The 72,089-nt window shown below is 37.1% G+C and overlaps 4 protein-coding genes and 1 long non-coding RNA gene across 9 annotated transcripts; 1 reads left to right on the plus strand and 4 right to left on the minus strand.

The window, feature by feature from the left end:
* Window positions 1-29,205: 29,205 nt before the first annotated feature.
* On the minus strand, window positions 29,206-30,989 carry LOC131628803 (acetylserotonin O-methyltransferase-like). The gene is made up of 2 exons (XM_058899619.1): window positions 29,981-30,989; window positions 29,206-29,792 (listed from the first exon to the last, which is right to left on the minus strand). The coding sequence occupies exons 1-2, from the start codon at window positions 30,764-30,766 to the stop codon at window positions 29,484-29,486; spliced, it is 1,095 nt and encodes a 364-aa protein (XP_058755602.1). The 5' UTR covers window positions 30,767-30,989; the 3' UTR covers window positions 29,206-29,483.
* Window positions 30,990-34,829: 3,840 nt separating this feature from the next.
* Window positions 34,830-40,108, minus strand: LOC131628804 (ubiquitin carboxyl-terminal hydrolase 2-like). Of its 5 annotated transcripts, none has more exons than XR_009291899.1 (6): window positions 39,842-40,108; window positions 39,119-39,187; window positions 36,269-38,942; window positions 35,748-36,054; window positions 35,415-35,489; window positions 34,830-35,126 (listed from the first exon to the last, which is right to left on the minus strand). XR_009291899.1 is itself a non-coding variant. In XM_058899620.1 (4 exons), the coding sequence occupies exons 3-4, from the start codon at window positions 38,935-38,937 to the stop codon at window positions 35,808-35,810; spliced, it is 2,916 nt and encodes a 971-aa protein (XP_058755603.1). In that variant the 5' UTR covers window positions 38,938-38,942; window positions 39,119-39,187; window positions 39,842-40,108; the 3' UTR covers window positions 35,628-35,807. The 5 variants fall into 5 exon arrangements, 2 of the variants coding, with proteins under 2 accessions (XP_058755603.1, XP_058755604.1); XR_009291900.1 differs by having other exon boundaries at window positions 35,323-35,489; XR_009291901.1 differs by lacking the exon at window positions 35,415-35,489.
* Window positions 40,109-46,725: 6,617 nt separating this feature from the next.
* LOC131628805 (uncharacterized) lies at window positions 46,726-49,736 on the minus strand. The gene is made up of 2 exons (XR_009291902.1): window positions 47,314-49,736; window positions 46,726-47,190 (listed from the first exon to the last, which is right to left on the minus strand). It is a non-coding gene; the product is annotated as an uncharacterized LOC131628805 (long non-coding RNA).
* Window positions 49,737-52,125: 2,389 nt separating this feature from the next.
* On the minus strand, window positions 52,126-54,347 carry LOC131628831 (glucan endo-1,3-beta-glucosidase 4-like). The gene is made up of 4 exons (XM_058899642.1): window positions 54,206-54,347; window positions 52,776-54,026; window positions 52,640-52,667; window positions 52,126-52,534 (listed from the first exon to the last, which is right to left on the minus strand). The coding sequence occupies exons 1-4, from the start codon at window positions 54,273-54,275 to the stop codon at window positions 52,384-52,386; spliced, it is 1,500 nt and encodes a 499-aa protein (XP_058755625.1). The 5' UTR covers window positions 54,276-54,347; the 3' UTR covers window positions 52,126-52,383.
* A 4,889-nt stretch (window positions 54,348-59,236) lies between these two features.
* LOC131628812 (uncharacterized) lies at window positions 59,237-59,719 on the plus strand. Its single transcript, XM_058899626.1, has 2 exons — window positions 59,237-59,330; window positions 59,391-59,719. The coding sequence occupies exons 1-2, from the start codon at window positions 59,237-59,239 to the stop codon at window positions 59,717-59,719; spliced, it is 423 nt and encodes a 140-aa protein (XP_058755609.1).
* Window positions 59,720-72,089: the final 12,370 nt, after the last annotated feature.

Raw genomic sequence — 72,089 nt, forward strand, 5'->3', positions numbered from 1 at the left:
CATTCCCGAATAGTTATGCATAGCGTCCGATCCCAAAAGTACTTGGGGGATAGTGATGCATAGCGGCCGATCCCAAAATTTAAATTTTCCAAAATGACCATGAATACCTTAAAAAATAGAAGGGGACTGAATACTAATAGTTTATTTTTAGATTATATTAAGTAATACTCATTATTCCGACATGTGGAATATTCTTGATGTCAATTTCATTAATCGTTAAGTGATGAACTTACTAACTTTGTGAATTGAATTCGCCATAGGGGTTACTTGTGAAGAGTGAAAGTTTGACCGTTTTTGTTTAACTTAATTAAGACATGGATAAGACATGGATGAATTCAAACCGATTGTCGAAAGAGTACGAGAAAGGGGTATGGGAATTCGTTGAGTTTGCGGTTGCGCACTCCGAAGACCCGCTTTGAATGCCGTGTCCTTGCTTGGGTTGCTGTTATGGGGGTAAGGTTGACGGGAATAAGTTGGCATCCCATTTACTACGGTTTGGAATTGATAGAAGTTATACATGTTGGACAATGCATGGTGAGAAAAGTAACGGGAATGCTGAGTTGAGGTGTAATAAGAAGTATGCTTCAAACGAAGATTGCACAGACACATACGATTGCGATCGAGTCGAAGAGATTGCATAAGCGCTTGAAGAAGATCTTGAGGATTGTCCCAAAATGTTTGAGAGATTGGTAAGCGATGCAGAGAAACCATTGTATGATGGTTGTTCAAAATTCACAAGATTGTCTGCGGTGTTAAAGTTGTACAACTTAAAGGCGGACAATGGATGGTCGGATAAAAGTTTCACAGAGTTATTAGCCCTTATGAAAGATATGCTACCAAAGGATAATGTTCTTCCCAATCGAATGTATGAAGCCAAAAAGATGTTGTCCTCTATTGGCATGAGCTATGATAAGATACATGCATGTCCAAACGATTGCGTTTTGTTTCGAAACGAGTATGCAGCGTTGAATGAGTGTCCTAAATGTGGTGCCCCTCGATATAAGAAAAAGTTGTCTCCAGCTAAAGTCTTATGGTATTTTCCTATAATTCCGAGATTTAGACGCATGTATCGTAGTGAGACCGATTCAAGACACTTGACTTGGCATGCAGATGAAAGAATTATTGATGGAAAGTTGCGACATCCGGCAGACTCACCACAATGGATGAAAGTTGATACTGATTATCCTGAATTTGGAAAAGAAGCAAGAAACCTTCGGTTGTCATTGTCTACTGATGGAATGAACCCGCATGGTATTCAAAGTATCTCGCATAGCACATGGCCTGTGATTCTTATGATTTATAACCTACCTCCGTGGCTATGTATGAAGCGTAAGTACATGATGTTATCTATGCTAATTTCCGGGCCTAAACAACCAGGGAATGACATAGACGTATACTTGGCACCCTTAATCGAAGATTTAAAGTTTTTGTGGGAGAACGGTGTGGAGGTTTACGATGGGTATAGGAAGGAAAGTTTCAACTTGAGGGCGATGTTGTTTGGAACAATTAATGATTTTCCAGAATACGGAAATCTATCCGGGTACAACAATAAAGGTCAAAAGGCGTGTCCTGTTTGTGAAGATGAAACCGATACGACACGATTGGAGCTTTGTCAGAAGAATGTCTTTCTCGGCCATCGTAGATTCTTAAATTCTAATCATCACTACCGTGGGTGGAGAAAAGCATTCAATTGAAAGGCCGAACATCGTACAGCCCCGCCTTTTTTGTCAGGTGATCAAATTTTTGAAAAGGTGAAAGATATGAGCACTCAGTTTGGCAAGCCTTTTGCACATTCACTTGTCAAGGGTGGGTGGAAGAAGAAGTCAATTTTTTTTGAACTTCCATATTGGAAGTCATTGTATGTAAGACATTTCCTGGATGTTATGCATATTGAAAAAAATGTATTTGACAGCGTCATAGGTACGTTACTCAATATACAAGGAAAGTCTAAGGATGGCCTTAACATAAGGAAGGACATGGTAAACATGGGAATGAGAACTGAATTGGGACCCATGACGAAAGGAAGACGAACATATCTGCCACCTGCTGTTTACACTCTATCTAGAAAGGAGAAGAAAACATTGTGTAAGTTCCTCAGTGAAGTTAAAGTTCCAGAAGGCTACTCTTCAGATATTATAAGACTTGTGTCCATGAAAGACCTCAAGTTAAAGAGTTTGAAGACGCATGATTGCCATGTTATAATGGAACATTTTTTAACAATAGGTATACGTTCTATTCTGCCAGAAAAAGTAAGAAGCGCAATAACTAAGCTGTGTTTCTTCTTCAGGTCAATTTGCAGTAAGGTGGTCGATCCCGCGATCTTACCAACATTGCAAAAAGAGATAGTTGTTACTTTATGTGATCTTGAAATGTATTTTCCTCCCTCGTTTTTTGACATAATGGTTCATCTAGTCGTTCATCTTGTGAAAGAGACACAATTGTGCGGACCAGCTTATATGAGATGGATGTACCCTGCTGAACGTTATATGAAAATATTAAAAGGGTACGTGAAAAACAGAAGTCGACCGGAGGGTTGTATTGCCGAACGATACGTTGTTGAAGAAGCGGTTGAGTTTTGTACTGAATATCTGTCAAATGTTCAATCAATTGGACTCCCCAAATCTCATATTGTCGAAAAAAAAGAAGGAAAAAGGCTAATTGGAAATAAAGTTGTGACAATATCAATGGTCGAACGGGATCAAGCGCACTTGTATGTTCTGCACAATGAGATTGAGGTTGAGCCGTATGTTGAAATGCACAAGGTTGTTCTCCGAGATTTAAATCCAAATAGAAATGAGAGCTGGATAGTACGAGAGCACAATCGAAGTTTCATACCGTGGTTTAGGGATCATATTTATTCAAAGTATCGTTCAGATCCTGCTTCAGTAACAGAAAGGTTGAGATGTTTAGCCTATGGTCCAAGTGTAGTTGTGCTTTCTTATAGCGCATACGCAATTAATGGATACACATTTTATACCAAAGAACAGGATGATAAAAGTACTATGCAAAATAGTGGTGTTACCTTGGTAGCTGAAGCAATGCACATATCAAGTGCGAATGACTTAAATCCGAAATTTGCAAATTTGTCATATTTTGGGGTTATCGAGCGCATTTTGGTGTTTGATTACGCGAAGTTTCAGATTCCTGTATTTGGTTGCAAGTGGGTTGAAAATAATAGTGGCATACGAATGGATAAGTCAGGATTTTTACAAGTGGATCTCAATAGGGTAGGGTACAAAGACGAGCCTTTCATTCTAGCCTCTCAAGCTAAACAAGTGTTCTATGTCAATGATCCGACAAGTACGAAATGGTCTATAGTGCTTTTATCTAACAAAATAGTTGATGAAAACATTGAAGATCAAGGTGATATTGGTGTTGGCATTGAATCTTGTACAAGAAACGATCAAAATGAGAATGAATCTTGTACTAGAAATGATCATAATGAGGGTATTTGGATCAATCCAACCGTCCGCGTTGTTAAGAGACGCGTAGAAAACAATCCTACCAAGAAAAGAAAGAGACATTAGTGATAAAGGTAATAGTATACATATTCCGACTAATTTGCTTTATTCAATTTGTACCGATTGTTTTATTCAATAGTATAGTACTTATTCAATTTTGGTGCATATTCTTGTTTTGTACATAACTTTTGAACCATGTATCCGTTTGTCGACTTCTTTACATGTAACTATACTATTTTGACGATTCCGGAGCTACTCATGCACTTATCTTTACATTTCGGGACTATTTTTTTATCGGTTTTGCTTCTACCCGTAATCAAAAGTCGGGCTTAGGGTTTGAATTTCGGAAAACCGACTTTATTTTTGAGTACGTGGGGATGTTTTACCACAGCCATGTAAATTTCGTTCAATTCCGACAACTTTCTTTTTTGACGCTTATTTTGATTTGTACCGATTTCATTTCCGATTTACTGGTACATGCATGGTTTGACTTCCATTTGACTTGTATAGATTGTTAGCTTATTAATAGTGTACTAATGTGCTTTAGTTTGTTTGATACAAGTTCAATGGCTCCGGATAGAGATGCTCCACCTGAAAACTCACAAGAAAACTCACAAGAAAGAGATGCTCAAGAAAGAGATGCTCCGGGTACAAATGCTCCACCTGATACTGAAGATAAAGAAGTTGCACGAGGCATCACCATTATGAAGGGAATCATTCGACATAGAGATCAAGGATTAGTATACCATTTGGAATGGAATTATGAAAACCAACCAATTGGTCCTAATTCTGCAAAGTTGACAAGCTATATTGGTACACTTGTTCGTATGCATATTCCAGTCTCCGTAGCTAAATGGAATCTGAAAAGCGAAGAGTTGGATGCGAAAAAAAAAGCGATTTGGGACGAGCTTCAGGTATATATCATATATGGTTGTTGTTATTATCTTGACGATAAATTGTTTAAATTACTTATACTAACACACTATGCGTATGTTTTTTTGCAGAGGACTTTTGAGATACCAGATGATCGTAGACGCTGTAACACCCCTTTTATACCCCAAAATAAATAAGCATATAATCAGAGAATAAGCATGCATATAATTCAAAAGGGCGTCACATCGATGTTTTCAAAAACTAAAAGCTTTTAAAAACCGACATCATTTATCTACAATATATGATACACCTGGTCATTTCAAATAACACTTCTTAATTAATCATATTTTATCCAGAATGTGCATTCACAGCGGAAACTACTAAATACTCATGTGTTTCATAAAATGATCCATGTCCCATACCATGATCAAGTCTCAATAATCATATCAACATAAATTAAAACATAATTCAGAATATTTGGCTTGAAAACCTCTCAAACAACAAGTAGCCAAATAACAAGTTCTCAAGTCATAAACATAATACATAACCAAATAGAAACATGAGTTCAACACGACTAATCTACCCAGTGTTACATGACCAGAGCATCGACTCACTACCTAATCTCCAACAAACACGGAAGAATCTCCGACTAGATCACACACGAGCTACTAAACTCCAGAACCTGCATGTCGCCAAACGAGGGCAACATTAAAACAGAAGGGTGAGAATACAAATCATTATGAAGAAAGTATAATAAGATACAATGATTCAATCAACAGTTTTAGGAATTCATCACACTTATATAACCATGTAAATAATACTAACCAACATTTATTTCACATGTTACAAGCATACATCAAAACTCAAGGAGTATAATATTAAATTCCAATACTATATTCCCAAATAATACACATAATTATAATTATCACATGATCATATATTTTACCAAGTCATGTGTCCAAACATCACCAAATCCAATTATCACATCTCATGTACACATAACAATCACATAAATGCATATATTCAAACATTACATAACCTCAATGTGACTCAATGCAAAATATGTGACACTATGCATGCGGTACCGTAATGTGAACCCAATGTTTCACCGCTTTCCGATTCAATATCTAGAATCCAAGCCACGCTTCCGATCCGGACAAGACCAAAGCCCACCAAAATGTAAACATATAGTTTACCGCTTCCGATTCACTCTAGAATCTAAGCCTCGCTTTTGTTTCAAAGCAAACCACCTTTGTTTCAAGGCACACCATGACATGAATGTATGTACAATGTTAACAAACATATGCAATCAAGATTATCTCATCAATCTTAACTTATCGCATACCCATAATAATTCAACTCTATGAATTATATATCAAATTGTACACAACATTCACAACACATTGATATCAATCCACATAATAGAAACAATATTCAATTATGATTCACCAAAATACAATTAACACTAGCAAACCATACTGTTCTGGACTGGGCCAAGGCTAGGCCCATCACCGCTTTCGGCCCAATAAGCCTCAGAGGCCCATGAATAGTTCATGGCCTTCCCGACACGCCTTGCTCGGCACTAACATCCTACCCGGACGTCATCCTTCCCGACACGCCTCGCTCGGCGGTAACTCTCCCCCCGGACGTCATCCTTGCCGAGGACCCTGCTCCGCGCAGGGGTCCTTCACATCCAATCCTCCGAATAACTCGGATCCCACGTGGCTCCTAAAAGACCGCGTCTTCCCTTGGACTTCGGAGCGGTTAACCAGGACAGAGGGCGTACACGCACCTCCGATATTTCCGCTCAGGAAACCTGGCAGTCTCCTAGTTGGGCTTGGGAATCCAACCCAATAGCGAGATCATGGCCCAGCGCTGGGGGCTATATATACCCTCTTTAACTAGAGGGTCAGGTATTCAATTCTTACTCACTCTTAGCTAGTACTTGCGCTCCTTTGCTCGTCAACTTACTTTGGCATTGGAGTACCTTGCAGGTACACCCCCCTCCTCCTCCTTCCTAGAAGATCCAGTCCGAGCAGCCTACGACGATTCTTCTGATCAGGTACGATCAGTGGCGCCGTCTGTGGGAAACTTGCTTCCCCATCTTTAAAGAACAAAGATCAAAGCTAACCATCTCCAATCGTCATGGCTGACAACAACAACATCCCAAGCGCTGACCCTTTCCTCCTTCAAGAGCTGATCGAGGAATCCTCCCGCGAGCTAGCTAATCATCGCCGGGGGAATCGTCGGCGACAAAGGTCCGGGCATGAAACCCAGGACACCCAGCTGTTGCAGGTCCTACAACTGGTCCAGAATGTTGACCATGTTCCTCCAGAAGGGCACGTTCAGAACGGCGAGCCGATCCGAACGACCAACGTGCCGGAACATGCCCAGAATGTGAATGAAACCGACCCTCGTGACGGGCAACATGCTTCCTCATTCACCCACACTTCCGAGAGGCAGAGAGCCCGTCATGGAGAAGAAGAGGAGCCGCTCAACATTCCCGAAGGCACTGACCCCATTACCGTCCGCTTGCTCAAGGAAATACAATTGACCAACAGCCTCCTCAGAATTCAGGATGACCGAATTCACGAGCTGGAAAGACAGCGGCGACGTCGCCCTTCCCCACGGAGGCGCTACAGGTCACGCTCCTATTCCTCCTCGCGCTCACCGCCGAGAAGATACCGTCGGCGTTCCCCGTCCTCTTCAAGGTCTCCCCCGAGAAGACATCGCCGCCGGAGGACTCGTTCCCGTTCTCCACACAGAAAGAACAGGAAGAACCAGAAACCTGAAACCGCTGAACAAAGAAGCCCCTCCCCCGAACAGGGCCGTCGGGGCCCCTCCAAAGCTACGACGGGTAACAACCAAGAGGATCCCCGACGAAACAGGCACTACAATTCACCAGGACCGAGCGACGAGGAGGACTTCCGCAGCCCCTTGTCCGCCAGTATCCGGAGAGCCCGCCTCCCTCGGGGGATGGAAAAACCGCCAGTATTGGACCAATACGACGGAACCACTGACCCCGACGACCATATCCGGAGCATCGAAGCGGTCATGGACTATCACGTCGTCAGAGGCTCGATCAAGTGCCGCATTTTCCCGACCACCCTCAGGAAGGGAGCGATGAATTGGTACAGGAACCTCCCTTCGAACTCCATCCATTCTTGGACCGAGCTCAAAGAACTCTTCTTGAGCCACTTCACAGCCTCCCGACGGCAACCGAAGTCGGAAGCCAATCTCGAGGCCGTAGTTCAAGGACCCAACGAGCCTCTCCGAGATTACCTTGAAAGATTCAACAAGGAGGCCGTCCAAGTGCAGACAAAAGACTACATGAAGAGGTACATCTTGGAACGAGGACTTCTCCCCGGCAGTGACTTCAAGAAAGCTATTAAGATTGAGAAGGTAAACTCGATGAATGACCTCCTCAGCAAAGCAAAGGTATTCATCGATTTTGAGGAAGGCGAGGCAGCCGCAATCAGAGCCCCGAGGGGCAGTGGTGCCGCTCGCAGCTCAAACCTCGAAGACTCGGGGTCACGCCGAGGACAAGACAAAAGAAGGGACGACCGGGCCCGAGATGTCAAAGAACGGCGAGGACCAGCAGGGCGTTTCAACGACTACACTCCTTTGAACACCTCCCGGGAGAAAATCCTGTCCGACTGCCAGAACGCCGAGTTCAAGAAATCCAACATCAGGCCCCCGAAGTCAAATCCTACAAGACCGGGGACGGACAAGTCCAAGTACTGCAAGTACCATAAAAGCCACGGGCATATGACTGACGAATGCATAAATCTCAAAGATGCCATAGAGACCCTGATCAAAGAGGGCCACCTGGCAAGATACACCAAGAAGGGAGAACCCCCCAGAAGAGGCGTCCCTCGAAACTCTGACGAGGGGAACTCACCAGACAGCAGACCACTTCAAGTCGCACTGTCCGTAACCCGACCGGAAGACTTCATCCCTTCGCTCGGCGTGACGACCGCCCTCAGCACCTGGGAACATTTCCCCACCGTTATGGTCATCTCCAACGGCGGGGACCCCGGCTCTCTCATTGTCAGTTCAGTCAAGAGAAAGTTCGACGAGCTACTCAGCGCCAATGCAGATCTCGGCCCTACTCTTCGGAAATTCCGAGGAAAGTCAGAGCCAATCACTTTCTACCTCGAAGAACTGCCCGGCGGAGCTCCAAATGCCACCATTCCCCTTCTCGTCCGAGCCAGAATGGCAAACTTCGATGTGCGACGGGTCCTGGTAGATGAAGGCAGTTCAGTCGACATTATGTACTCCCACCTCTTCCAAACACTTCAGCTGGACGACTCGCACCTCACTCCCTATGTGGGTTCCGACCTCCAAGGTTTTAACGGAGCCACCACCAAACCATGGGGCTACGTCGAGCTGATTGTCACCTTCGGGGAAGGGGAAGCGTCCAGACAAGTCAAAACCAGGTTTCTGGTAATCGACTGCAAAACATTGTACAACTGCATCATCGGACGCCCAACACTGGCCGAGCTAACCGCCGTGCCCTCCACGGTCCATCTGAAGATGAAGTTCTACACGAGGACAGGGAAAGTGGCCACCATCAACGCCGACATTGAAGCTGCGAGAAGGATCTTCGATGCATCCGTCAAAGGACTAGAGCTGATCGCTCCTCCGACCAGCTCCAACAAAAAACCAAGAGCCGAAGACAAGCATCCTCGGGAAGATCAGGTTCCAACGGCCAACGTCAGCTCAGTCGACCTCGACGCAAGGTTCACACAAGAAGAACTGAAGACCGGGGAGGAAACACAATCGAATCCCGTCCGACCTGTTCCCGACGGAGATTTCGAGCTGATCCCCCTGGGAGACAACCCCGACAGAGCAGTGAAGATCGGCAAAGGCATCCCTGACCTTCCGAAGAAGCAACTCGTAGCCTGCCTTCGAGCCAATGCCGACCTGTTCGCCTGGAGCGCCGCAGAGATGCCCGGACTCGACCCTGAGGTCGCCTGTCACCACCTCTCCATCAATCCAACCGCCAAGGCCGTAGTACAACGTAGGCGTCGGCAGTCTCCCGAGAAAGCGGAGGCTGCCGAGAAAGCTGTAAAAGACCTCCTAGAGGCAAATTTTATTTCCGAGGCCAAGTATTCAACTTGGCTCTCAAATGTTGTACTTGTTAAAAAATCTAATGGAAAATGGAGAATGTGCGTTGATTATACTGATGTTAACCGGGCATGTCCAAAGGACGCCTACCCTTTACCTAATATTGATAGACTGGTCGACAACTCGGCCGGCTATAAACTGTTGTCCTTCATGGACGCTTATTCTGGTTACAACCAGATTCCCATGGCGAAATGCGACAAGCAACGTACGGCTTTCATGACCGAATCGGGCAATTATTACTACAACGTAATGCCCTTCGGACTCAAAAACGCCGGAGCCACTTACCAGCGGATGATGAACAAGGTCTTCCGAGGTGAAATCGGCGACACGCTCGAGGTGTATATGGACGACATGATCGTCAAATCTCGAGAAGACTCTGACCACACGCTACATCTCGAGCGGGTCTTCGAGCAGGCCAGGTCCTGCAGGATGCGCTTCAATCCAGAGAAGTGCACCTTCGGAGTGCGGGCAGGCAAATTCCTCGGCTTCTACTTAACAGAACGAGGAATAGAAGCCAACCCTGATAAATGCCGAGCATTCTCAGACCTCCCTACTCCCACCAACAAAAAATCCATCCAGGTACTAAACGGAATGCTCACAGCATTATCCCGCTTCGTCGCGAAATCCGCCCAACATGCACTTCCATTCTTTAAGCTTCTTCGGAAGGAAGCGGCTTTCGAATGGTCCGAGGAATGCGAACAAGCATTATCCCACCTCAAACAAGTGCTCTCCAAACCCCCGGTGCTATCCCGACCAGACAGCAACGAGGTTCTCTATCTCTACTTGGCCGTTTCTGGCGAGGCGGCCAGCGCGGCCCTGATCCGAGAAACGGAAGACGGGCAGAAGCCAGTGTACTTCACTAGCAAAGCCCTACAAGGACCCGAGGTCCGCTACCAACAAATAGAAAAAATCGCGCTGGCCCTGATAACGGCCGCCAGAAGACTGAGGCACTACTTCCTCGCCCACACTATCATCGTCCGGACAGACCAACCGATCAAGCAACTTCTCAGCCGACCAGACATGGCCGGGAGAATGCTGAGATGGTCCCTCGAACTGTCCGAGTTCGACATACAATACGAGGGCAGGAAAGCGCTAAAAGCCCAAGCACTCGCCGACTTCGTGGCCGAGATGACGACGATCTCCAACTCCCCAACACCCACCGAGAATAAGTGGACCATCTACGTTGATGGCGCCTCAAGCCACGCGGGCAGCGGAGCCGGTATCATCTTGGAGAACGACGAGGGGCTCGTCATCGAAGTATCCTTAGTCCTCTCCTTCACCACATCGAACAACCAGGCCGAGTACGAAGCCCTCCTAGCAGGCCTACGCCTTGCCAAGGACGTAGGCGCTCGGGAAGTCGTGATTTATACCGATTCACAACTGGTCGCGTCGCAAGTTAGCGGCGATTACCAGGCCAAAAACGACACACTAGCCGAGTATCTATCTCTCGTCAAAGAAAAAATGAAAGGATTCGCAAAGGCAGACGTCGCGCACATCCCTCGGGAACACAACTCGAGGGCCGACCTCTTATCCAAGCTCGCAAGCACGAGAAAGAAGGGAGGGAACAAATCGGTGATACAAGAAATCTTGTCCGACCCGAGCGTAGGCAAAAACGCGCAGGCCATACAAGTGTTTGCCATCGGAGACGACCATTGCTGGATGACTCCGGTATACAATTACCTCATGAACGACGAGCTCCCCGATGATCCAAAGGAAGCTTCAGCCATTAAAAGGAGAGCCTGCTCGTACACAGTCATCGAAAATAAACTCTATCGGCGCGGCTTCTCCATTCCCCTTCTGAAATGCATCGACGACTCACAGGCAACGGAAGTACTGCAAGAGCTTCACGAAGGGATTAACGGCCAGCATCTCGGCGGCCGATCTCTGGCGAGGAAAGCCCTCAGAGCCGGCTATTACTGGCCGACTATGCAGCAGGACGCCAAGGAGCATGTTCAGAGATGCGACAGATGTCAGCGGCATGCCGACATGCACCTAGCTCCCCCCAACGAGCTTAAATCCCTCTCCTCCCCTTGGCCTTTTTCCACCTGGGGAATGGACCTCCTCGGACCGTTCCCCGTCGGCTCGTACCAAAATAAATATCTCGTGGTCGCCGTCGATTACTTCACGAAATGGATAGAAGCCGAGGCGCTTGCCAAGATCACATCTCAAAACGTGCTCCGTTTCTACAAACGAAACATACTTGCCCGGTTCGGGGTCCCTCAGGCCATAATCACCGACAATGGCACCCAGTTCACTGACAAAAAATTCCAAGAGTTTGTGGCCAAGCTTGGCACGAAGCAACACTTCACCTCAGTCGAGCACCCTCAGACGAACGGGCAGGCCGAGGCAGCCAACCGAGTCATCCTCCGAGGATTAAAGAGAAGACTCGGCGAAGCCAAAAAAGCCTGGGTCGAGGAACTACATAGTGTACTCTGGGCGTATAGGACGACACCCCATTCGAGCACAGGCGAGACTCCTTTCCGACTAACCTACGGCACCGAAGCCGTAATTCCCGTAGAAATCCGAGAGCCTTCTCGGCGCACCGAATTCCCCCTCGAGGAAGAACTTAACGACGAGGCCATGAGGGAAGAACTCGGTATGGTAGAAGAGATCCGAGCAGGGTCAGCCCTCCGAGAAGCTAAACTAAAACAGCAAATAGCTCTTCGCCATAACGCCAAAGTTATAAAGCGCGAATTTGAAATCGGCGCCCTAGTACTTCGCAGAAACATGAAAGACTCGCGCGAAGGCAAGCTAGCCCCAAACTGGGAAGGCCCGTACCGAGTTTATGACAAAACCGAGAACGGCGCCTACTACCTCGAGAATCTTCTCGGTGAAAAACTTGCTCGACCCTGGAATGCTGAAAAACTCAGACGTTATTACAGTTAAACATAAGCTAAAACGCCCGGCCTCTAACCCAAACTCAGGTAACGGACGGGCACGGATCCACGTCGTCGGTACGGACGTGAGTATTCCACGACAGCAACGATCGATTCCTCTCGTCGGATAGATGGACCGACCCCTCGGCGGATTCTACACCTAGACCCCCCGTGGAAGTACCTGCATGGCAGAACCCCAGCTCGCGATGGGATCGTTCACGCCGCGAACGCTTGGCCGCAACCGCGGTCTCGCGCTCGCTAAAAGCGCATACCTGCTCTGCGCACCCGGCCCGTACTCAACACGCCCGGGCAATCAATCTAGGTCGAGCATAGCCCACAAAATAAATAATATCACAAGTATACTGGTGATTCTCCGGTATGTCCGAGCATAAGTCATCAGTTACCTAGAACAATCGCAAAATACTCTAAGTATAGAGGAAATACCTCGTCATGCAAGCACGGCAGGAAAGTTATCAAAAATAACAAGCATACAATGATAACGCCGAAAGTGAAACCAAACAGATATAAGCAAGCAGAATTGTAAGACAGTAAAATTGCCGACCAACTTGGCCGGCGATGTCAAAAGTTACAATCATTGCCGGGCACGCAGGCCCCAAAAATTATCCGGGCATAGCCCAACAAAAAGAATGGCACGCAGGCCGGGAAAAACGGGCACGCAGGCCCGGAACTACACTTTCTACTCTTCGCTCCCCGGGGACTCAGGCACCAACACGCCATCCACGATCCTCGAAGAGAGCCCGACATTATCCTCCTTCAAACCAGGGTTCAGAAGCCTCAGTTGGTTAAGAGCACGCTCGAAACCGACATCGGCCATGTCGGCCAGGCTTATCTTCAGGCTTTCTATCTTCTCCGCAAACTCAGCCCTAGACTTTAGAGCTGCCACATCCGGCGACTCGTCAGCCGAGGGAGCCCATTTAAGTCGAAGGTCAGCCAGCTTCTTCTTCTCAGCCGCAACCTCCGCGTCTTTCTGCTTCAGGGCCGCGTCGACCTTCTTCCTCAACTCCTTGCGCTCGACCTCCATGGCCTTCACCTTGTCCTCGGCCACCTTCTTAGCCGCCTCGGCCTCCTTCAGGGCCTCGGTCGAGCCCGAACCTCCGCTGGCCAACACTTGGGCCATCTCCAAGACCCTCACCACGGCGGCACTGTCGCACGCCAACTGTTTCTGAAGGGACGGGGGGTCCATATCACTGATCCGACGAGCTTCGTCCGGTGAGGTAGCCAAGGGGAACTTCTCGAAATAGCCTCCATCCTTGTAGCAAGAAGGCAACACGAAGGCGCGCCCGGGACCTAGGTTCGACTGATCTGGACGTCCCCCCTCGGAAAGACGAGGTCTCTTGGGTAACCTCTCGTCGGCTTGAATCTTGTGAGGAGAGCCTGCCGAACCTGAGTTCTCTCCAGCTCCGGATCCCTGGTTCTTCTTCTTCTGATTCTTCCTCGCATCCAAAGCCTGTTTCAGGATACTATCCTCCTTCTCCGGCATAGCATCTGCAAAGAAAAGAAAAACAAGTTAGCAAAATACCGGGCGGAGATCACAAAACAAGGTAAATGGACACAACCTAACAACGTCCGGATCTCCTCCGGAGTCCGACAAGCTAGCAAAGCCTTGGTATTAATAGGCCGCTGCTCCGTGATCGGCACCCCGTCCTCGTTCAGTATGGGATCTCCATTCCTCGTCACCCAACAAGACATGGTAAAGCTATCTACGTATTTGCAGAGGACCGAGTATGACTCCCGGTCTTGATCATCCAAATCATCGTCCTCCCAAGCGTAGTATTTCGGAGGAGACGCAAAATGACCCTTCCACCAGAAAAACGGAAACGTCGTGCAGAACTCCTTTACTTCCTGCCCATGTTCATCCCTTACTATCTCCCCCTCGGCCTCCCGCTCGGCCACCATATCCGACACCGAAGAGTAGGCCGTTGGACTTAGGGGGCGGACAACGAAGTATCGATCCTTAAAACCCTTCACGGAATCAGTATACATTCCGAAAAGTTTACGCTCGGCGTTCCTGAACGAAACCCAGCTGTACCGCCCGTTTGACGCCTGCCGTTGAACACGGAAACACCTTCCGAACAACGCAGACGTTGCACCTATACCCAAATAATCACAAACAATCTCGAATGCCCGCATAAAAGCAAAGGCATTCGGATGAATTTGGGACGGCGCCAGAGATAGAAACGCCATAACTGAAACCTGAAAATCAGAGAAAGGTAACCGGAAGCCGAGCTCCCTAAACACGTAATCGTACATCGCAAATCCGTCACCGGCAAACCGAGAGCATATGCGTTCGTCCGGAGACGGGCAACCTATTTGATAATTGGGCGGATCTCCTTCCCCCAGGACCTCAATTTCTGTAAACGCCCCATCCAGAGACGCGGTGTACCGAGAAACAACGGACAGAGCCTCCTCGGCTATCCAATCGGGCGCAACGGTATGTTCATAACTGAATAGCGGCATAGGGGAAACCCCTCCCTCGGCATTCGAACCAGGGGATCCCGTGTGAGCGCCTTCGGCCGAGGGAGTGCCATCTTCATCAATAATTTCGACGTCGGAACTAGTTGCCGTCGAGCTGTCGGAATCACTGGTCGTCGAGTCGGTGTCCGAGCCGATTCTTGAGGTAGCACTCGAATCTGATTCACCTGCACGCAGAAGGGAGAAGTGAATTCGATAGCCTATCAAATCCACCCTTCCACCGCAAGGCAAGCGAAAGGGTAGAGCAGGAGCAGCAGAGCCCCCGGCCAAACCCCCCATCGAGGAACAACGCTCGTCAGCCGAGGACTCACAGACGACACGACAACGGGAAAGCTTATCTTAAGCAGCTTAACGCCAACACAATCCGGCCCGCCAACTCACGCTGACCCCCGGGCATCGCTTAGATAACCCGGGGAGGATGATGATGGCGAAGACCTCGAAAGCGAAACACAAATCCTATGCAAAATATTAAAGCGACGACAGGCTAAACAAACTTACTTGCAGACATGATGTGGATGGCCGGGGAGAATCCTTCGCTAAGCAACGATCTTGATATGATGAACGAGCTGGGAAATTATTCTCCGAAGAACCCTTGATCGAAGCCGAGCAGATAAACAGAGAAAGGAAAACTTCCTTATGAGAGAATTCGCCCCCTTTTATAGGAAAATGGCTCGGAAGGCGAAGCGTCACCTCTCCTGACAGGCGCCGCCTCCTATACCCTAGGCCATAATTGCCTATGCCACGTCAGCGCGTGGTGCCCACGCGCGACGATTCGCCCACCACTGGATTTTCCGCCGAGCGCATACATGTAACGAGGACCGATCCACCGAGCAACCACGAGAATTGGAGTCCGAGCGTAGAAGCAAAGTCACAGCTTCTTAACCAGAAAACTCCGACTTGGGGGGCTCCTGTTCTGGACTGGGCCAAGGCTAGGCCCATCACCGCTTTCGGCCCAATAAGCCTCAGAGGCCCATGAATAGTTCATGGCCTTCCCGACACGCCTTGCTCGGCACTAACATCCTACCCGGACGTCATCCTTCCCGACACGCCTCGCTCGGCGGTAACTCTCCCCCGGACGTCATCCTTGCCGAGGACCCTGCTCCGCGCAGGGGTCCTTCACATCCAATCCTCCGAATAACTCGGATCCCACGTGGCTCCTAAAAGACCGCGTCTTCCCTTGGACTTCGGAGCGGTTAACCAGGACAGAGGGCGTACACGCACCTCCGATATTTCCGCTCAGGAAACCTGGCAGTCTCCTAGTTGGGCTTGGGAATCCAACCCAATAGCGAGATCATGGCCCAGCGCTGGGGGCTATATATACCCTCTTTAACTAGAGGGTCAGGTATTCAATTCTTACTCACTCTTAGCTAGTACTTGCGCTCCTTTGCTCGTCAACTTACTTTGGCATTGGAGTACCTTGCAGGTACACCCCCCTCCTCCTCCTTCCTAGAAGATCCAGTCCGAGCAGCCTACGACGATTCTTCTGATCAGGTACGATCACATACTATCTCATGTTAATTCATATCTTAACAAAATATAAGAATACACTTCTAAACCAAGTATCAATTCATTAGTATTTGGTCAAAATACAATTACGGTTAAATTCTCAAGATATCGTACTTTATCGACAAAACCGAATAATTGAACTAATTCCAAATTTATTCCAATCAATTAAACTTATTGAAATTAATTCAACTATTAAGTAAATCAACTAATTAATAATTACACTACTTTAGTTCCAAGTTTCTAATTCATTTTCTATTCCAAAAACTAATATTTAATATAAAAGATATTTAAATTCACACTATTTTGGTCGGTTCGTAAATATCACATTTTCAACAAAATAACATCACTATGTTAATCTACTAATTAAACTTAGCTACCACGTAAATTTTCATCAAATTTCGGACAACTAATTATACCGCTTAATTCGGCTATTCCGATCAAACGGGACTGTTTTGCATTTCATTGTAATAGGACATATATGAACAGTAACGGAATAACATAATAGGACACATATCAATTATTAAATTAGTTATTGGATGAATGAACTAACTTAATCAAAGTTTATTAAATATATTTATCTTCATGCTTTACACATTAATTTATCAAACCTCTGTTTTTTTTAATATCAAACCAAGCCAAAATTACAAATCACCTTACTTAATTTTCCAATGGAAAATATAGATAAATAAATAGTCACATGAAAATGAAAACAGTAAGTGGTGTTTTCATTTCTATTTTATATACCAGTGATAGCACATGAGAATACCGCACAACATGTAAAACAGAATAAATGAACACCATTGGAAATAGCTGGGAATGAAATAAGGTCACATCACCCAACGAAAAAGAAATGGAACGAATCATATAGAAAATGGCATAAGTTCCGACCGTCCTGGGCATGGGTGCCGTTATTTTCCTCCGTTTTCTCCCATTTCCAGTAAGCACAACATTGCAAATTATTTCTAAATTCAATTTCTATTTTCTACACAAATACCTAATCATGTTAATCTACCCATTGACCCAATCATACAAACGTATAATAATAAGGATTCTCCCCCTTACCTCTTTGATTCTTCAAACCCTAGCTCTCACTTGTTCCCCTTTTGCTCCTCTTCTCCACCTTCTATTCTCTTCTTTAAAATTCAGCAAATGAAATGATAATGTTATGTCTACTCTCCTCAACTCTTACTATCTTATGTCATATTGGGCTTATAAATAACACCCCCTATTTACTTCTAACTCTAATAAATAGACTCAATTAACTATAATATCTTAATATCTCTATTTAGCTCAATAAACTAAACCAATACAAATATACACACAGTCAATTAATCAAATTAATTATTATATCACCAAATAATTAAATGAATAATTAACACATCAAATAATTAAATAAATAATTAACACACCAAATAATTTAAAATAGTATAGTAAAATAAATACTAATAAAATCCTCCAATAACTCAATGTCTCATATTTCCGGTCTAATCTTAATTACTCGAAAAATTTCCAAAACGCTAAATATTAACTCATTAATATTTCTAATAATAAAAATATTAAAATTTTTGATTAAATATCGATCCGTTATCCTGAACTAATACCGACTAAATCGTCTCAAAACGCGAAAATTTCAATAAACATCATAAATGAATAAATAAGCAAATAATCATTAAAAACACCAGATAATAGAATTACTAATATAATTAATAAAATATTAATAAAAATCGGGATGTTACAGACGCTACATACTTAGTTTCGCCGGAAAAAGATATAGAGGGTGGAAAGCTTTTTTGACAAACACCTATCTTAAGGATAAAGATGGAAACTTTCTTGAAGAGGCACCGGGACGGCCAAAAAAGTATGAGATCTTCATTGATGAAAAAGATTGGGTTGAGTTTGTAAATCAAAGAGATGAAGATTTTCGGAAAAGGAGTGCCACGAATAGTGCGAGAGCATCCAAACCCGCGTATCCATACAAAAAAGGGCGTTTGGGATATGCACGCTTAGAGGATAAAATTGTAAGTAAATAGAAATGCGTTTTAATTAATTGTCTAAATGTGTTTTATTTGACGATTTTATCATTTGTGTCAATGCATAGTTAGAGGAGACTAAAAGTGAGGAAACTTCACTTCCTGTACATGTGTTGTGGAAGGAAGCTCGTGTGGGCAAGAATCAAGTTGTCGATCCCGATGTTCAGAGAGTTTATACTGAATGTGTAAGTATAATACTGTGTCTTTAATTAAATCAAATGTTTTTTAATATATAAATGATTTTTTATCTCCACTAATAATTATTGAAATGTAAATGAATTACAGGAGACCTTGTCGCAATCGGTGTCCACCGGTGAGGACCAGGATGATAGGAGCGTACTTAGTAGAGCACTAGATGCTCCTGAGTATCCCGGTCGGGTGAGGGGTAAGGGTCATGGTGTGACTCCAACCTCTTTTTACAAGCATCCTAGGAGAAGAAATCCTTCAAATGAAGAAGTGTTGCAAAAATTGCAGGAATTGCAAGCACAAGTCTCTGAATTGCAAAGAGATAAAGATATGTATATGAGAGAAAAGTGCAATACTGCATCGGTGAAAGAAACTAGTGATAAAGCTAGTTTCAACTGTCAAAGAAAACTTCCCGAGGTAATTATAAATTTCTTTTCCTTACAAATTGTTCTATTTTATTAACGATAATGACTTTATATTTACTATTGGTTTAGGTCATTTCTTCTTGCCAACTATACTTATCGTCACCGTCTTATCGCCTAGTTGGCAAGGGAAAAGTGCACAACACTGTGGGAGATTTACTTCACCATAGACCGCTCCCGGATGGACACCTGAAAGTATCAGTTGATGTTGTATTAGATCATGATGCGGTGCTACCGGTACCTGACGTGGTCTCAGAGACAACATTGATGCGAGATGCAATAGGGTCATTTGTTGCATGGCCCTCGGAGCTCATTATCATTGGTGATGAGGTATATTCAAAACCATTATGAATCATTTAGTTTTCGAATGTCAATTTTGCACCGTTACGTTAATTATTTTTTACATTTTAATTTTAGACTGCTCCTACAAAACCCGCAATTAAGGGCAAAGGGATTTTACAGGAGGAGGAGTCTGTTGCATAACTAAAAGAGGTACATTTAAGGTGTTAATATATAATTTGAATCTAAGACTGCATGATTTTATATTTTATCGATCGTTATTTGATTTTTAGGCATCTTCTCGGGAGTCACAACAAGTGACACAGGTCGTTCGTAGCGTACCGCCTAAGGGTCCTCCGAAGCAAGCGGCAAAAAAAGGTGGTGCTTTTGTGCCTCGATACCGGACGACGCTCGGAACACTTGTTGATATGTCCGATTTGAAGGAAGGTGCTCTCCGTCAAATCAATATGGAGGAAGGTATCTTTGGTGTTGAATTCATTTCACATATTGCAATAGATGACTTGGAACAGATTTTTACGCAAGAACAACTAGGCGTCGCTAATATGCACTCGTACATCCGGTAATATTCACTCATCCGATATTATGTTTTTCACTCATCCGGTAATATACACTAATATGCACTCATACATCCGGTTATTCACTCATCCGCTAATATGTTTATAATGTTTTTATTTAAGGTTGTTGCATGACAGAGTGTTGCGCGGGACTGCATTGTCAAACAGATTCCGTTTCGTTTCTTCCGCCCATTGCAGCGGAATGACAATTGCTTCGGAACCGGAATCAGTTAGACAACGCTTAGTCGATAGATTCATGTCATCCGGCAATACAGAAAGTCTGATTCTTTGGGCGTATAATACCCGACCAGTAGGGTTAGTTTCTCATTCTTGGTTCATTTAATCTTTGTTTCTTTTGCATAGCAAAATTTTTATATAACCTATTGTTTTAATTTATAGAGCACACTGGTTGTTGCTTGCTATCAAAACGATAAGAGAAGTTGTATATTTTCTGAATTCGGTAGATGGTGAGTGGAGCAATTATCCGGCTATGAAGGAAATTATTGATTTGTAAGTGGGATCGTTCTAAATATTCTTGTATATTTATATATTTAATTATTTGTGAGATTGATCTAAATATATGCTTTTATATTTTTGTTAGATCAATACAAGTGTTCCGAAGTCAACGAGACGCACAGGTATCCCGGACTAAATCAAACAACATTACTTGGATCAAAGTGCAGGTACATTATTTTTCACAAGTTTGCTTATAATATTTATGCTACTTGATAAAACAAGACAACTATAAAATCTTATTTGTTTTTCTATGTAGTGTCCGATACAGCGGAACAGTTCAGACTGCAGATACTTTGTTTTGAGGTTTATGAAAGAAATCCTTCAAATGAATCAATTAGAGATTCCAATCACGGTAATGATTTATAACTTAATTAGATAACTTCTTATAATTTATTACATTTAACTAAATCATTCATATTATGTTTTTATTTTGTAGTACTTTGACGAATTTCGTGCTGCTTCGTACACGAAACTTAAGTTGGAAGAAATCAAAGAGGAATTATGTCAATTTTATATTCATCAGCTATTCATGTAGTAGGATTTGTGTCGATTTGAAGAGAATATTATAGTACTCCAGGATATATGGTTACTAACTTTGTTCATATTGTTGCCAATTAATATTTGAAGTATAATATTGTTGATGTTAGAGATTTAGTTTGATTGACATAATGATGTATATATATAATTTTGGATATTATAATGGTATTATATTAGTATATATATATATAGTCCTACCTATGGTTGAAAATATATCGTCGAAAATATATTACAGGTCGAAAATATTACAGGTTGAAAATATATTACAGGTCGAAAATATTACAGGTCGATCTGGGAGGCTGAAATTATAGGTTGCACTTTAAAATATCTCATTTAGCAACGACAGCGCTTTTAAAAAGCGCTCTTAAAGGTCCACATACGAAAGCGCTTTGTTACAAAAAGCGCTGCCAAAGATTAAAAAAAAGAAAAAAAAACGCAACCTACCAAAGCGCTTTTGGAAAAGCGCTCTAGTAGGGGGGGCTACCAGAGCGCTTTTTCCAGCAAAAGCGCTCTTATAGGGGGTCTACCAGAGCGCTTTTTCCAGAAAAAGCTCTCTTATAGGGGGGTCTACCAGAGCGCTTTCTGTAAAAAGCGCTCTTATAGGGGGGTCTACCAGAGCGCTTTTTCTGGAAAAAGCGCTCTTATAGGGGGTCTACCAGAGCGCTTTTAAAAGCGCTTTCGTAGCCTACGCCAGCGCTGGCTTTGGCAGCGCTTTAAAGCGCTGTTAAAGGCCAAAAAAAGCGCTTTTGTTTGTCTTCCGTGTTGTAGTGTGAATAACACCAATTTTAGAGGAGAGCAAATAGCAGAGGAAGAAACTGGTGCACGAGGGATTCCGTAGCAGTGAACGCGAGGAAGAGGAATTTTGGGGATTTTCGGTCGGGACGATTTAGAGCAACCTTCGATCCAAAGGTAAGGGTGGGGTTCTTGCTCTATAAACGGAGACATGATAGATTGTATATGGGTTTGGGAAATTTTATTGTCTCTGTTGTGTCGATTGAAATTTCCGATATATATACATGTTTGTGTGCCTCTGTATTGAAATTTGTCGGTGAAAGTATGATAATTGTTTCATTATTTGATTGTGACTCTGTGATGGATGATATGTGGGTAAGATTGGTATAAAATTGTCTCTGTGTGGGTAAATTGTGTTGCAGAAAAATTGTCTTCATATGTAGTTATCTCTGTCAAATAGTGCTTTTTGAGATTAATTGTTGTCTCTTATTCCTGTGAAAATTTTAGTTGCTGCAATTAATATATTGCTCGTACATTGCTCATACATGAGACTGATAATTAGAGGAAGTTCTATTCTGAACTGTGCGTAGAGGAAAAAAAATAACTTGGAGGATCTACGATGCCGAGGGGCACACAAAGTGTGTACCGAGGGGCACACAAAGGAGTTTCTAACGGCACCTAAGTGAGAGGGGGGTGTGCCAAGTGGCACATCTATTGGAGAAGTCATGGTGGCGTGGGACACACCTCTTTCCTGATGATATATATATATATATATATATATATATATATATATATATATATATATATATATATATATATATATATATATATAAAAAGTGTTTCTCATTCAATATGTACTAATTCACTTAGTTTGAATAGTAATATAATAATAATAATAATAATAATAATAATAATAATAATAATAATAATAATAATAATAAGAATAGTTATGAGATAAGTAATGATATTATTTAATAATTTTAGACATATAATTGAAAGGATTAATTTAACATAGTAGTCTTATGTAGCAGTAACTAGTAAGATACCCGTGCTTCCGCACGGGTAAATTTATTTGATGTTGTATAAAATTTAATTAAATACGTATAAATTTAAAATGAATGGTTTAATTATAAATGAAAAATGATTATATAAATTCAATTATATTAAATAATCATATAAGAAAAGAATCTGTAAGATAAAGATAAAAAAAATGAAATTTAAAAATTTAAAAATAAAAATTGTCTCTCAATTAATAGGAATTGTTGATTAAAATAAAAAAGATATTGTATTGATAATGATCCGTGAAATAAAAAATTTATTTGATGCGATATAAAATATATTTAAATACAAATGTAAAGTGAATAATAATTATATATATTTAATTATATTAAATAATCATAAAAAAATGAATTGTGTTGATAGTGACCCGTCATAAAAATAAGAATATTATCTCTCAAATTAAAACAATGATTAATTAAAATAAAATAAATATTATGTTGATAGTGACCCGTCCGATAACGAAATTTTTAATTTTATTAAAATTAAAAAATAAATTATTTTTAAGGGATAATAACTAAAAAGAAAAAAATTAAAATGAAAGTAAGAAAGTGTGGGAAAAAATGTGAGAGAAATTTGAAATTTTAATTAAGATAGAGAAAGTGTGTAATGATTGATAAAATAAATTAAATATTGTGTTCATAGTGACCCGTGAGATAAATAAATATTTAATTTTATTAAAATTAAAAAATAGGTTATTAACATTTTTTGTGTGATAATAAGTAAATGTAGAAAATTTAAAATGAAAGTAAGAAAGTGTGGGAAAATGAAATGTGAAAGAAATTTGAAATTTGAAATAAGAGAGAGAAGATGTGTGTTGGGAGAAAAGGAATTGAGGTTGCCAAGTGTCCAATGATGATTGAAAGGTGAATGCTTATTTAGCTAGTTACTAAAATGTCCAAATGGTAGTGTAAATTATTTTAGAAGAAAGGGCATAATTGACAGTTTGGTCAATCTATTAGTATTAGCTTTATAGTAGATTAAATAGCAGACTCAACAAAATAGCAGAGAAATATATATTAACAAGCAGTATATTTTGGAACAGAATAACAGGAAAAATTAATTAAAAATATTTAGTAGTAGAATAATTGAGTAAAAGGGAACTAGTACATAGAGACTTAATGAGACTGTCCGATTAAATTAGTAGGACTTAATAGTATGTTTTGAGAAAATTTAGCGAATCGTATGCCTTTGTATAAATTGAGGATCTTGTGATGTGGTGATTTTGGTTGTCTCAATCGTGATGAGTATGATGTTTGTGAAGTGTGATGTAGCTATTATGCTAAAGCGATGTTGTTGGAAATTTTATGTGACGAGTAATTATCAATAATGATTGATATATTTTGGCGATGTAGGCGAATGCCTTATGCGACATTGTTATGTGATTGGTTGTGATTTGTTGCATTTCATTAGTGTCTCATGAATTGCATATTTTAGCGACGGCCTTGATTTGGCAAATGCGACGTAGGCTTACGCCTGTTGAATGCCTCTATTTATTGGCTATTGGCGATGGGGGCTGAAGCCCTGGGTACCACAGGCATGATGCATTGTCGAGCCTCATTCATTTGTTTTATTGCGACGTAGTGCGTGATTATGTGATTTTGATTTTGAATTGGTTGATTGAAATTGAAACGTGAGATATATATATTATGACCTGAACCGTAATATACTTTTTATCATGACTTTATTTATATTGTTTGATATCTCACCCTTTGCTTGTTTTCGCCGTTACCTTTATATTGGTAACGTGCAGGTGACGCTAGTGAGTGAAGATTTAGACGCCGTGAGTTGAGTCGGTTGTCGCTCTGATACGTAGCACTCGGGGGATAAACGATTGGTTTTATTATTGTTTTAATTGCTGAATTTTATTTAGTTTTGATTTAAATTGTAACTTAAAGTTATCGTGCAAAGATGCTACGACTTGGTTTGAATGTTTATGAAGTTTGATGAATCCCGATGCGAAGTAATTTATTTGATGAAGTGTTTTTTAGGATCAAATTAATCATATGTCCGCTTTCGTTTAAGTGCTATGTATCTATGTGGAGGCGTAATTGCAATATGTGAATTAAATGACGAATGTGACATCCTATTTCATCGTATGAAAATTTTAAAATACTCTGATTTTCCGTATAAATTATCGGGTAGATTTTGGGTGTTACAATATACACTTGATGGTGGATAATGTGGATGTTCTTTGAATGTCGTATACTAATTATTAGTTTTTTAAATTATGGTATCGGTTGCGGTCGCGTCATGATTCTTGATATTGTAGAGAAACATGGTCGAATGGGCTAATGCATTCTCAGTGTTGCAATTTCGACAACCTCAAAAACCATTATGTTGTGAGCCTAAATTGCAGTCATAGACTTTTATTTAAAACCCTGTTATATTAGCACATTTGCTTTAACTGTTATATGAGTTTGGCTTACCCTTGAAAACAAGTTTGAATAATAAAGTAATGATTTTTCTTTTAGAAACATGAAAAATAATATGAGTTTTTCATCCCAATATAAAGGGGATACCAAATTGACCCTTAAATTATCATTTGAAAGATATATTTTGTGTGAAGTGTCTTGATACTTTCTAAGGTTCTTACTTTTGTCAAACTCTTTCCTTCATGCAGTTCAGTTAGACTTGAGATACTCAGATATTGAGATAAGGTTAGATAAATGTGAAATATGTTATTGTTAATAAAAGCTTGAATATGCATTGCTCTTGGCTCTTGAATGTTTGGATTTTTTAAACTGAATGTGTATGTATTATTTTGTGCAATTTGAATGTGTGAGTTTGGGGCTGATATGAGGTTTGGTTTTGATGCGTGATTGCATGTCTTTTCTCTCGGATGGATGCGAAATAAGATGGCTCGAGTTGAACTGATACAATGAATTGACATTGGCCTTGAAGTATTTTGGCTTGGTATGAATATGTAGAACTTAAATTGAATCTGTAGCTCTGAATTCCTCTTATGCATAGTTTCTGAAATGATTTACAAATGTCAGCTCTTTTGACATAGAATTACCGTTCGTATTTGCCGTTCATATATAATTCTTGTAGTGCTGAGCTGGTTATATTTGTCATTTGTATTTGCCGTTCATATATAATTCTTGTAGTGCTGAATTGTTAGTGGTAATAGTTAGAACTGTTAGTTGTTTAAAACCATTAGTTAGTTTAAACTGTTCGTATTTGCCGTTCGTATTAAACCATGATGTTCATAAATAGTTAGTTTAAATTGTTAGTGGTAATAGTTAAAATTGTTAGTTGTTTAAAACAATTAGTAAGTTGATGAACCAAATTTGGTTAATCATTGTACTGCTAAATTTTGTATGGATTCGTCATAGTTGTTCGAATTCTCAGGTTATGCTCCATTGTTTCAGAAGTTGTTAAGTAGCTGTTTTATTTCATTCACTTGTTATGGTTGCTTCTTGTTTTGTTCGAAGCATGATTTTTCTGTGAAAAATGTTAGATTTTGATAAGAAGTTAAGCTTTTGAAAAATGTTATGCGCTTTCGATTTGCATGTATGTTTGGTTAATGTACATGATTAAACCAACAGTGTTGGTGTAACTATTTTAACTTGTTGTGAAATATGTCCTGTAGTAGACTGGTTTATAATTTAGCAGCGGTTGTTAAAGTCACTTCCCATCTAGATTCATATATTTAAAAACATTGTCAATTTCATAAAAACTATAATCTTCATGGTTTCAGAAAACAACTCAAACTCACCTGTGTAACAAGTGCATACAGTGGTAGGGTACTGCAACTACATAGCATCTGAATAACTATCCTATAATATTTTGTAACAAAAAAGTGTAAGAGAAAAGGTTCAAGGTTCAAAAGTCACATTATAGAAAGATTTAGTATTGTAGTTACCCAACAGTGAGCCTTGGAATACTGTATTGAATTTTTTCCATTATACATGAATCAAAACCATATGTTACCTGAGATACACAATATTTTTGTAAGGTGATAATCATTAGTTTTGGCCTTTTTTAATATTCAATGTTTGATTATTCTTGCAGCTCTTTACTTTGTTGCTGTAGCCACTCTTGCTACACTAGTTGGGCAGCATTTGGTGAGGAAGCTAACTGCCTTTTCTGAGTGGAATATCACTAGGCAAGTGTTAGTAACTTGTTTGATTTGCTTTATTTGTTATCTGTGAGTATCCTCTTTGTAATTATGACTAGCAATATGTTTTGTTTTATTGAATTTAAATTATAAAAAAAAAGAGAAATATCAAAACAAATATTAATCACTACTCGTTGTTAAGGAATATTGGTACACTTCTTTGATTCTCTAAGTTTGTGTATGTTTTGAAAAACCAAAAAATTAAAGAATATTGGTACACTTCTTTGATTTTCATGTACATATGATATTGATATTATTTTTCTGTTTGAGGCTTATTACATCTCTAGTTATTATGATGTAGAGATAGCTAACCATGCAATTATTGTAATCATCCATTGCTGTTTTTTTTTAAACTACAAACAGTCTCGATTTCTGAATATTTGACATTGCATTTGTTTGTTGCAGATTCACGGGCTTTCCGAATATATAGCACAGGTGATATTTCTTTCAAAATTATATCTACTCTATGTATACTTTAAACTTTGTTGGGTTTTTCTTTTTTATTTTAATTTTTTATTTATGAGAAAGTGTTGTGGTGATGAAGATTGGTTATGTTGGCTTTTCCGAGTGAAATATTCTTACTTGACTTTCAAGATAGTTGTGTTGTGTTGTGTGGTGGGGAAGATGAGATTGAGAGATAAAAATCAGTTTTAGCGAAAGAGAGCGTTTTGATAGATTTGAAATTCAAGAACCTAGAGGAAGTTGGCTGTGGGTGGATAGTGACAAAATTTATCCTTTTCTATATAATTGGCAATGAAATGAACAAGTGTTGTTTCACTTATATAAAGAATTTGTCTCTTACTCCTATTCAAAGAAATTTAATAATATATTAATTTTTTTCATTTTTTCATTTCAACATAAAGCCTCTAAAATCTAAGTTGTTTAATAACTTCTAGAAATTAACCTTTGAAGTTATTGTATGCAAACTCTATTTACCGTTCGTTTAGTAAAAATTAATTGAATTACTTTATATCTACATTTCAAACGAATCTGAAATATTTTTCTTATACTCTTACGTGTTGAACGGTTTTAATGTTTGATGAAATTTAAACATTATAAAAATTAAATATCTAAAATAAAAACACATAAAAAAATGTTTACAATAATGACTTGACATCTCCTTTCTTTGATGGATATGTCAATTATGAATAGTCTCTTGTGCCTTGCTATAATATGTTTACTATGTTTTAACATAGAATTATATAATTGACCAAAATTCCCGAATTGGTCAATTGATTAAATTCATTTCTTTTATTATAATGGATACAATATTGTAAATGTGCAGTATGAAAAGTTACATGTACTATCATAGTTGGATGTACGATCGTATGTATGCTGGGAGACGTGGATTTAAACCACTTTTTGAGGAAGGAGTTAAATTGTTTATTACATGGGCATTTGATCAAGAATGTTGTCGGACAGAGGGAGGAGTGAGATGTCAGTGTCTTAAATGTGGATGTAGACGTATAATAAGTGATCCGAAAGAAGTAGAAACTCATTTGAAGAGAAAAAGATTTAAAGAAAATTATTGGGTTTAGACATCAAATGGGGAACAAATGCCGATGAATATGCCAGAGACTAGTAATTTCCAACATGGCTCCAGTAGTCTATCACAGATGGAAAATGAAGAACAATTTAATCTACGCGATGACATAATTGGCGATGCTTTATGGGTGAATATGGCCTACGATGAACAACTAGATAGTGATGAGGAAGAGTTGCCGAATGAGAAAGCTCAAAATTTTTACGAGTTGTTAAAAGAAATAAACACGCCATTGTTTGAGGGTTCGTCAGACTCTAAATTATCTATGTGTGTAAGATTGTTGGTTGCGAAGTCAAACTGAAATGTTCTTTCACAAGAGCAAATAATGCTTACACAACAACAAATTCAACAACAAGTGCAATAACAAATACAATAACAGATGCAACAACAAATGCAACAATTATTTCAACAACAATATGGTGGTGGTGGATTTAGAGCGGTTGATAACCAAAGAGTGGTAGACGAGAATGACGAGTGTTACGTTACAGGATAGTATTTGGCTTTGCGGGGTGGTATGCACCTGGCAAACTTGAGTTTTTTTTTAGTGTATATCTCCCCACAATGTGCATGCGAATTTTCTAGTAGCAATTTGTCATTTTTCTTCACAACTCACCACTTTTTCACCTTTTTTCTTAATTTCTTCACTTCTTTATTTTGTTCTTATTTTTATTCAAACTTCAACCTAATTAGTTGAAAATGACTAAAAACAAAGACAAATACTTATAAAATTACATGCTGATAGAGTGTCATTAATAACCACTAAAATCTTAATCATATATTATTGATCTGATACGGTGTTAGGGTGAATTCGGTGCATGGTCCATGTATTTTGGGTCATTCCCACATCATAGATCTTTTAAAATATCTTCTTTAGCCGTTAGATGGTTCCGATAACCCATTTATGAGGTCCCCTATACCAAAAAAGGTACACTTAAATATTTTATAGTACTTACCAAATATGGATCACACAATCAATCATGGACATTTATAATAAATTAAGTTCAGGGGCTTGTAGCCTTGTATACAAAAGCGTTACTGTGTCCCACTTATACAAATACAACATAACAAAGTTCAAACACTCATGACAGACAAAACTTTTTTTCCACTACAATAATTGTTTTTGCAGTGCTTCCTTTGTCATAATTTTAGCACGAGGCGACAATTACAGACTGTGCGGCATTGATAGATTTCACAGTGAATCTGTTGAATCCAGCCATTTTAATCACATGCTCCCATTCTTTCAGTGTTCTTTCTTTGCCAATGCTTGTGTGTGCCATCATCACCATGTCTAACATTAACCCTACGTCTTCATACTTGTTGTGTTTTCCTCCTCCTCCTCCTTCTTCTATAACTGCTTCCACAATAATCACTTTTCCGTTTTCTTTTGGTATAGCTTCCCTACAATTCTTTAAGATTTTGATGCATTCTTCATCCCCCCAATCATGCAAAACCCACTGCAATTAATTGTTCAATCAAATCAGGACCAAATCTTTTTTTTTTTTTTTAATCATACACTTTAATTAATTAGTATAGGATCCTTTACTCATAATAAAGTTAACAGTTAAGCATATCAAATAATGAAGTATTTGGTGTCTATCAATGCATAATACACATGAGTAAATATATGAATTCGACAACACACCTTAAAAAATACAACATCAGCTTTGGGAACACTTGTAAACATGTCACCTGCCACATGTTCTACCCCATCAAACTTTGGAGCCACATCAATGACATGAGGAAGGTCAAAGTTGATACCTTGAATCCAAGGAAAAGCCTTAACAAGGATGCTCAAGGTGGTACCATTCCCACCACCAACATCTACTAATGATCCAACACCATCAAACAACTCACTGCAACCTTCAACAATAGCAGGCACGACAACTTTAGCATCACAAGCCATAGCATCATTAAGAAGATTACTATGATCAATATTTGAAGCAGCATAGCTCCAAAGATCTTCACCATGAGCCTTCTTAAAAGATGGATTTCCATTTACCAAAACACGGTCACTTAGACTTAGCCAAGGTGCTACCATTACAGGACTGCTCTCTAATAAAAGAAGAGCAGTCATGCTATGTTCGCCGTTACGAATCAAACGGCGAGAAAGTGGTGTTTGAACATAACTGGGATAGTTGTCATGGTTGGTAGATATGGTTTTGAATATTTTCCTATGTACTAGGAATCTCATGATGCGGTTAAGATATGAAGGGTCGCATTTTAGAGTTGATGATAACTCTAATAGTGACATGGGTTTTTTGTGGTTTTCAATGGCTTCAGCTATGCCAAGTTGAATTGCACATTTGACCACAGATAGTTCTACAAAACCAAATATGTATTTCCATATTTCAACTTGAGCTTCTGCTTCTTCTTTTTCTTCCTCCTCTTCCTTCTTCTCCCATTTTACCTCACTCTGCATTTCTCTCATTTTTGGCTAATTAAGTTCATAACTAAGGGGGTGATATTTTGGCTCATACTAGGAACGTTCATTTATAGAAGTTAGTAACATATTATGGATCTTCTTAAAAAAAATCATACTAATAAATATCACGAACAACCTTTGGAATGTGAGCTTGGTTTATCTTTTGGTTTAAATATAATTTTGGATTCTCTATTTTTTTCATTTAAATTCATGATTCTGGTTCTCATTTTCAAAAAAGTATGGCATTTTTTTTCCTGCACAAGGTGATGAAAGAACGTAAAAGAAATATTATATTTTTTTCTAAATAATATCTACTAAAGCTGTGAAATGGTTAGGTTTAAATGAAAACTACTATTAGTGTATTTATACATAGAAAACAAGGGCCACATAGACAACATACTAAAAAAATACTAAACTACTCTTAAATTGCCACGTAGACATAATAAACTTAATAGCTAAGCTAACAAAACAAACTAACTCCAGAAATTAAACACACTTCTAGAACGGTCACCTCATAAGCTTATGCTTCTGAGCTGCTTCTAAATAATCACCTCAGAAGCTTTTGACTCTAACAACAGCTTCTGAATACGAATTACTTCCAACATCATCCCTTAATTCATATTCAGCTAAACAAATACAACACCAATTCCATCTCTCAAATGGATAAAGTATTTAGTCTTGACATCCTTCGTCAGAACATCTGCAAGTTGCTTCTGGTTGCTACAACGTGCAACTCCATTTAGAAAAACATATTTCTCCTTGAAAACCCATCTGACGCTGATGGCTTTCTTCTCCTTTGGAAACTCAGGTAACTCCCAAGTCTTGTTTCTTTCTATAGCCTCAAGTTCTTCTTTCATGGCATTCAACCATACTTTCTTCTTGAGAGCTTCTTCAATACACACTTGTTCAAAATCTTCTTCTGATTCTGGAACCGTATCTCCTTCTAGAAATTCTTCAGAAGTACGACTACCACAGGAAACTACACCTTTGTTAACTTCTGGACCTCGTCCAAAACCACTACCTTCAGAAGTACCGCCTTCAAAAACTTTTCTTTCAGAAGTTCCACCTTCAGAATCATGACCACCGTCAGAGGCTGGACTACCTTCAAAAGATCTGCCTTCAGAAGTTCCACCTTCTGAGGCATGATTAACACCATAAACATGATAATCTCCAAAAGCTTGTCCTCTAAAACTTACGTCTTCAGAGTTTTCCCTTCCAGAAGCATGATCACCACCAAATTTACAATTTGTATCAGAATCAGATGCACCATCTAACTCGTCTTAATAGTCTTCTTCTTCTTCCTCAGACTCACCTTCAGAACTTTCAAGTTCTGACTCATCTTTAGAACCTTCAGACTCCGTTTTATCTTCAGAAGCATAATCTTCTTTAGATTCTGACTCATCTTGTGATTCTCCTTCATACTCAGAATCACCTTCGGATCCAGACTTGTCTTCAGCTTTAGAGTCATCTTCTGACTCAGAATCATCTTCAGAATCTTCAAAGTCATCTTTTGATTCTGACTCATATAAAAACACTCCTTCAGAATATTCAGAGTTATCTTCTTCCCATCCAGAATCAGAAAACGACAACCTCACAGGTTCCTCATCAAATTCATAAGTCATTAATAGCACAAGTTCATCATCAGAATCTCCTCTGGCTATTTTTTCTTCTTCTTTGTTTGACCAATAATCCTTAGCAAAATGGTCAAACCTATTACAATAGTAACACTGAACCATTCTCTTGTCATACTTCTCTTTTCCCTTCCGATGTTTCTCCTCATTAGAATAGAAGACTTCTGACTTCTAAGACCTACCATGTCTTTTCTGCTTATGGTCCTTCTTGACAATAGAAGCTTTCAGAGCCTGCTCAACCTCCCTCTCAGAGGTTCTTTCAGTCAAACGCAACTCTTACGCCTCTAGAATTCTTTGTAGCTCTTCTATTCTCATGGTGTCCAGATCATTAGAATGTTCAATTGCTACAACATTGTAATCAAATTGAGGAGTAAGAGACCTCAATACCTTCTATATGATTACTTGTTCAGAAAGGGTTTCTCCACAAGCTTTCATCTCATTAGTGATCAGAATCACTCTGGAGACGTACTTAGATACTTTCTCATTGTTCTTCATATTGAGATTCTCATACTGCTTTCGTAGGGAATAAAACTTCATCTTCTTCATTGATGCATCACCACTATAACACCTAACCAGTGTGTCCCAAGCAGCCTTTGTCGTCGCCGAATCAGCGATTTTCTCAAACACGTTCATATATACACACTGATGAATGTAGAACAACGTCTCCTGATCTTTCTTCCTTGTTTCTCTCTGTGTTTATCTTTGTTCCTCTATCGCATCCGCTGCAACCGGAATATAACCTTAGGTAACAAGATCAAGAACATCTTGAGCACCGAACAACACACGCATTTTAATCATCTACCTATTCCAGTTCTTTCCATCAAGCACAGGAAATTTTGTATTTAAATTACTTCCACTCATTTTAACCTTGTGCAAGTCACTATGATCTCGCCTAACACAATGTTTCCTAATCCCACAGAATTAGAAAATGTAATTCTGTTCCGGTTTTATTCATGATTCAACAAGAATACAAGAGCCAAAATCTATCACACAACGCCTCACCGTTTCACTCGTTTTTCCTATGTTTCCCCGTGGATCCGAACCGGAGCTCTAGATACCAATTGTTAGTGCACAAGATGATGAAAGAAAGCAAAAGAAATATTATATTCTCTGTAAATGATGGCTATAAAAGTCGTGAAATGATTCGGTTTAAATGAAAACTACTACTAGTGTATTTATACATAGAAAACTTGTGAAAAAATCATTAGTGAATGTCATAAAATACTTTGAACAACCCATGGAGACCTCTTTGATAGGCATAAACACACATAGTCTAGAATTCCCTTTGCTTTTTTTTTTCTTGGTCTTAAGCCAAACATGTCACTTATTCTCAAATACACAATACTTGCACAAACTCAACTTGTAATTACAGACGCCCTTCAATAAATCTCTCTTAAAATTCCACCATCCAACGCTTATCGAGATGACCTAGACCCATGTTCTAAAGTTTGACTGCTTCATTAGCCTAAAGTAGTACAATTTGTAGGTTATGTTTGTTTCAAGGTATGGAATGACATTCCTTGGGATCATATTTTTAGGATTATAATTTCTAGAAATAATACTTCTACTCATATGTTTGGAAAAAAATTAATTTTTTTTGGGAATGATTATAAAATTTGTTTAATTATAAATTATAAAAATAAATGTGAATGTTAATGGAAAGTAACACTCTGTTGGAGTTTATTCTTATGGAAATCTTAGATTCTTACACTTTAAACATATGAATGACTATGAAAAAAATCATGGATAAATAATAGGGTTAAATATGTTTTGGTCCTTATAAATATTTTAAATGTTATTTTTAGCCCTTATTAAAAAAATAACATATTTTAGTCTTTACAAAATATTTATACGTGCAGTTTTATTCCCTGCTATTTTTTAAAATTTTGAAAATTATTTAATTACCCTTTAACTTTTAAATTTTTGAATATTTTTTTCATACATATTTTAGGATACTGTAAAATATTTATTTATCAAATTATAGAATTTTTTAAAATGAGAAGAATTAAATATAAATTTTTTAAATTTTAAAATATAATGATAAATGTAATGAAAATTTTGATTTAAAAATCAAATCTTGAATTTCTTTTATTTCAAGGAACTTTTTATAACGTTCTACATGTTCGCAAAATAATCATTTAATATGTCTTTTTTATAATAGACAAAAAATAAAATTTTATAATTTTATAGGAAATAAAAACATACTTAACCCTAAATAATATTCCTTAGAGTAAACACTATCCGAGAACAATTTTAAAAACTTAAAACAAACATGAAAATGCCGTATTCCCAAAAATGTAATTTCAAACGTTGAAACAAACACATAGAGGTGTGATCTATAGTCCTCTTAGTTCTCGTAACTACCAGGACGGGCTAGTTGACCGTTCATATATTCTTCAGATCTATATGAGAAATTATTTGTTTGTAGGAAAATCAAATTCTTCCTTAATTATAGTACATATTTGACATGATTTAATGTTTGCAGACCACCATCATCCATAATAATTTTAATTTGTCCTATTATTGTGATAACATGTGCTTCATCAATACTCAGATAAACGAATTCAAAAGTATTTGATCAGACTCTGCTAAGAGCATCTAGAGTTAAGAATCCACGTTTTTTTTTTGCACTTGATAGATGAAATAGAGATTATATCTCCTCCACTGCAAGAGTCATTTGTTTGCACAGTGTTAGTTTGCACTTGATAGATGAAATAGAGATTATATCTCCTTCACTGCAAGAGTCATTAGTTTGGACAATATTAGAAAAACTTGTTGGGTTCTGCAACAGTCAATAGTCTAAATAGCTCAACTTTTGGTTAAAATGAATCCTAAATACCCCCATTTTTAAATTAACAAATAGGTCAAAATAGATTAAATTTAAAAATAAAAATCTAATATACGACGAATAAGCTTAAGTTTAAAACATACCCCGTTACTAGCTCAATCCAAAAATAAATGAACCAGTATGGACCAAACGCACAAAAATCGATACTTTTTTGGATTTTATTGGGCTTGCGTACCTCACCCGTGGGTTGGGCCAAATGGAGGTTTGGACCCAAACCTCATCAGCATTTGTCTTACAATCTTGTCATAATCTATGCAGTGACCAGTCAAAATTTGGAGTCAGATTAAGACTAACAAGCACAACAATGATATTGAAAAAAAATAGTGACCAGAAAGATAATGCAAAAATACTAGATGATACCGGGTTTGACATTAATCAACCAAAAGAATTATGAATGTAAAGATGAAAACTTGACATTTGACTGTATGATACCGCATTGTACATTCAATACCTCATTACATGTCTGGAAAAATGGTATACAATATGTGTCAATTGCTTTTATACTCACCTGCAATGATGTATCTCTCACTCTTCTAAATGTATAGCTAGAAAGTAGATGATGGTCCACTCAATTTCTTTCATAAAACAAAATGTATGCCTCGCATCGAAGAACTTCATCAAGGGAAACTTCACGCACATAAGCATCGCTCGCATGATACCATGTGGAATTCACATTCTCGTTTTCTTTATTATTGACCTTCTCTCTGTTCTTCTGGCCCCCTCTAACGTAAGCAACATAATGACCCCCTCTCATTGTTCCCGAGTGCTCCACTATACCAACCAACTGGTATTCATACTTTTCTTCATTTATACACCTTTAACAATAGAATCGGGAGTGAATCACATGCCAGTGGACCAATACAAATGAATAAAGATAATCAGTAAAATCTAAGGTAAAACTGAATTCAGAAATCCAAATTGTACACGATGATTTTCAAAACAGTTCCTAATTTCCTAAAGTAAGATGCACTGGGCAATTATAAGTTGTTCATACTTCAAAAAGAAAGAAACTAGCAAGTAAAAACATACCTGGGGTCCATATAGGATCTAAGATCCAATGTTTCTCTGAAGTCAACATGACCATTTAATTTACTTAAGCGGCCACGAGCATCCTGGCTGAATCTCTTTAGATGAATGGTCAAAACAGGTGGGGCTTTATAAATGAGGACCCTCTTAGTTGCATCCCTATTCACTCTCATGCTTTCTAATTCGGTCTCTTTGTCGCTGCATTCTTCTGAGTCATTATCATCATTATCGGACATTGGAGCATCTCGTTGGACATTTCCAGAAGTACAAGAATCAGCGGCTGAATCATTGCAGCTTTCTTCCTTGCTAGCTTGTTGAAAAGATGAAGACTGTAATTCACCATTATGCAGCTCTGTGCCGTGCTGAACATGTGAAACTGAACTTTCTATATTCTTGTCACTTTTAATATCTCCATTTCCGCTACTATTGACTTTAAGAGAACACGAACATGAGTTAGATGCATGACATGATTCATCATGACTACCACTTGCATTTCCATCAGATAGAATTCTTGCCTGCTTTTTCGCTTTCTTCTTTTGACGTTGGAGGATTTTTGAACAGTTCTCACAATGCCAAGCATTTTCATCAGAAAGAAGCTCGGGTTTTATAAAATGTGCCAAGCAACTCTCTACAGAGACTGGAGAATCTGTATCATCTACTTCATCTGGATCAGATTCACTGATGTTTCTAATGATAGTAACAGCTTCCACATCACCGGATGAAGAAGGTCTGGGAGCAGGACCAGCAACAACTTCAGGTTCATTAAATAAGCCACCAAAGACATCAAACTCTGATTCTTCTGGACCACCCCCCAAAACGGATGAGGAGTCCTCACCACCCTCTCTTCCCATGATGTCCCCGACTGAAGAACTTTCTTCTTTGTATGGAAGTAACAGCACTTCTGAATTTTGAACTTGTATAGGAGCCTCATCTTCCCACACATTTGATGAAGAAAAATCAGGTCTTAGGTTTTGATACTCCTGAGGGAAACAAACAGGACCACTGGTTTCACAACTAGCTTGTTCAGGAAATACAGCCAAACGTTCATCCTTGTTCTCAGAGTCCTGTACCTCTGGTGTATCTTCCTTCTCAGATATAGAAGCATATTCATCTATCACAGTTTCATCTTCTACATAATCCAACCATGCAAAATCATCTGATGAACCAGTCATTTTATTTGCAACACTGTCAAGCACTTTCGTTTGTTCAGACTCTCCAACAGTAACCAAATTAAGTGGAGACAAGTCCTCTTTATTGGCCGCACTGCTTACTTCTTCAGAGCCTAATACTGTAGAATCAGCAGAAGAAACCGCCATTTCCCCGGATACTGATATCATAGACTGATCAGGGCAAGATGATTCATGGCTGGATGATTGACTAGGTACATCTTGAACGGGTAAGGGATCAGCATCCTTGTTAACTTTGACTCGAGACTTTCCCACTCTTTTTGGTGGAAGTTTTGTCTTTTTCGTTCGGGGTACTAGGGGAGCCTTCCGAGACGGAGGTTTCTTAGTTGGAACAGAAAGGGAAAGATCTAAAAAAGGCTCATACACTGTTGAGGAATGCCTGCATTCATTGCAGCATACAGTACTAGAGATCTGACCCCCAAATAAGGCATCAACTAAAGTATTGGAAGAGGTCCCATCTCTTTTGAGAGTACCATTCTGCTTCCTTCCTGCTAGTTCTTCGGTACTCAACCCATCCAGTAAACACCGGAGCAATTCGTGACTGTCATGTTGCTGATATCCTCGAAATTGGGGAGACTTAGAACATACACAACCAAAAAAGGATCTTGGATTTATAATGTTTCTGAATCCAGATTCTGGGTTTGTTTCAGTGAACAACTTCTTCAACGAAGTGATCAGTGGCCCGACAGGGGCATCATTCTTTAGAAAATCATCCCGCAATTTATTCATGGCGAGCAGATTTTGCATGATTGAATTAAAGAAACAAGTATTCCCAAGATTAACCATGCCTCGAACTACATAACCACCTTGTCCATGGGAATCACTTGTGGACAGAGATCCTGACTTAATTTCTGCAGTTACACTGCCGCCCCCAATGGAAACATCCTCAATACCCACTAACGATTTTTCTGATGATCGTCCTTTTAACAATTTCACAACATCAGGCAAAATATGACTTGTTTCATCAGTTTTCTCAATTTTATCAACATGGATAAGCATGTCGCAAGGAAAACACCAACAAAGTTGAGGTTTTTCGGTATTAACCATTAATGGATGTCGGGTTTTCCTCGAATGCCCAACGGCGTGACAATGATGGGCTGTTGGTAACCCCATACCTCCACATGTGTAGTGGCCGCACTCCAAACAAACCCATATAGACTTCGAATCTGGTTTGGAGTCCAATGATACACCACCTTTCTTCTTCACATGTTTACCTTTTCCTTTACCACCCCTCCTATCAGCCGCCCCTTCCCTACAATCTTCACACCTTATGGATCTAGAAGACCCAATCTTACCCGACAATACATCTAATTTCACACCTTTAACAAGATGAGGACAAGAGTTTCTCTCTTTTGAAACTGAAACCCCCTCATCAACAGACTCAGTGGTTGGATTTTCCGATTCCTTAACACTTTTCGGCAATAAAGGTACAGCAACTCCCGACTTAACAACAGTCCTACTCTTCTTTTTTGTTTTCTTCCCCATTGTTCCTATAATCCAAAACAAATCAATGAACTATACCAGCACACAACAGACAGAAAAACAGATATCTAGTCCCTCTTACATTAAATACCAACATATGTTGCTTGTTGTTACACACAAACAACCAGAGGGGAAGAAAAAGACTACAAAAAATAGAGGGAATTAAAAAAAATCATTCAAATACCTGCAAATCAGGAGGGGCAAGAGAAAATATTCAACAGGTCTTCAAACTTTAAAAAAAATTGCGGTTTCACTGCAAGTGACAAATTAACTAGATTCATCAAAGGACCGATCCAATACAACCCATGCAAAGCAAAAAGAAATTACTCAAGTTACATATAAAGATAGAGAGCATAGTAGTTAGCAGGCTAATGTTAACACAAATGCTTAGGGTATGTTTGGACTCAGGGAATTGTGAAATGTGAGGGAATGAAATGAAATATAATCAGGTTCCATCGTTTGGATTTCCAAATAATAGTTGTTTCATTCCGTCAAATTAAAAAAATACACTAACAATGGAATGGAATCTGTGATACATTCCACTCGGCTCCATTTCATTTCATCATGTTCCATCAATCCAAACATTGAGTTAGGTTTAGAAGAGTGCAAGACAATAACTTTTATAGACAAATGCAATTCAAATATCCATCACTGCTCAACAGAATCTAAGGAGAGAAACAAACATGAATTCAAATATACTGAACTGTCCTACCTAGTGATTAAGTTAAATTACTAGTATCATCTAATAAAAGCAAAACAATGGCCGGTGCATAAAAGTGGTGTGAGAGTGAATAATGCAAGAGATTCAGAATATAACAACATGAGAATCAGATCGAACAGTGAAACCCATAAACTAGGGAAACGAAGGAACTGATAAAATAAGGAAAATCATAAAGTGGATGGATACCTATGTGTGTGTGGAATGGGCGGTGGATGAAAGCGGATTGGTGAGTGAGAGAATCGATAATCAGAGAAATGGAAGATTGAAAGATATGCGGAGTGATGGATTGGATGAGATGAGACTCCTCTCTCTCTCTCTCTTCCTCGGTGAGGAGTGAGGAGAGAGAGACGTGCGAGGTTTGTTTACCAGTCCAGTCGGGTCACTGCCCCTGATCCGGTCCTCTTTCCAACGTTAATATACCCTAATTACTTTCACACTTCACCAACACTGCTACGTCTACTCAAGTACTAGGGTTTTTGGATTTTTAAGGTTGTGGTTTTTTTACTCAAAATGATGAAAAAATAAATATATGATTTTTTATCATAAGAGAAAAATATGTGATAGATGATTGGATTTTATCAAAGAACAACATAGTTAATAATGGGATATGGGTTTGAGAGTATTCAAATTGTAATTCTATTATATATTTTTTTTAATAAAAGTTTTTTATCTGCGCAATTGCAGAGATTAATCTTTCGAGTTGGTATTCTATATGCGATACTATAGAGATTAATTCCTTGCGCAATTGCAGAAATTAATCTTTCGAGTTGGTATTCTCTATGCGTTAGTACAGAGATTAATTCCTTGCGGAGTTGCAGAGATTAATCTTTCGAGTTGGTATTCTCTATGCGATACTACAGAGATTAATTCCTTGCGCAATTGCAGAGATTAATCTTTCGAGTTTGTATTCTCTATGTGATATTACAGAGATTAATTCCTCGCGCAATTGCAGAGATTAATCTTTCGAGTTGGTATTCTCTATGCGATACTACAGAGATTAATTCCTTGAACTGTATACGACTATATAAATGATCAAACTCTCCCTCAAAAGATTTAACACTGCTAAGTGTTGAGAACATTTTGTTTATATATAGAGAAAATAATCAAGGAATGAAATATGTTTAATAATTGAAAATAAATATATATCGATCAATGCAAGGAAGGAAATAAGCTTATGATTGAATGGGATGGAATGACAATTGGGAGGGTTTCAACAATCTTTTATAATACTTGTTTTCATATTCGGTTTGAAAAATTCATGTATTTGCATAAGCATCAACGTTTTTACCTATATTTGTTTATTATATGTTGCTAAGTACACATACGCATACTCATTATTCGTATTCTTAATAAAAATATATTAATCAATTATTAAATATCATATCATTTTAAGTTTTTAATAATATTAAAAAAAAAATCAAAATTTATACTATTAAACTATAAAATAAATGAACACTTATATTAAAACGGATAATAAATTAGTTGTGATATGTTTTGTAAAATTGATAGACATACATTTCTATAAATAATATAAATTAAAAATATATAAAAACATAGTGTGCGGGAATGACGTGGAGTCGGTACTTGCTACACATACCCGCTTATTTTAGTGAGTGACTACTTGTGATCATGCTCATGCTTATTTTGCACATTTTTATCCTACTTGTTATGAGTATATTTTGAAGGTACCCACCGTATATGGGTTCAATTGTCATCGCTACCTAAAATATATCATAAAATTTCTTGTCTAATTGTTATAGTCGTATATGCCCCCTCAAGATGTAGGTGGCCTCGATGAAGCTCATATTGCGTGTATGTTTTTGAAACCTTGGTATTGGCGACAGTTTAATGAATAAATCAACAAATTGATAATCCATGGATATATGTTTCATCTAAGAGTGAAATATTAGATTAGAGCAAACATGTGTTGAACCTTTATTATCAAACAAATATTTGGGAGTGTGAGTTATAGGTAGTGAAACTCGTGCAATAGGTTGATAAGATACATTACTTTTCTCGTTGTGATGAAAACTCGATATTCTGCCTCTAATATGCAGTGTATAGCAATATCAAAGTAGCATAAAATATATTGTTCCATAGAGACTAATTATTACTACTTAATTATGTCAAATCTTTGTTTAGCTAAGATGATTGATAGTTTGAATTTTGAAAGTTATTTTGTTTTTTAAAAAAAGATAAATCTTAAAAATGGGACTTATGATATATGATTCATGCCTCTAACAACCTCCTGCAAACTTTAATTTGTTACGAGAATAAAACTCAATTTGTAGAAAAAAACCCTTCTTTATATAGGTTTGGTGTGAAATTAGCAGAAGAAAACCCTTCTTTATATAGGATATTGGAAAGCTAAAAAGGAAACGATCCAGGGACATTTGTAATGCCCCAATCGTATGGATCATTGTCCTAATCAATTAATTGGATGAGTAAAATAATCAATTATCCTGGCCAATTTTGGAAAGTTAAGATAAAGAACCATTACTAGTCATCTAGACACTATCACAATAGATTATATAATCAATTAGGCTTTTTCTAATTGATTGGCTTAGTGTCCCAATCGATTGGGTGGTTCAAAAAATGCTTCAAAAGGAAACTTGGTTAATTTTCTTTCTCTTGAAAACATTTTAAAGAGTTTTGATGGTTAAAACAGAGGTTCAAAATAAATTTTAGTGTGTGTGTGTGTGTGTGAGAGAGAGAGAGAGAGAGAGAGAGAGTTTCCTTATTATATTAAGAGTTAATTCCATACTTTCACAAAAATTCTAGTCACTCATACATACGCAAATCGACAAGCTTTCACACTTCATGTCTTTTACAACTCTAAGGCTTCTAAGATCATTTGCTAGATACATCGATCATATAAGCACTTCAATGGAATCTTGAGTCTCCTTCTTGTTGGGGATTGAGATATATTCATGTTTGGTCACCATCATTAGAGGGTTGGAAAGATATTATCACCAACTTCAACAATCATTAGTGTTGTCGTCATCAAAACACTTAGGAAGGTTGTCAGCGGGATCATCACCTTCATACCTACAAGCATATAGATCCATACTGTCGTGTCACAAATTGACACAAAAACGTTAAAAGCTCAAATATACTTTTCACAAAAGTTTACTTTTAAGAAAATCAAAGTGTTAATTACTTAATCCCCGATAACGACGCCAGAAACTTGTTGTGTTTTAATTTGAATCTTCTCTTAGACACATGTGCAATTATACACATCCCACTTGTAGTAAGTGATAAAATAGTAAGATTATCATTATCACATGATTAGATTAACTTAAATTGATTCATCAAAGTGTAAACTTGCAAATAGTCATGATCAAAATACAATAATGATGGTTATGTCATATATTCAAGGTTGAACAGTAAGGCATAAGATTAAAGAAGTTTGAACAAAAGTAAGAGGCATGTTGAGCAATGTTCCATTTATTGTTGTTCATCTATAATGTGTAAGGGGTGTGATATGTCCTGGTAGGTGAGGTCAAAAAGTAATCTAATGGTGTATGCCTACAACATCAAATACATGCAACTAAGTAAGGAACAAATGCCTAAGTCTCACATTACATTAATTCATGTTATTTATGATTCTTGCTTTTCCTACTTCTTTATTCCTAAAGTAACTGATTAGAAAATATTCTTATTCTAGTATTTCAACCATATTTATCATGAGTTACATTTTTCAAAGGAGTCCTCAATATTAACAATCTTTTATCTACTTTTAAGATGATCACTCAAAGAAATAAATGTATGATAATAAATTGCATGATAAAAAACATCGCTAAAGATCACATTATTTCAAACAAAAGATTACTTTGCATTAATCTTCACATTGTTCAACGTATGGAGTTTAGCTCATGGTGAGCTTGGAAAATATAACAAATACAACAACACGAATTTTCAAGCTAAACATTTCTAAATAATATTGAAAATGAAATTTATACCTAAGAGTAACACCACAACTTTTTCCAATCTTCAATCAACAAGATGAGAGTTTTGTCACGCTTGAGCACATTGCATTCTTTAATGAAGGTAGTGATGGACTTGCTTCCTTAAGATCCGATACAATCTTCTTCTTCTTCATATTATTCTTAGTGTTTCTCTCGAGTTTTCAACTTCTTAACCTCCTTTCTCTTTCTATAAGATGATCCTATTATAGCCTTCTTTATATTAGAGTTTTTTCCTCAATATTGAATCGCCGACCTCTTGATTGTATTTTGGTTTGGCCCATATAGTTTAGAATATTCCTCTTTCTTATCCTTTCGTACCAATGTGGGAAATATTACACAGCGCGTGTAGGGGACAACTTGTCTCCTACCAATCTGTAGTGCAGAGTAACATGCAACGCGTAATTGCACCACAATACAACTTCTTTAACTTTCCAGCTTAGCCTTTGTACCCTTCCTTAAAGTCTTTTCACGTCGGTTCAAACTTTGAGAACAACCACTCCTTTTAGCGTCTTCTTCCTCTAGGGCCTGCTGATTTGAGGTATACAGTTCCTGACGCCCTAGAGCTTGACACCAGAGTGTTCCTACACATGCATAAAACATATAAAACATACAAAATAGGAATATTTGCCACCCTCAGAGGCAATATGAATGTTGGATCCTCAAAGAGGAATCCTTTTTGTTCTTAGAGGCAATATGAATGTTAAATCCTCATAGAGAAATCCCCGTTGCCCTCAAAAGCGATAAGAATGTTGAACCTTCATTGGAGGATCCTCGCCAAAATAAACTCAAGCAATGGTTGAGGAGCTCGCCCCAACTAGAAATTTACTTCGTCAAGGCAACATGAAAGACTAACATCGCAGAAGTAAGTGTAAAAGAACATGTAAAGGGTGAAAAGATGAATATCAAACAAAAGGTTCACATGCCTAAAACATCAAATGTTGCCATACTTGAGGGACTCTCCCTCTAAAGAAACATTTACATGTTCGACTATGAACAATGACCTAAGAGTTGGATAAGGCCGCCTTTACTAACTATTGCATGTGGGACTCGATTATCTAAGTCTCGCCCACAATAAAATTATCTTTTGCCTAGGATTAAATCACTTCTCCATTTCCAAGGCTTCGTGCTTGAGGAATTGTAATAGGATAATTTCACTAGGTCCAAGAAAGGATAACCCAATAGTAAACAACGAAAGACCTAACATTTTAATAGTGGGCAGACGTCTGGAAGTGGCGAGACAGGTCGCTCAAAAGCGACGATACAGGTCGCCCCATTGGGCCACCCAAATTACCTGGCCCACCTACTAAATAAAGATGGGAGAAAACTTGTTTGAACGATAATGATCAGAGGAGAGGGTCAAGGAGGGAAAATTGTCTTCTCCATGATTCACGGGAGAACAAGTCCTTCCTCCCCACGTTTCTGATGAGAGAGTTGATAACTGCTCTGCAGCCCATGCCCAAGAACCTTTATAAATACTTTAGTCTTGGAGATGAATCAATCTATCAAATCATCTACCCAAAAACCATATATATATATATATATATATTTTTTTTTTCTCACCACTTTAAGTGAATTAACTTTAAACACCCTCAACAATCCTAAACACCACAATCATTCAAATACAAGGTTACCCTCATTTTACTTTTTTTGACGAAGATAAATTTAAATGTATAAATCATGTTTAGAACTAGTAACTAACCCGTGCATACGCACAGGTTTTGATTTGTTACGCACATTTATTTACATAATATATTTATTTTAAATAGAAAATTAAAAAAGAAAATAAATATTTAAATATAGATTTTATTTTATATAGAAATATTTAGATCTATAATAAATTTTTTTCCGTAAACCATTTTTGAATCAAAAATATTGGATCATAAATATTATTTCCCGTATACAAATTTTATTTTTGTTTAGGTATCATTTACAAAAATATTTGGATTAATAGTAAATTTTTGTATATAAAAATATCTAGAACAATAATAATTTTTTTTCCGTATACCATTTTTGAATAAAAAATATTTGAATCATAAATATTATTTTTCGTCTATGAAATATATAGATTTATAATAAATGTTTTCTCGTATGCAAATATTATTTTTGTTTACGTATCATTTACAAAAATAATAATAATAATAATAATAATAATAATAATAATAATAATAATAATAATAATAATAATAATAATAATAATAATAATAATAATAATAATAATAATAATAATAATAACCACTTATATCGGTTAAATTTATATCTAAATAAACAAACAAATTATAAAATATATGACAAAAAATTATAGAGAGTAAATTATCGTTGTTTGAAAAATAGAGTAGAAGATGAGAATATATTTCTAAGTAAGATGTTATCAATATTGTACGTGGCTTTCTCTTAGAACTAAATGTTAATGAATTCTTCACTCAAAATTCTATAGCATACACAAATTCCATAAAAGTTAAAACTAACATAGAAAAGAAAACTTCATTTTTGTCTATGAAAATGATTAAAAAAACTACTACAATATTCTACCTATTTAACCACTACAACAATTTTAATAGTAAAAAAACTACTACAACAACAAATACTCATTTAAACATCTCCAGGTTTCTATTACTATGTGCATTTAATCATGAATGGCACATGATATGTATCTAACACTATCTAATACAGAAAGTGCTTTTAAGTTGTTCCATCTTAGTATACTAATTAATCATGAATGAGTAATTAAATTGAAATCTAAAAATGGTAAAGATAGTTAACATTCAAGTGGAAGTGTTTTTCAATTGACAGAGAACACCGTAAAGAAATAATAAATGCCATAGTTGTTATTCTCATAGTTCAACACCAATCTAAATGTATAGTTTAGTTCATTATAGTATGACCAATCAAAATTCACATAATTTCATCAAGGCCAATGATAACTCATCAAGGCCAATGATAACTCATTCTGTAAGTGTTAGGTGTTAGATACAGTTATGCAGAAAAATCATCAAGGCCAATGATAACAGCATTCCTTTTTATATTATGTAAACTATAAAGTAAGTGTAATTCTTACTAAGGATAACAAATAAAGAGGGCAATAGAGACAAAGAAGACAGTCAATAGATAACTAATTTAAATTAATTCATGTCTAAAAGATAACTTATCTTCTTTTCGATTTTATCGCTTAGCAGATGGATGTTAATTCATGCCTCAACAAAATAACATAACAAACGAAACAAAACTGGGACATTCGATCCGGTCATGCCACCGACCGTACAATTTTTTTAGAGTTGGTCATCACTACATGGTTTATTGCCACCATCAAATCCACATTACATTCCAAAGACACTACAAAAATTTATAAACCAAACAAAACTATCATGAAACCTACTGTGTCCATCTTCAATTTCAACATGTTGTCATACTTCATACCATCCCTAAAATCCATGGGTTGAAGTCCAAACAGTGAAGAAACTTTTGCTTAAATAAATCCACAGCACACCGCCATTTTAAGACCTTCATCCAAGGCTCATTAGGTCACCATTCATTTTTATTTGGCCATGCCTTTAAGCTATTGTACCAGACCTGCATAATCGCACCAAAACACACCAATTCAATTAAGTACACAAACCCAAATCAAAGCACAATGCACATGCTAAACACATATGCAATTTGAGGTCAGAATTAATACAAGAGGCAGACACTCACTCGCAGCTCAAGATCCAACATGATATCAACGCAACGTGTTAATTTCGGGTCAGTTGGAAACGCAGCAAGCAGTCTATATCATCCTAAATCATTACTTGATTCCATGATTCAAAGTCAACTGACTGTAGCAGCCCCATTTAAATTCACTAACAGTTCAACATAATGATTAACCAACAATCCCTAATCTCACTAACCAAACTAATTGTTTCACTCTTACTAACATATTCCTAACATGCCACCATAACCTGCTTCTATTAACCTTTCATTAGTCTGAGGCTAACACTAAATCCACATTCAAGCCTTACCTTAATCTCCATTTAAGCTGAACATCACCATAATTTGCATCATCATAAAATCACACCAATGTGCCACGCCACTCTATCATAAAACCTTATCTTACAATAAGATCATGAATACAGCTGAATGGCAGTGACTTGAATTCCTGCTATAGAACTAAATTATCATGGATAACACACAATACAGGATAATAATTATTACATATTGTGCATTCACTCAGAAATAATAGTAACCAAAAGGGATTAGTTTTCTAAAGCAGGTACAATTAGGTTCCCATTGTCTATTCTGAAACTGATACCTGGAATGTACTTGAGCCAAACAGGGAAGCCTCTAAAAAATTGAACCATTGAAGTTGTTAAAAAACTTTGAGTAAAAATTATTATAGTTTAAGTAAAAGAGAAAACTAAGACTGCATAAGTACATTCCAGGTATCAGTTTCAAAGAATGCAAAGAATGCATCCAGCAAAGAAGTAAGCCTTGAGAAGTTTGCCTGTCCATGCAATCTCCTACAAAGAGTAAACAAATTTAACGGTGGAGATTGACAAATTTAACGTTGGAAATTTAATGCAATCAAGTAGTTTTAGCTTCCTTCGAATTATGTTCCTAAAGGTGTCTTCTTCAAACGGTGTCTTCTTCAAACACAATTCAATTCAATTTGTGAAACATATTAAGCCTCTCATCTTCCAAGACAATGAACACAAAATAGAGAGAGTAAAAACATCCTAACCTGAGAAACTTTAAGAACTAATCTCGTGAGGACATAAATAATAACAACTTGGTAATATAAAAATCTCTTGAACCAGTAAGCCCATGAAATCCTCCCACGAGTATGAGACCTGAGTAGCAGCCCAACCCAAGTTGAAAATTGATACAAACATGATGTAACTCACAGTTTCAAAAGTAGTTGAATCAGAAGTAAGAATTGCACATGGTAGACAACGACCAAAAACAGAAAAAATTAAATAGCCACCAATAAAGATCCGGCACCATGTCATATCTTGAAACATCCAAACTAGTCTATCTATAAAGCAAGATAACAGAAGTTATCATTTCTATCAAAATAAGATCTGAAAGGCGAGTGACAAACTATTAAAGTTTCTTAAAATCATATAAAAGTAAAAGCTAGATTAGTATCAGTTCAATCAAATGAGGTTCAGTTTGAGTAACATCCAAACTAAATTTTGAAACTCACAATAAATATTTGTTACCTACGCTATAAAAGATTATTATGTTAGGAACACACGAATATTCTTAGTGACGGAAACATATAAGCATATAAGTTGAAAAAAGTTTAAACACCAGTTCACCAACAAATACAGTGGCAAATGCATCTGCCACTTGACCCGAAAGCATCACAATAACTGCATTCCTGTGAAATGGGGAAAATGAAGAAAGAAATATAAAGATATCAACTTTTGTTTATTCTAATGAGCTGAAATAAGCTTTTGATACATGTAGCACCGTATATGAACCTATACTAAAATCAGAATTAGAAGATGCACTAAATGCTTCAGCATTAACTGTATCCAAGAGAGCACAATTGTTACACAAAGAAGATGCTAAAGTTTGTAACAAAAAACCCTAAAATTAAAACATGACATTTCAAAACATGACATAACAAAAACTCTAAATCGCACACCGCTGTGAAATCGACAAAAACTTTAGATCCGCCGCCATAAACTCTTCGCTAGAAACAAAACCTTAAACCACAAACAAATCTCCACCTTCTTTGCTTGAAATCGAATCAACATCCCAAAAGCAAATATTAACTTTTTATCTTGAAATCAAAACAAATGTTCCCCAAACTGGTTTATGCTTGAACTCATATGATTCGTCCACCATCACCCTCGCCACCAGAAATAGGTTGCCTTCACCACAAATCTGCTACCGTCGTTAAACCCCACACCGCACGTCATAAAGTATATTCGTAAACTATGTTAACAGAAAAAATCAAAATAGCAGAAGAAAACATGAATAAAGAAGAGGAAGAGACAACTTAAAAAAAAGGAATGTGAAGAGAGAGGAGGAGGGTTCGGATGAGAGAGAAGAGACATTGCTTGTGTTTTGCAAAGCAGGTTTTGGTTTAGAAAAAAAATCAGTCGTGAGAGAATGGGTTGCAAAAAGTAAATAGGGTTATTAGAAAAAAAAAATCAGTCGTGAGAGAATGGGTTGCAAAAAGTAAATAGGGTTATTAGAAAAAGACTTTTGGTTGTAAGACCATCTCCAATAGTGCAACCCATTCTTGAGTTCTTTATGGGTCCCACCAGCTATATCATCTCAAAATATTTTATTTAATTTTTATTTTATTGGTGTAATTATAATGGGTCCCACAACTTTACCTCATAAAGTAATTTGATTGGGTACCACAATTTTTTACTAGTTGCATTGCAATGCAACTGTACTATGACATGACCAATTGTTTGAATATTTAATTATTACATTTATGTACAGTTGGAGAACTTAATGGAAAGTACTACCATTGGAGATGCTCTAAGAAACCAACAAAATAAAAGAAAATTTCTTTATAAACCTCCCAACCTTCTTGGTCACCTCCGGCGAAAATTCCAAAATGCCCCTATATTTCGGAAATACATTTTCGAAATCACTTTTTTTTGAAAGATGTTTTCGGATATGCATTTCCGAAAACACCCTTTTTTTCCAATTAAAAAAAAAAAGGTGAATTCAGAGATGCACTTCCGAATTCACCCCTGGAATATTTCGGAAGTACACTCCCGAAATATTGTCTGATACAGAAAACAAAAATCAAGGTGAATCAATTGTATTAATAATATAATTAATTTGTATTAATTAAAATTATATAATTACCAATATTAGATTAAAATTAATTGATTATATAATTGCCTGATAAAATTAATTGATTAATTTCCAAAATTAGATTAAGTGTTCTTTAAAAAAATAAACTGTTGTATTCAATTATATTTATGTTAATTCTTTTCATTTTGGTACTTTAATTCTATACATAAAACTTTAAATTAGTAAAAATAATTATTCAATCTTTTCTTTTCAAATATTAATTCTTTTCATTTTGATAAAACTTTAAAATATTATTATTCTCTTAATTTAATTGTTTATTTTTTAATCTTTATTTATTTTTTTAATATATATTTTATCAATGATATGTCATTAAATAATCATTAGAACATATAAATTAATCAAAAAATTTATATATATTTTAATATACTGAATATACAAATATCATGAGTATTTTATATACCATTGATAAAACTTTAAAATATTATTATTTTACTAATTTAATTATTTATAACTTTAATCTTTATTAATTTATTTTTTAACTATTATTAACTATTTACAAAGTAAATAATTGAATTATTAAATAAATTATTTATAAATTGTAATTATTTAACTAAATTATTCAGATTATCTAATAGTTATTACGTTAATTATAAAATAGCTAAATTATAAATATAAATAGTTTAATAATTAATTACAAAATATAATTTTAACTTTAATTAAAATTTATTACGGTAATTATAAAATATCTAAAATAATAAAATTCATAAAAAAAATACAATTAAAATTTTAATTTTAACAATTAAAACTTAACTCAAATTTATAAAATTTAAAAATTAAATAGGAAAACTATTAAACTAATAATAATTTAAATTTGTATTGATGAAATGTCATAAAAAAATCATTTGAAATACACAAGTGCACCACGTGAAACTTTGCAACAAAAAAAAAATTAAATTAAAATAGTAGCAAATAATTTAGAGGAATCAAAATTTATAATTTTTTTAATATACTAAAAATAATAGTTGATAGATTCAAAAGAATAAAGAAACAAAGTATCAAAATGAAAAAAATTATTAATTAATAGAAATAAAATGAACTGAATATGGCAGTTTTTGGGTCATTCTAATATAATAAATTCATTCTAATTTTGTGTATCATTATTAATTCAATATAACTAATTTTCAAAATTTTTAACATATCTTTTTTTATTCTAAAAGGAATGTACTTATTCCATTTATAAGATGTTTTATTTCATCGGTCCAAAATTTGAAATGGTTGTTCCCTATAATTAAAATCAATATATTTGTCTTTATTAACTAATAAATAGTATAAATCTTTGAAGATCTTAATTTTAAACCACCATTTCAAAATAATTCTATACTTCAAAACTTCTGTGTTTTTTCGGAAGTGTACTTCCGAAATCCCAAAAAATAGGATTTCGGAAATGCATTTCCGAATTCTGGAAAAATTTGAAAAAAAAATTATTTCGAAAATGCATTTCCGAAGTAAGGGTATTTAGGGGTTTTCGCTGGGGGTCAGCCCCATAGGGAGGTGGAGAAAGAAATTCTCAAATAAAAGATATTTTTTGCCCCAAAAATATTAATTTAGACTAACATAATCAAAGGATATTTTTGTGAAATTCAGAACAGTAAATTTTCTTATTATTATAGATAAAGAGCAACACATCATAAATTAAAATTAGAATAAATTTTAAAGAAAAAAAATAATTCCAACCCGGTTTATCCAAATGTATCTATGTAAGTTTATATCACTAAAACAACTTTTGGAATTTGAGAACAAGTGCAAACAATTATCACTAGCTAGTTTTAAGGATGTACATTGTTAAAACATTGCATAGTCAATTCACCATTATAAGGAACACAAATTAATACTATATCCCTTTTGTTATCTTCTAAATCACCATATAATAAAAGATGGAACACAGTAACCATTGAATTGCAATTGCGAGCTAAAAGGGCAAGGGCAAGGACTTTGTAGTCATAACAACATCAAAGCCAAAAGTAAACTAGTAGAAGAGAACACATAGTGAAGACTAGACCCTTGCAGCCTCAAACTTGAATCAACAGGACCTACAGGTCCAAATGCCATAGAAGAAAAGCTCTCATCACCACCGGTGCTTGCATTAGAACTGATATAAAAACATTCAATGCCAATTTTAGTTTTACAAGAATATAAAAATTTACTTGTAACTCTAATTCATAATAATTGATGTATAAGTGGATTGCATTCTCACCTTCCTGCATATATACATGATCCATAACCTGTATAACAAAATATATGTTGAGATTATATATTGTCTGATGTGAAACTCTTAACATAAGCATAAACATGCAGTTAAAACATAATACAAGAAAGCTACAATAACTTACTTGGATCCTCTGTAGTTATAATAGCCGTATCATCGAAATCACAAGTTCCTCCAACGCTACGCATTTTTTGATAATAATCATTATAAGCATAAGAAGCATGGCTTTTCACATTATTAGGGAAATAGCAGGGTCTCCCAGCTTGAATTGCAGCACAGTTTGCCCGGCCTTGGCCGCAAGCCCAATCCAAACCAGCTTCCATCTTTTCATCATCCGCGCCATCTTTAGCCACACAAAACGACTTCGAAGAATTTCCAAAAATCTTATCAAAACCACCAAAACTCAAAGGATACACACTACTTCCATTAGTAGTATAAAAAAGTCCCCAATGTCTCTCACTTATAGGTCCTATTCTCTTATCTTCATCAAACAGTTCATATAAATATGTATTAATTGCAATCTTTGGTTGACTAGGAGGACCTGAATCATTAAGTACTCTCCTAATCAAATTATTCACATAGGCCTCAGCATTTTCTACATTTGCATCGGGCTCGTTAGATCCGCCTAAATGCGGCCAGCCCGATTCTGTAACAACAATTGGTATATCATTGAAATTTAAACCTTTTATAGAATAATAAGTAGCATCCACCATAGCATCAAACATACTGTCATAACGGAACAGCGTGTTCGGATCAACAATTTTCTTATCAGAAGGAAGCGATCGAAGTAAAGCATACTCAATCGGGAAAATACCATCCCCTTTAGTATAACCATAATAAGGATAAGCATTCAACATATAAGAAGAGTTTGTATTCTTCAAAAATCGAAGAATTTGGTAAACCGTCGAGTTCCACGACGAGTTAAAGGCAGCTGTAGAAGGAGGAAAAGGCTTAGGAATCAAATCCATGGACTGAGGCGTCGATACTTTGACACGAAAATGAAGATTCGAGGCAACCAAAGCACTGTAAAGATGATTCATAGCAGGAACAATAACAGGAGCAATATTTGGGATTGATGTGAGAACTTCACTACCAAGTGCTATTGTTGTGATGTTTGTATGAGGCATGTAAGCTGCTATGTTCTTGCTGATCCATGACGCTGCAACCGATGGAGATTCTCCGATTTTCAGTATCTCTTGGTCGGTGACACCAACTATAGCTTCAATGCCAGTGTTTGATAGGGCTTGTAGCATGTGAGCATTGGCATCATAGAGACGCACATGATTGATTTCATGAGATTTTAAAATCGCAACGATGTTTGAAGCCGAAGGTAGATCAGAAACATGAGTGCCTATGTTTATTCCCACAAATGCACCTGCATTATATGTTAAAGTGATACAATGAGATTTATAGAAGTTAATAGTATAACTAACTCTCGTGTAACCGATTTATAACTACCTCGCAACTAATTTGTAACTAACTTGCAACTAACTTGTAAGTAATGTTAATATCTCTACCAATTGTTGAGAAAGGAAAGGATGATATAGAAATTACCTGATACATTGTTTAGAGAAGAAACAGTGAGGAACAAAACAGTGATGAGCCATTTTTGGAGGTTCTTCATTGCTTACAATCCCAAGAAGGAAGAAAACAAGACTACATGTGAATATTGAGACTTTTATGCCATCCTTGTTGATATGATTTTCCCTCCAATTCCAAAACTAAACTAAAAAGTCTTTCATATATCTTCTTTTTCTTTCTGTTTGTCATCACGTATCACATTGCTCGATGCTAAAAGTGAAAAACGGAGCCAAGAAGTCAAAGACGCGTTGGTGCTATATCATTATTATATGTTGTGTGCATTTATCAAACATTTCTAAAAGTACTCGCTCCATCATTTTATACAAACACAGTACCTATTTTACTTTTTTTCAATGTGAATTTAATTTATTCATTTTGTACATTTTGCATTTGTTAGTGTGGGGATCTAGATTGTCCCGTTCGAGACAACTTAGTCACTCTTATAGGAGGTTTTCATGAAGTCTCACCACTCCATGAATTAAGACACCACAACTATATTTTAATGATGTTTAAGATTAGAATTATATTACACTTAAGGATTAATTAACTACCTTGAAATGAGGTTTAGAACATGAAACTAGGGGTTTTAGGAAAATTATGGGTTTATGGTTCGAGTCGGGAAGTTCTTGGCTTCGAATTAGAATACTAGAGTTGAAAATCATGTTGGTTTTTCCTCTTATTTGGAGAGGCCCAATTAGATGTGGGTTAGTGACTCATATGTGTGTAAGCCTTTGTTATCATTTAATCAGTGTTTTAAAAATTAGATCGGTCATTAAACCGGTGAGGGTATTGAGTCACTGGTTCATTGGTTGAACAACTGGGTCATTGGTCGAACTGCATGACTAAATCGGATTAAACCGGATAATTCAGTTGAATAAATCGGCCTCTATTATAATACTATATATTTATTAAATCGGTCGAACCCGATGACTTAGTCTCTAAAAAATATCACAACACCTACGAAATTTTACAATTTTAAAATATCATAATTTCACATGTTTATTTTTTTACATTCAAATTCTAAATATAATCATCTCTCATAACAAAATAATACAAAATATAAATTTAAATAAATTTTAAACCAAGTTTACTTGCAAACAGGAGAAAAATTGTTTCAAATAAGGTTTGAATAAAGTCTAATTATATTTTATTTATAAAAAAAATGATGAAAACAACGTCGTTTTGTGTGAAAAAAGAGAGTATGCATTTGAACCACCGATTTTCTAAAACCGCCGGTTCACCGGTTTTTTCTGGTTTTGGCCAGTTCTCACCGATTCAATAGCATATCTGGTCCAGCAACCAGGCCAGACCGATGACTCCTTTGGTTCCTGATCTGGCCGGTCCGACCGGCCGGTTCGGTTTTAAAACACTGCACTCAACAAAGAGGATTAGGTTATTCTTTCATTGTGTGAAAGTGAAAACAAGAAAAAGTAGAGAGAATAGTGAAATCCCGCAGCCCTATTTCATCATAGAGCAGTTCCACTAAATTGGATCTTGCGCAAAATCCAACGGCCGAATCGTCCTGAAATTTTTACGCAACGTTCATGACTCATATGAGCACATTCTGAATGGATTCAGAGTTTTCTAAGTCAGTGTGTCAAGTCCATCTTTGAGGTCAGAATTTTTGGTGTTTTTTTGGGTTGTTTTGTCTCTCTTGAATATTGTTGTATTCCAAGATTAATTGTAAATCTTGACGATGTTTATGTATGCCTCTAACTAGTGTTAGAGAGAACCTTGCTTGAACCCATTGTTGATTATAGTGGAGATTTTAAGTGGCCTACGGGTCCCGTGGTTTTTTACTCCTAGTTAACGAAGGTTTTTCCACACTAAAATTTTGTTGTGTTGTTTGATGTGTTTTTTGTTTTGTTTATTGTCTCTAAGTTGGATGTGATATTTGGAAGAGTTGGTGTTGTTGAATTATTCCGTTGCGTTTGTGATTTCCTCCCAACAAATCAACAACATGGCCACCCCTCAATCGAATCAGAGTCAAACTTGATTTGAATCGAACCCTTTCTTGATTCGAATTAAATTCTAAAAAATGTAGAGATTACCTCTTGATTTGAATCAAGCAAACTCTTGGTTCGAATCAAGACACTAAAATTATAAAAATTAGCAGTTTTAAAACACAATGATCTCTTCCACTAATATATATCATATAAACATGATCTCAACATCAATTGTACAGAGAATCATAACCTTTATTTCACTATCCACCCTAGTGTATAGGCGACATACTTTAGGGTGAGGGTTGGTCCTTTATGTCATATTGTGAGTCTTTACAAATATATCACTACACGGTCCCTCAAGAACGAAGACTTGTAAAGGGAGAAGTGATTAATCTCTCCATTCCTTTCACCTGAACCTCGTAGTTACGGGTGAGTCCCTCAGTTAGTAGTGAGTTTCACATTTAGGGTAAAGTCCCTCAATTAAGGTCAACTCTTTTAGTTAGGGGTGAGTCCCTCAACTAGGGTTGGGTTACTTTGTTAGAGATAAATTACCAAACCCCTACCAGGCGTCTCCAGTGTAGCTTGTGTGTTAGCTGAGGGATATCAAACATTAATAAATTGATGTAAGCGTCCAATTTCATTTAATGTAAGAAATGGTGATTTATATTTGAGACACTCAATAGTCCCGACCTTCACATGTGTTAGAAACGTGTTAAGCTTTTTAATGTTTTATGGAAAGCCTAAAAGATTTTTGAGTGCATGTAGGTTCAACTCTATAAAAGGACTCAATTGTCTTATTTTTCACTTTCTTTACTCATCTTGTTTGAAAAATCATCTGCAAACTTCCTCCAATTTCTTCCACTCAAACTCTATTCAGGTATCATTTTTCTCTCTCTTTCTCTTTCGTAATAAAAATGGTTAAGGATTTAGAATAAAATGCAGTTTTGTAGGGCCCTAGTAGTTCTAGTGCCGATTACAATGGTGGTAGTGATTTCTTTTTGTCTTTGGTGTTGCCAAGAAAAAAAGAGATAATGGTTGTCTCTTCCGTAGTATCTAAGGAGGTCGTAGATATTGGGTATTCTTATACTGCTGAGGGAAAGATAATATCCTTTCAAAAAGATGTCGATGTATCTTCATTGGAAGTTGGGTATATGGTTGTTTTCTAGGTCTCTTCGTCAATAGAGAAGGTTAATATGGCCATCTCTTCTGACTCATCCTCCCTTAATTCTACTTCCACCTCCCCCTCATTAAGGACATGAGGTTTTTTTTCTCCTTTTCCTTTTCTAAGGTAGAAGTTATTAGAGTTCTTAACATTGCGCCTTCTTAGTTGGCATCCAATAGTTGGGGCTTTGTTAAGGCATTTGAAATCGTGAGCCCAGGGTTGGAGGTACCCCCACACTATAGGGGTGTCCGTTCATTCTACACCATAAGATCTCCCACAAAAGGGGGATGGATAACCTTTGTTCCCCGTATATTGATTATACTAACATTATTGTTGCGGGTACTGAAATGTTAGTATAATTATATCAAGGTAATTATGTTTATTAACTTTGGTTGAATATTGTCCAAATAGGAATTATATATGAGGTTTTAAGCTAAACATGTTAAAAGCTTATCGTTGGGGATTGTGTGATCAATTCTTATATGAGATGTATCAAGTAGGAGCATTTTTAAAATGAGATGAGAGGAGCAAATATCTACCATTACATTAATCAAGAGAGAGAAATTAAAATCCACATTAATAAATAATCTTTAATTAATTTATTAGTAGATATTTGTTCCTCTCATCTCTCATTTAAAAAATGCTCCTATTTGATTTGTTTCATATATATATATATATATATATATATATATATATATATATATATATATATATATATATATATATATATATATATATATATATATATATATATATATATATATATATATATATATATATATATATATATATATATATATATATATATATATATATATATATATATATATATATATATATATATATATATATGTTGAGGATTATCAAGTTTTGATTATCTTCCATTGGTTCTTGATTGGTTAAAGATTAACCATATTACAAATTTTCCTAGATTTGAGATCAGCCCGATTAAAATCTCAGATGTTATCGGTTATCCGGTTAATCCAAATTGAGCTCAGATATTTGGAACTTGAAGACTAACCACTATGAGGTCTGTGTTTGTGGAGAGAAGACTAACCGATTCAATCTACAGTTGGGAAAAAAGATTGGCCACTTCATTCTCAATAAGTTATTAGAGAAAAGACGCAAACACCCAAATTAATTGTCTTGTATCATTTGGTTAAAAGGACAACCATAATTTCTTTGTATAAGGGGGTTCGTGAGTTTTTCCTACTAAAAACTCTCAAATATTATTGGAAACTCTTAAGACCAAGTGTTAGGGAGATGAGTAGATCCTTTTTTTTCTTTCTTTTTTGAGCGAACAATTATAATTCTTTGTGTTCTCTTTCTTCCTTTAAATTTTTAATTTCTGCATTTTAAATATTTACTTTCCGCAGCTTAGAAATAGAAAAATATTTTCAAACTCTGATTTAACTTGCCAAAAGTTTTTAAAATCATGTTTTTCCAAACAACACAATTCAGTCCTCTTCTATGTGCATCTTCTATTTGACTCCATGTTTAAGTGTTTCCCGCCTTTTGATAATTCGTATGGGGAAAGTATATTCTCATGGGAGGTATACTCATTATATGTGTTACGGGGAGTTAAAACTCCAATTTCTCTTTATCTTAACCTTTCTTTAAGTCACCTTCCTAAGAGATGCTTTATCATCATAAAAATGGAGGAATAATGTGGTTTTATGTGCTTAACATTTTTTTAGGATGCCAAAGGGGAACAAACTAAGTTAATCATAAACATCATCAAAGAATGAAGAAGGGATAACTTAAATAAAAAGTGTGATTATTGTGCATATTGTGAAGAGGGGCGAGGATTATAAACAAGCAGTGAAGATTTTCAAAGTCAGTAAAGAGGATAGTCTGGGCCAGCAATATGTCGGGTGGAAGCCTCCTAGTTCTAACATGATCAAGCTTAATTCGGATGGTGCTTGCAAAGCTAATAATGCAGCCGGTTGTGGAGGCCTTTTACGAGATCACAAGGGTCAATGGAGAGGAGGTTACTCTAAATTCGTAGGGTAGTGTAATGCTAATGTGGCTGAGTTTTGGGGAGTGGTAGAGGGTTTGAAGCTAGCAAGAAAGCTAGGGGTTAGGCACTTGGAAATTAATACTGATAGTTTGCTTGTCGTCAAAGCGATTGAGGATGGCAAAGTTGGGATGGTTGACTGTGTCGCTATGCCGCGTCGGATTATGGAACTCATGGGCGAATTTGAGGTGGTAATCATTTCTCATGTGTCTCGAAACGCAAATGCTTGCGCTGATTGTCTGGCTAAGCATGGTTGTAGGGGTGAAGTCCTTCATCACTATACTGATCCTCCTCCGTTTCTAGCTGATCTTCTTGAAGCTGATTCGTGTGGAATTATTTTTTCGTCTGTTGTTATTGAGTAGTTGTCTTTTCTTTTGGGCTTAGGCCCTCATTACAATTAAAAAAAAAGTGTGAAATTTTTTATGGTTGACTGAAACAAAGATTAAATGTAAATGAGCAACATCAGTAAATGAACTTAACTATTGAAAGAACTTCATCTAATTTGAAGCTTAAGTTTTATATATTTTTGGGATTAAGATGTAAAATAAGTGAAATGTTCTCTAAGTACTAAAATTATAGACACAATCACAAAATGTTCTTCAAAACTACATCTCTTTTCAACTTTTTTTTAATATCTTTTTTGAAAAAGGCAAAGTCTTTTAAAATGGCAATGCGATTTGTACTTGCTAAATATTATGGTGTGTTTATAATTGATTATGGAGTAAAATTCAACTTATAATCGATTATAATGGCAGTGTAATTTGTACTTGTTAAAAGTACAATGAGTGAAAACCCCTATTTGTGTACAATTGCTTGAGGATTTTAGGGTTATTGTTGATGATAGGGCAAGCTCACGCGGGATGGTAAGAAGCTCTAGATTTGTCTAGTTTCAAGGTGAATTGAATGTTCTATCAACTTTCATAGATGAAGTATTCATAGAGATCTATTGAGCCTGAGTTCTAGGACCCAAAAAGCATTTATTCTCCCCTTTCTTAGGATCATGAGAGTGTTACTACTCCTATTTTTGTGGAGAATGTGGCTAGTCTCTTTGATTTTTATTATATACCGTTAATACCCTAAGACACGTCAATCTCATGTTGAATGTTCCTATCAGCTTCCTTATTGTTTTACTTCTAAAAACAATGTAAAATATGACATTTTCATTAAAAAAAGTTTATTTCGAGACCAATAACAAAAAAATCTTGCGGCCAATTTGAACAATAGGTATAAAGATAAAACATTGAGAGGTATGGTTTGTGATAGAATCAAGAGAGGCGAACAAGTTTAGGTAGGTTATGATATCCTACACTATCATAAACAACAATAGCCTATGGCATGTGCGAGTCAAATAATCTCACTCTTTTGATGATAAAATTTGGATTGAATAGATACATATTTTTTAAAGGCATATTAAGCCTAAGGGATGCAACCCACTTAATTGATATGCAGTTTCAATAAAAAAAATTATACTTATTTACTTATGTATGCTTTACAGAATTATGCATGATTGTCTAGTGTATTGCATGGGCAGATGCACAATGTCTTAAAATTTGGACCAATGACTAGTTCACAATCAAGGTACTAGATCATTAGGTTACTGGTCACACTGTTGGGTCACCGTTCATACCACATGGTTGTTGATCAAATATATGAAAAAATAAAAATCTTAATTGACATAAAATTGTGATTGTATATCTTTAAAAAAACTTCTATAAAATTTAAACAAATTTTCCATATACATATCAAAATCAAACTCAAGAACTAAAAAAATACAACAATCAAAGTCATATAAAATAAAGATAAATTCTTTTCTAATGGGCAGTAATACAAAATTATTACTATATAGTTATCATTTCATATCCAAAACTATCTAAAATATAAGACTTAACATCAAACAAAAATAAAATGATGAATTCTAAGCCTATGCAAAAATACCCAAATCAAATGAGAAATGATAATGCAAAACAAAAAATGTAATATGAAAATTGAATAGCGATAAAAATACTGCAAATAAAAGTTGTAAATTCAACAATAATAACAAAATTAAATAATAAGAAAAAAAATTGATTATGAGTGTGAAGAGTTTAAGATGAATTAATGGAAAAGATGTAAAATCTTAATATTACGAAAGTTTCCTATTTTGAGTTAAAATACTAGAGAGGAGAGGTTGATTTAGTTGAGTTTTTTTACTTGCAAAATGTGTTAATAAAAAAATGTAACTTGTTGGTTCAAATAAACTCACTAGTTCATTAGTTTTCTGTGAGTCAATTGCATATCCGATCCTTTGGGCTTTCTAGTCCGCCATACCCTCCGGTTCATAGATCGATCATGTTGGGTCGCATTTTTTTTTTTGTAAGCAAGTTATATTAATAAACGGAGAACTAAGGGTTCTCCAACCTGTTTACACGAGGAAACGGGACAAACCCGACAAAAAGAAAATTACAAACCAATTACGGCTACGACAAAAAATGCAAGGGATCCATGCAAAACTCGTAGAAAGAGTAATTGGGGTGCGTAATTTTCCCGCAAAAAGACCATCTTGTTAGAACAAGATTTGTTCTGATCAATTATCTTAGTTTTGATGATAACAATAATATGAATTTTGCTTAAGATAATATGGTACTCTAATCCAATGCAATTTCCTTTTCAGGAAATATATAAAGAGTATGCATAATTCAGCGCTCAGAAGCTTTGTCTCAAAGGGTTCAGCATGCAACATCAGAACATGGTCTGGCAAGACATCAGAAGATGGTCGAAGCAGAATCAGAACATGGGTCTATGGAAGCATCAGAAGAACATGAGATCAGAAGCACTGAAGTTCTGATGGTATCACGCACAGAAGCACTTCAAGGTCAGAAGATCAGAAGATGCTATGCACCAAGCTGTTTGACTCTGATGATATTCAAATATAATATTCAAACATCAGATCAGAAGGAAGTACACGTGGCAGGCTACGCTGACTGACAAAAGGAACGTTGGAAGCTATTAAAGGCAACGTCAGTAGACACAGCGTGAACAAGGCTCGAGGTAGTTGACAAAAGCGTATAACATTAAATGCGATGCTGTACGGAACACGCAAAGCATTAAATGCACTCAACGGTCATCTTCTCAACGCCTATAAATATGAAGTTCTGATGAGAAGCAAAAAAAAAACGAATTTAACAACTCTGAACGAAATTATTCTTGCTGAAACGCTGTTCAAATCAAAGCTCAGAATCTTCATCTTCATCAAAGCTCACTACATTGCTGTTGTAATATATTAGTGAGATTAAGCTTAAACGTTAAGAGAAATATCACAGTTTGTGATTATAGCTTTTAAGAAGCAATTGTAATACTCTTGAAATTGATTACATTAAGTTGTAAGGAACTAGAGTGATCGTGTGGATCAGTATACTCTAGGAAGTCTTAGAAGTTTTCTAAGCAGGTTGTAACTAGAGTGATCGTGTGGATCAGTATACTCTAGAAAGTCTTAGAGGGTATCTAAGCAGTTGTTCCTGGAGTGATCAGTGTGTGATCAGAAGACTCTGGAAGACTTAGTTGCTACTAAGTGGAAAACCATTGTAATCCGTGCGATTAGTGGATTAAATCCTCAGTTGAGGTAAATCATCTCTGCGGGGGTGGACTGGAGTAGTTTAGTTAACAACGAACCAGGATAAAAATAACTGTGCAATTTATTTTTATCTGTCAAGTTTTTAAAGCTACACTTATTCAAACCCCCCCCCCCTTTCTAAGTGTTTTTCTATCCTTCAATTGGCATCAGAGCGCCGGTTCTAAGGTGCAAGCACTTAACCGTGTTTAGAAAAGATTCAGGAAGAGAAAAACGCTTCAGTAAAAGATGGCTGGTGAAACTCCAACAAACCCACCTGCATCTACATCTGGCTCTGCTGAGCAACACAACGGTAACAATGGTTATACAAGACCGCCGGTATTTGATGGTGAAAACTTTGAATACTGGAAAGATAAACTGGAAAGTTACTTTCTTGGTCTAGATGGTGATCTATGGGATCTTCTGATGGATGGTTACAAACATCCAGTAAATGCCAGTGGCGTAAAGCTGACAAGGCAAGAAATGAGTGATGATCAGAAAAAGCTTTTCAGAAATCATCATAAATGCAGAACTGTCCTGCTGAACGCTATCTCTCATGCTGAGTATGAGAAGATATCTAACAGGGAAACGACATATGACATATATGAGTCCTTGAAAATGACTCATGAAGGAAATGCTCAAGTCAAGGAGACTAAAGCTCTCGCCTTAATCCAGAAATATGAAGCCTTCAAGATGGAGGATGATGAAGACATTGAAAAGATGTTTTCAAGATTTCAAACTCTTACTGCTGGATTGAGAGTTCTTGACAAGGGATACACCAAGGCTGATCACGTAAAGAAGATCATCAGAAGCTTACCCAGAAGATGGGGTCCTATGGTGACTGCATTCAAGATTGCAAAGAATCTGAATGAAGTTTCTCTAGAAGAGCTTATCAGTGCCTTGAGGAGTCATGAAATAGAGCTGGACGCAAATGAGCCTCAAAAGAAAGGTAAGTCTATTGCATTAAAATCCAATATCAAGAAATGCACTAACGCTTTTCAGGCTAGAGAAGAAGATTCTGAAGAATCAGAATCTGAAGAAGATGATGAACTGTCCTTGATCTCCAGAAGGCTAAATCAACTCTGGAAGAACAAGCAAAGGAAGTTCAGAGGCGTCAGAAGTTCAAAGAAATTTGAACGTGGAGAATCTTCTGACGACAGGAGATTTGACAAGAAGAAGGTCATGTGCTATGAATGCAATGAGCCAGGACACTTCAAGAATGAATGTCCAAAACTTCAGAAGGAAAATCCCAAGAAGAAGTTTCATAAGAAGAAAGGTCTTATGGCAACCTGGGATGAGTCAGAAGATGATTCAGACTCTGAAGATGAGCAGGCTAACTGTGCGCTGATGGCGACAGAAGATGACGGATCAAAATCTACATCAGAATCAGATTCTGAAGAGGTATTTTCTGAACTTACTAGAGATGAGTTAGTTTCCGGGTTAACTGAACTTCTGGAAGTCAAGTCTCAGATTAGTCTCAAATACAAAAAGCTGAAAAAGCTATTTGAATTTGAAACAAAGAAGCTTGAATTGGAAAATTTTGAATTAAAAGAAAAACTTTTAAAATTATCCAATAATGTTGGATCTCCTTCTGATTCAGAAAAATCCACTCCTAGTTTAAACCATATTCTGAAAGAATATGATTTAAGTTTCAGGAAGTTCTTATCTAGAAGTATTGGCAGAAGTCAGCTAGTTTCTATGATATATGCTGTGTCTGGAAACAAAAGAGTTGGCATTGGTTTTGAGGGTGAAACCCCATACAAACTTGAACCTGTTGATGAAATGAAATTCACATACAAGCCATTGTATGATCAGTTCAAGTATGGCCACTCCCATGATATTAGGCACACTTCACATGCTCAAAGTTTTCACATAACACACACCAAAAAGCATGTGACACAACCTAGGAAATATCATGAAACTCACATTAAGAATTATCATGCTGTTCCTCCTATTGCTTACAATGTTAAACCCAAGTTCAATCAGAACTTGAGGAGAACTAACAAGAAAGGACCCAAGAAGATGTGGGTACCAAAGAAAAAGACTATTTTTTTTGCAGATTCTCTTGGCGACAAAGAAGACAACATTCAACATGTCATGACACCTGGACTCAAGTTGGTCTCAACACTTGAAGGGAAGAAGGACTGTCCTCCAAGTTCTGATACTTAAATCCGTTGAAGAAACTATGTCTGTAGGAGATCAGAAAAGAAAGTTTATTAGTCTTGAAACCATCTGCTTAGTTTGTTTCTAAAGCATTGGTGTTTCGTTCTTGATTATTCTGAATGCTCTAAAAGCTACAAAATATACAATATTGAAACATTGATTGTGGACGAATCTATAAAAATCTGGTTTGATGATAAACTTGTTTCTGATGAAACAAAGCAGCTTAAGAATCTCTGCAGATACAATTTGTGTCTTATCAGAAGCTGCAGAACAAAGAAGTGAATCTCAAGAAGCTGTGTATATCAGAAGTAATGAATCAGAAGATCATTCAGATTTATATCAGCACACTTCAGAAGGAGTGTTTCCAGAAGAGAAACTTGATCAATTCAGAAGCAGTGATCGGAATCAGAAGGTGTAAAGCCTGTTGAATATTTCACAGCTGTCATCTACTCTCTGATGATGAACACGTGTCTGTACGGTTGGTACAAAACGTGCAGTTGAAAAGACGCCGACCTAGGTAACTGTATTAAATCATTTCATTTACTGTGTTCTCTCTCCTAATGTCATTTCTCATTAAATGCATAATGATTTTTCAAATCTTTTAAATAACCCGCTTCATCTTCATTCCCTCTTTTTCTCTCTTTCTCTCTCTTTTGTGCATTCACTTTGTTGCATCTTTTTTCAAACCCTAGTTTTTTGATTTGATCTCAAAGCATTGTCATCATGAACTCATCCTCTCGTTCATCAAATCCAAAAGAAAGGCTCACTTCTACACAGAACCGTTTAAGCAAATATGAGTATGCTCCATTGAAAACATGCTTAATACCCACGAAAGAACTGGAAGTTCTATGTGAATCTGCTGTGGACATCAACAACCTTAAAGCAAATGGCTTTCAGTGTGATGCAAGAATCCTTGAGCAAGGATGGTCTAAATATCTTGATAGATTGGTTGGTCCAATTTATCCTGAACTTGTGAAGGATTTATGGGTACATGCAACGGTTACCCCAACTGCCATCATTTCATTCGTGCTAGGGCATGAAGTGGTTATCACTGAGAAGCTCATCAGGAAGCTGTACAATCTTGATGATGAAGAAGGCTGGTCTGGTCTTCAACCCCATACAGTTGACTGGACTCCAGTTGAAAAACAAATCTCTACGGTTTTTGGAACTGAGTCTCATAACACGGGCACTCTAAGGCCTTTTTATAGAGTATGGGCTGAGATTATTCTGGGTTCTCTTCACCATAGAAAAAGGATGCTCTCCTCCTCCTACATCAGTCCGACTCACAAGTATACTCTTTTCTGCATTGGCAAAAAGATAAAGATCAACATCTCTCATATTCTGTTTGAGAATCTGAAAACTTCTATCTTTGAGTCAAGAGAAGATGAAAGGGCGAAGTACCCTCATATTCCAAGAACAACCATTCCATTTGGAAGGATGATCTCAGATATTCTGATTGAAAGCAAAGTGGTGGACTCCATCAAAAGACTCAATGCATCCCATTTGCTTGGAGTAATTCAAGGTCCCATTTTTAATGGTGTGGATTTATTCAGATTAGAACTCATTCAAAATGTACCTTCTGTGTGCCCAAGCTTTCCTGACATTCTGTCAAGAAGAATTGCTGTTGAAGGATTCATCTCCTTGTTTCATAAAGAACTTGATCAAGTTGTCAAGCTTTACTTGGAAGATTGTGTCAGAAAGCAATCAGACGTTGATCCTGCTTGGATCCGTGGCAGAGTACTTCCGTCCAAGGCCGACCTTTTGAAGAAGGATAAGAAGGAACGACAGGCAAGGCTAAAAAGAAAGGCACAAGAAGATGAGGCTGAGAGAGCCAAGAAGTTGAGGGTCACCTATGATCCTGACAAGGTAGACTCTTCTGAACGCAGGAATAAAAGGATCAGAGACTCCTTTTACAAAACCAGATCTTCACATGCTGCTTCTGAACACTCCTCCAGGCAGGTTTTTACTCCACCTCCTTCTGTCCCTAAACCTTCTCCCAAATCACCTCCTTCTAAACCAAAAGTAAACTTCACCTTACCAAATCCTTCTCCATCATCCTTCTCCTCTCCCATTCTAAACCCCACACCTTTAAGTATTCTTCCCCCAACTCCTTCTGATAAATCCTTCTCACCAATTCCCTTTACAAATACTCCATCCTCTTCTCAATCCATTCCTTCTGATATTCCACCCTCATCAATCATTCTCTCAGATATCCCTTCTTCCTCATCCACAGCACCTCCACCTACTATATCCCATCCATTACCTACCAGAAAATCCCAACCCTACCGTCTTCTCTACCCTGACTCCAAATTCATCCTCAATCCACCTGAACCTGAACCTTCTACCTACCTGGAACTCTTCAGATATGAAGTAATCAATGGCTTAGACCTTCTGAAGGAAGCCTTCCTAAATGGTCTGAATGATGTTTCTACAAGAAATATCTGGAAAAGATTTCGCAAGGTATTTCAAGAAGAAGCAGCGGGAGTACAGAAAAGACTTGTAGCTGCTGCCCCACGGCCTCGTGGAATTCTAAGAAACTATGAAGACTTCTGGTTTGCTAGTCTAAAAGGAAGACATCTGTTGGAAGAGAAGCCCTTCTTGGATGAGATGGAACAATTAAGACTGGCTGCTGCAATGGAAGCAAATCCATGCAGGGATATGGTTATCTGGATTCTTGATTATCCTGTTCTTCTTGGAGATTTCAAGACCCTATTTGACTTTCTGAGGGAAAACCCTTCTGAGAAAGACCCAAGCTTGGTCATTCCAGAAGTTGTTGACCCACCAGAAGTTGAAGGTCCTTCTGCTCCCAGGAATCTAGCTGCCATTCTTCAGGCACTTGAGAATGGAGACTATGAAATTCCTGCTGCAGAATTTGGAGATGCTTCTATGCAAGAAGCAGATGCTGAAGATCATGTTGCTGAATCAGATCCCGTTGAGGAAATCCCTGCAAATGATCTATCCATGGAAGCTACAGATCAAGTTGCTATTCCTGTGGTTGGAAGCTGTGAAGCTTCTTCTGATGAATCTTCTCGTCTTGCAAGGACTCTAGAAGAAATTCAGAAGAGACAGGATGAGCAAAGCTCGCTCAATGCTAAGTATAGCGCTTTCATGGTGAGGCAAGAAGGACACAACGATGAGGTTAAAGAGATGCTGGCCAAGATCTTGTCAAGGCTAGGGCCATCTTAGATTGAGTCTGTGTTGTTTCTCTCCTTCTGTTGCATCTGTTTTGTTTTTGTGCATCTGATCTTACGTGTCTTCATGTACTTCTGTACCTGCTGTTTGAACTTCAATGAAATTATCTTCTTCCTCCGTGTGTTTAGTTTGTCTCTGAATCTTTTCTGTTTTTTGATGATATGACAAAAAGGGGGAGAAATATGTGATAAATGATCTGATTTAATCACTTGCATTTACTAACAAGAACTGCAAGTTCTATATGGTTTAAGTGTTTTGCAGGTATAAAGAAGTGAAGAGAATCTTCAAAGCAAACACAAGAAGCAATTATTCTGTAAAAAGAATAAGCTCATGGAAACTGAAGCAAGCTGAGTGCTGTCAAGCTTCAGAAATCAGAAGCAAGAAAGAAGAATGAATCAGAAGCACTGATAATAGAATTTGATCCATATTTCTCTATTTGCTCTGACAAAATTCTATTTGCTCTGATACATTATTTTAGCCTATATGGCTCTGATACATATCATGTTTATGTTCTGACTCGTTCATGCTGACTTTTGTCGTTTAGTTTTTGTTCTGTAACATTTCAGGATGTAGAGATGCTCTGATGATGCTCTGGTACATTCAAAAATGTTCTGATACAAATCTAGCATGAAGTGATGATTGGTAGAAATTCAAAGCTCTGAAGCTATCCGAGGGAAGCAGAAATCAGAAGCTGTGAATGTTCTAAAGATCCAGAAAACTCAAGTTCTGAAGCTGTCCTAAATGGAAGCAGAAATCAGAAGCTGTGAATGTTCTGAAGATCAAAGAAATTCAAGTTCTGAAGCTGTCCTGAATGGAAGCAGAAATCAGAAGCTGTGAATGTTCTGAAGATCAAAGAAATTCAAGTTCTGAAGCTGTCCTAGATGGAAGCAGGAATCAGAAGCTGTGAGTGTTCTAAGTGTTAGAACAAGATTTGTTCTTATCAATTATCTTAGTTTTGATGATAACAATAATATGAATTTTGCTTAAGATAATATGGTACTCTAATCCAATGCAATTTCCCTTTCAGGAAATATATATAAAGAGTACGCATAATTCAGCGCTCAGAAGATGTGTCTCAAATGGTTCAGCATGCAACATCAGAACATGGTCTGGCAAGACATCAGAAGATGGTCGAAGCAGAATCAGAACATGGGTCTATGGAAGCATCAGAAGAACATGAGATCAGAAGCACTGAAGATCAGAAGATGGTATCACGCTCAGAAGCACTTCAAGGTCAGAAGATCAGAAGATGCTGTGCACCAAGCTGTTTGACTCTGATGATATTCAAACGTCGTATTCACAAACATCAGATCAGAAGGAAGTACACGTGGCAGACTACGCTGACTGACAAAAGGAACGTTAAAGCTACTAAAGGCTACGTCAGTAGACACAGCGTGAACAAGGCTCGAGGTAGTTGACAAAAGCGTATAACATTAAATGCAAAGCTGTACGGAACACGCAAAGCATTAAATGCATTCAACGGTCATCTTCTCAACGCCTATAAATATGAAGTTCTGATGAGAAGCAAGGTTAACGATTTTCGCACCAATACAATTCAAATTCACTTGCTGAAACTCTGTTCAAATCAAAACTCAGAATCTTCATCTTCATCAAAGCTCACTACATTGCTGTTGTAATATCTTAGTGAGATTAAGCTTAAATTGTAAGAGAAATATCACAGTTGTGATTATCGCTTTTTAGAAGCATTTGTAAACTCTTGAATAGATTACATTAAGTTGTAAGGAACTAGAGTGATCAGTTGATCAGTATACTCTAGGAAGTCTTAGCAGTTAGCTGAGCAGGAAGTCTTGGCAGTTGGCTGAGCAGGAAGTCTTGGCAGTTGGCTGAGCAGGAAGTCTTGGCAGTTGGCTGAGCAGAAAGTCTTAGGAGTGAACTAAGCCTAGAGTGATCGTGTTGATCAGTAGACTCTAGAAAAGTCTTAGGAGTGAACTAAGCAGTTGTTCCTGGAGTGATCAGGTTGTGATCAGAAGACTCTGGAAGACTTAGTTGCGGCTAAGTGGAAAACCATTGTAATCCGTGCGATTAGTGGATTAAATCCTCAGTTGAGGTAAATCATCTCTGCGGGGGTGGACTGGAGTAGCTTCGTTAACAGCGAACCAGGATAAAAATAATTGTGCATTTTATTTTTATCGCTCAAGATTTTAAGTCACACTTATTCAATCCCCCCCTTTCTAAGTGTTTTTCTATCCTTCAATTGGCATCAGAGCGCCGGTTCTAAGGTGCAAGCACTTAACCGTGTTTAGAAAAGATTCAGGAAGAGAAAAACGCTTCATTTAAAAGATGGTTGATGAAAGTGAAAGGACTATACCTACACCTGCATCTACATCTGGCTCTGCTGAGCAATACAACGGTAACAATGGTTATACTAGACCGCCGGTATTTGATGGTGAAAACTTTGAATACTGGAAAGATAAACTGGAGAGTTACTTTCTGGGTCTAGATGGTGATCTATGGGATCTTCTGATGGATGGTTACAAACATCCAGTAAATGCCAGAGGCGTGAAGCTGTCAAGGCAAGAAATGAATGATGACCAAAAGAAGCTCTTCAGGAATCATCATAAATGTAGAACTGTTTTGCTGAATGCTATCTCTCATGCTGAGTATGAGAAGATATCTAACAGGGAAACGGCCTATGACATATATGAGTCCTTGAAAATGACTCATGAAGGAAATGCTCAAGTCAAGGAGACAAAAGCTCTTGCCTTAATCCAGAAGTATGAAGCCTTCAAGATGGAGGATGATGAAGACATTGAAAAGATGTTTTCGAGATTTCAAACTCTGACTGCTGGATTGAGAGTTCTTGACAAAGGATACACCAAGGCTGATCATGTAAAGAAGATCATCAGAAGCTTACCCAGAAGATGGGGTCCGATGGTGACTGCATTCAAGATTGCGAAGAATCTGAATGAAGTTTCTCTGGAAGAGCTTATCAGTGCCTTGAGAAGCCATGAGATTGAGCTGGACGCAAATGAGCCTCAAAAGAAAGGTAAGTCTATTGCATTAAAATCTAATATCAAGAAATGCACTAACGCTTTTCAGGCTAGAGAAGAAGATCCTGAAGAATCAGAATCTGAAGAAGAAGATGAACTGTCCATGATTTCCAGAAGGCTAAACCAACTCTGGAAGACCAAGCAAAGGAAGTTCAGAGGCTTCAGAAGTTCAAGGAAATTTGAACGTGGAGAATCTTCTGATGAAAGAAGACTTGACAAGAAGAAGGTCATGTGCTATGAATGCAATGAGCCTGGACACTACAAGAATGAATGTCCAAATCTTCAGAAGGAAAGTCCCAAGAAAAAGTTTCATAAGAAGAAAGGTCTTATGGCAACCTGGGATGAGTCAGAAGATGATTCAGAAGATGAGCAGGCCAACTGTGCGCTGATGGCGACAGAAGATGACGGATCAGAATCTACATCAGAATCAGATTCTGAAGAGGTATTTTCTGAACTTACTAGAGATGAGTTAGTTTCCGGTCTAACTGAACTTCTGGAACTCAAGTCTCAGATCAGTCTCAAATACAAAATGCTGAAAAAGCAATTTGAATTTGAAACAAAGAAGCTTGAGTTGGAGAATTCTGAATTAAAGGAAAAACTTTTAAAATTATCCAATAATGTTGGATCTCCTTCTGATTCAGAAAAATCCACTCCCAGTCTGAACCATATTCTGAAAGAATATGATTTAAGTTTCAGGAAGTTCCTATCTAGAAGTATTGGCAGAAGTCAGCTAGCTTCTATGATATATGCTGTGTCTGGAAACAAAAGAGTTGGCATTGG

The sequence above is a fragment of the Vicia villosa genome, unplaced genomic scaffold, assembly GCF_029867415.1.
Source record: "Vicia villosa cultivar HV-30 ecotype Madison, WI unplaced genomic scaffold, Vvil1.0 ctg.000481F_1_1, whole genome shotgun sequence".
Classification (NCBI taxonomy): Eukaryota; Viridiplantae; Streptophyta; class Magnoliopsida; order Fabales; family Fabaceae; genus Vicia; species Vicia villosa.

Bases quoted from the DNA above. Each gene is read 5' to 3' on its own strand.
- LOC131628831 (XM_058899642.1), bottom strand. From the start codon at position 54,275: ATGAAGAACCTCCAAAAATGGCTCATCACTGTTTTGTTCCTCACTGTT. The intron at 54,027-54,205 runs GTAATTTCTATA...CATATAATGCAG, and splicing joins TTCTCTAAACAATGTATCAG to GTGCATTTGTGGGAATAAAC. The intron at 52,668-52,775 runs GTAAGTTATTGT...TTTGTTATACAG, and splicing joins TATAACTACAGAGGATCCAA to GTTATGGATCATGTATATAT.
- LOC131628804 (XM_058899620.1), bottom strand. From the start codon at position 38,937: ATGGGGAAGAAAACAAAAAAGAAGAGTAGGACTGTTGTTAAGTCGGGA. The intron at 36,055-36,268 runs GTATGTTTTTAC...CTATTGTTAAAG, and splicing joins AGATCCTATATGGACCCCAG to GTGTATAAATGAAGAAAAGT.
- LOC131628803 (XM_058899619.1), bottom strand. From the start codon at position 30,766: ATGAGAGAAATGCAGAGTGAGGTAAAATGGGAGAAGAAGGAAGAGGAG. The intron at 29,793-29,980 runs GTGTGTTGTCGA...AATTAATTGCAG, and splicing joins CTGATGTTGTATTTTTTAAG to TGGGTTTTGCATGATTGGGG.
- LOC131628812 (XM_058899626.1), top strand. From the start codon at position 59,237: ATGATCAAGCTTAATTCGGATGGTGCTTGCAAAGCTAATAATGCAGCC. The intron at 59,331-59,390 runs GTTACTCTAAAT...GGGGAGTGGTAG, and splicing joins CAAGGGTCAATGGAGAGGAG to AGGGTTTGAAGCTAGCAAGA.